This window comes from Zootoca vivipara, chromosome 4, assembly GCF_965207765.1.
Source record: "Zootoca vivipara chromosome 4, rZooViv2.hap1.1, whole genome shotgun sequence".
NCBI classification, from domain to species: domain Eukaryota; kingdom Metazoa; phylum Chordata; class Lepidosauria; order Squamata; family Lacertidae; genus Zootoca; species Zootoca vivipara.
Window position 1 is genome coordinate 50414824 of NC_142587.1, and position 72089 is coordinate 50486912.

At 42.1% G+C, this 72089-nt stretch overlaps 1 protein-coding gene across 7 annotated transcripts; it reads right to left on the minus strand.

Annotated features, from left to right (window-relative positions):
- Window positions 1-1367: 1367 nt before the first annotated feature.
- On the minus strand, window positions 1368-29033 carry KCNJ15 (potassium inwardly rectifying channel subfamily J member 15). 7 transcript variants are annotated; one of them, XM_035115895.3, is made up of 4 exons: window positions 28895-29033; window positions 28487-28558; window positions 18946-19083; window positions 1368-4895 (listed from the first exon to the last, which is right to left on the minus strand). In XM_035115895.3, the coding sequence occupies exons 3-4, from the start codon at window positions 18960-18962 to the stop codon at window positions 3752-3754; spliced, it is 1161 nt and encodes a 386-aa protein (XP_034971786.1). In that variant the 5' UTR covers window positions 18963-19083; window positions 28487-28558; window positions 28895-29033; the 3' UTR covers window positions 1368-3751. The 7 variants fall into 7 exon arrangements, with proteins under 7 accessions (XP_034971786.1, XP_034971787.1, XP_034971788.1 ...); XM_035115896.3 differs by lacking the exon at window positions 28895-29033 and adding an exon at window positions 28685-28817; XM_035115897.3 differs by lacking the exon at window positions 18946-19083.
- Between the last annotated feature and the right edge of the window lie 43056 nt (window positions 29034-72089).

The window sequence follows — 72089 nt, forward strand, 5'->3', positions numbered from 1 at the left end:
CAAAAGATACCCTAGTGTGGCCTCCTGGACAGAATCGAGCTATTCCTTCAGACCTTGAAGCCTCCTTTACAAGAATACCTCGGGTTGGGCTTGCTTTTTTATTTATTTATAAAAAAACAAACAAACCAGAGGTTTTCCAACCTCTTTAGACCATTTCTGTGTTGGAGAGAGTGTTGTGGGCACCAGTCACAAAATGGCTGCAAGCCATAACACAACATGGCTGCCATGGGGGAGAGGGCATGGCATAATACAAAATGTGAGTACTGTCATGGTGAAGTTTTTCTCATAATTGTATTTCCATGCTAGAAAACCTTTGAATTCCTCTGTACAGCTGCTAATGGCACAAGAGCCCTGTGTCCTCCAATGCTAACTCAAAACCAAAGCCTGGTCAGCCATCCTATATCTACTTACCTGGGAGTAAGCACCACTAAACACAAAGGCCTGGATTCAACTAACCCAGTGTGCTAGTGGAAGACAGCACAAGGACTCCTGATAATGCAGTGGGGCTTCCCCCTATCTCTTCCCTCCATGTGTTCCCAGGTCTGCCCCAAATTCACCCCGGAGAACCCCCAGAACAACATGCAGGAGAGGAGAGGGGTGATTGTTTCATCTGACAAACAGAAATGCTTGCACTGATGGAATGATAATATTAGCACAATTGAAGTCTACCAAAGACTTATTTCTGAGTAGACATATATACCTTTGCACCATAAGTTAACAGTGAATTCTTAAGTAGTTATTGGTCTTTAGCTCCTTAGGAAACAAGCCCAAGCCTCTGCAAAATTGTCACATCTTGCATTTGTCGTATTTTGTGCAGGAGGGGATCTTTAACACCCACCCAAATTTCTTGTGTAGTAATATTTGAATAAAATAACTTCTAGGGAACCCACCACAGGAAAGATGTATCCTGGCTGCTAGAAAAAAAGAAGGGCAGACTTTGGAGTTTCCAAGGACTACTATAAAATAAGTTCTTCCCCTAAAGCGGAAGGGGAAATGACAGCTTTTAAGGACCCTAGGAATTCCTGTTACTGTTGCCAAACAACTCACTTATCAATCAGAGCCCTGACTGCACTCATTGGGTAAAAACATTGCTAGGTGGGAGCAACCAGGCTAATTCATTTCACAGAAATCTTTTAGAGGGGACCTGCACATTTTGCTTCATAACTTTCTTTCAACAAAGGATAGAGGCTTACTTTTTTAACATGAAAGCTCAGAGTCTGGCTGTGTCAAATGGAGACTTTCATGAAGGCCATGGCACCCATGGGTGTTGTATGGGCAACCTCCGGGATACAATCTATCAAAATAATTTTATCTGATAGATGAACAGTAACAACAGGCTAACAGTTAAAAATTAATAGTTGACAGCATATGTTTCTGAAATCTTTATTTAAGAATATTAAACAGTGGTCCAAAGCAAAGCAAGCGAACTTTTAAATACATGACTCTAATGCTTATACATGTCATATCATAAAAACAACGTTATCGGTAGCGTTTCCCCAATAATACATTTCTCTTTTTCCTTTTACAACTCCATCCCTATATATCCATGGCAGCTTTCTTTTAAAAAGGGGAGGAGGAGGGATTCAAAATAGAATTTCTGGCCAGACTATGACAGGCTGATCACCTGCATTGCTGTATTTACGATGGCAGATGGGGAAGAAACTATACTGTCCCTTGGAGCCATTGATTTTCTTTCTGGTTTTTTTTTTTTTTTTTTGGCAAAGAGTGGCAGAAGGAGCCTGTGAAGTGGGAAAGAGGGAAATGACTGTTTCCCTTAAGCCATTGTTGTAATATTTGTGTGGTTCCCCTTGAGTTTCTTGCTCTGCTGTGCCAGAAAGAGATAATCCAGCGCAGCGTGTCTCCAACTTGTTCCGTGGGGGCAGGGGCACATTTAGAAATCTCAGATGCTGCTGTAAGCACCACAACATGCCCATTTCATAGAAGAAAAACTGGTGCTCCTCAGGGCCATCATCAAAAGAAAACAAAAAAAAATACCTACAGTATATCCCCCAGCAAATAGAACACAGACAGAAAAACAGGCAAACTTCTCAACATACAACCAGAAAAAGCTCCTATACCCCAGGGCTTGCTTGTTGTTGTTGTTTTAAAAAAAGGGAGGTGGAGGCATCCTTGGTGAGTGCCAAGAGGGTGTTTTAAGGAGCTATAGAACCTATGGGTGCCACATTAGAATCTCCCTCTGTTCTTGCACTTCTGTTCTTCTGATGTGGTTCTCTAATCCTCCCCTGTAACACAGACATTTACACTGGAGGCCAAGGGGAGAGACCTTCTGTCTGTAAGAGATGTGGGTGCTATTGGAGGGGTGGTGGTGCTGTTTTTTGTACAACCCCACACTCCAAGTCTGCATTGCACTGGGCAGTCATTTGAGAGGCTGCCGTCTACTGCCATTCAAATTGTTTCCAACGACACAACCAGAATGACATTTTCCTTTTCTTAAGAAGCATGAAAATCTAGGTAAATAAACACTGACAGTGTAACTCTATGCATGTCTACTCAGAGGTAAACACCCCCCCCCCCCGGAGTTCAACTGCACTTACTTCCAGGGAGGTGTAAGAGGATTGCTGCCTCACTATACCAAAGAATATATAACCTTTCAGAACCTACTCTTTCATCCTATTTTATATGGCTAATCTATATCAAATAAATATCGCGAGTAAATTTGTTCAATATACTGAACTTCAAATGTGTTAACTGAAAAATCAATCTGCTATGAAAATTGCTGTATGGCAGAGTGTTAAGACACAAGGAGAGGCCATGGCTCTCTCAGCAGGTCCAATATCTTGTATCTCCAGTTTCAAATCCTGGACAGCCACTGCAAGTCAGTGCAGGCAATACTTATCTAGACAAACCTATGACTCAGTAGAACACATTTCCTATGTTCCTAGAGTGGGGAAGTCTATAGCTGTGTATTTACAATGGAGCTGCTGCCTCTGAAATAAGAGACCTCGTACAGTTTAGGTTCACCAGTGAAGGCTGGGAGATACCCCCTTTCTGAAGCCCTTGAGAGTCATTGGCAATCAGTGTAGACTGAGCTCAATGGACTTATGGTCTGACTCGGTACAAGGCTACTATCTATGCTTCCTTAAAGATATTCATCTCAGTTACAGCATCCTATACATAAAAGTCATTTGATTTTTTTTTAAAAAAAAAACCACTTTGATTAATGATGCAAAAGTGGTGAATGCGCCCCACATCTTAGGCTGTGTACACACACTAACCCATTTGTAGCACAAAAATGTTGTTTTTTTCCCTTAATCTGGAATTGTTCTTGCTTGTCCTCAACATGCTGCTTTCAGTCTAGATTGAGTCTGGATCCTGCTGTCCACAAGGATGGTTACTTGACGCATTTGAAAACCCTCCCCTAGGTTGGGTTATCCATGCTTTTTTCCTCCCTTTCCTTCCTCCGCCCCAGATGAACGGAGAAGGGAGTGGTGACTGCTGTCTTGATTGGTGGGACCATCTATTTCAGGTGGACAAACAGAGGGGGGCAGATTCAATCTGCTATGACCTTTTCTTTATAATAAAATCAGTTTCTCAATAAGCCCTTTTCAGGGTTAAAAAATAGGAAACAGATCTAGATAGTGTACTTGGTTTTCATGGATTCTAGAATAAAATGTCTTATTTGTGAAGCCACCCCTGTTTGGATGAGTTTTTGATGCCCTTCCATTTTCAAGGGGGGTGATGATAATTCTTGCTGTATAAATATTTGTTGTGGTTGGTGTTGGATGAGAAATCAAACATTGCTTTGCTGCAAAAACCTTGTCCTGCGCTCCCTTTCTCTCTCATCTTCTTTTCTATATTGCTCTTCTAGTTTTTGCTTTTCAGAGTCCATACTGTACAAGGTACAATCTGCACATCTTCTGATCTTCTCAAATTGACTAAAATCTGCAACGTACTTCCCATTCGGAGAGAGAGAGACTACAGGCATAAACTCAAAACCCCAGAAGATCTCCTCTGGGATATATGATGTTCGGCTCTGGCAGACGGCACTTGTTGACTCTACAGTGGCATTCAGGAGGACAACCAGTTCAAACTCTTTTTCTTTAAGGTTTTGGGGTGAAAGATCTCTTAAAGGGCTGCTCTCATCCAATATGTGGTAAAAAGTCAGAGGTAAAATCAAGAATGGGCTTTCTGCTGCGGAGTCAACGTGGAATTTAACAGTTGCTTGGTTAAGCAGAATCCTCTCGCCTTCTTTAGTTTCGTAGGACTCGAGAAGTTTCCCTGTCAGCTGGCACTGGATCAAGAGGCTCTTTCTCATGTTTGCCACTCGGATTACAAGGCACAGTTGCCCATTGTGCTTGGAGATGACAGCACAGTGGCTGAATTTAATGGTCTCGGCCCTTTTTTTGGGTCTAGCAATTTTGGCCAGGAAAGTCCCCGTGATGAAGATCTCGATCAAGGTGGTGAGAACCAGCTGAGCAACTAAAAGGAAGATGGCATGAGGGCACTCTTCTGTGATGTAACGGAAGCCATAGCCAATGGTAGTCTGTGACTCCAAAGAAAAGAGAAATGCTCCGGTGAGTGACCTCACATGCATGACGCAGGGCGCCTGGTTGTGCTGGTGTTTGTTCCCTTCCAAATCTCCATGAAGAAAGGCAATGATATAGTAGATGACTCCAAAAAGAAACCAAGTCATTACAAAAGTGGCAGCAAACAAGGTCAGTTTATATCTCCACTTCATGTCGATGACTGTGGTCCACAGATCCTGAAGATAGAGCAGGTAAATGCCATCAACCTTGTCAATCCTCACGTTGCTGTGGCCGCTTTTGGACATCACACGAGGTTTGCTCCTCTTCGGCTTAGCAGTGATGTTGCCGTTCACTAGCGGCGCTTGTGACATATTGATCTGCGTGGCTTCCATTGTCAGCGTCCTAGACCTAAATAGATGAATAGTTTTTTTTAAAAGAACAGCAACAAAGCAATGATAAAACAGACTCTATATTTAAATCACCAGATTATGATTACATTCCATATTTATGGGCAAAAATCTGCTACACTTTGTAAGTTTCTGGCATCAGCATGCAATGTTGCACCAAGTTAATTTCATAAGCAGAAAGTAATATAATTTCCTCCCTGGCATTCATGTCAATATAAATGACCTGACTCAAGAGTCCAGAAAGTAATTTTTTCAATTCAGTCCTACATTGTATTAAAATATTTCTCATATTTATTATTATGGAAAGAAGACAGGCCTCTCTTTTTTTAAAAAAAAACCCAATAACAACATTAGTTTACTGAATGTGATCCACTCAGGAGACAAATATTCCATTAACACTAGACCAGTTTAACTATGACTTTCCAAATCAGTTCTGTAATTATGTCTCCCTTAGAAATGCTGGAGGGAAAGATTTTTAAAAAGAAAATCATTTCGATTTTCACAAGTCCTCAATGCCTAGCTGTGTTAGAGGGGAAATAAAGGCAAGCAATCTTGTGAATGCCTAGAAAAGAGCGTGAGAAAGAAATATTTGCACCTGAAAGCTCTTCAAGGCTGTTTACATCATAGGCCTCTCCAATTTCAAAGAGTCAGTGGAAAAAACAGGAGGCAATTCACAAATTCAGCTTTCTAGCAATGGGCCCTGCCCTTAGCAAACACAGAAGGGACTGGACCACAAGTTTCTCGAAGTTTGTTTACTGTGAATCCTAGCACAGTGCAGATGGAGATGAAGTGTGCCTCTGTCCAGGACTGAACAAAGCGCACAAAAAGCAGGAGGTGCCTGTCTTTGCCAGCTTGATGGGACAAAAAAAGACACGGCTTCCACGACAAGACAGTGGTTACGCAGCACAAGGCCAGAGCAAGTTAGCAGGAGTTTCCAATAACAAAACTTCCTGTGCTAACACCCCCCTCCAACAAAAAAAACAAAACCCATGCATCCTTTGTACTCTGGCAATTCATGCAGCTAGTATTGTTTTGTTCCATTGTTTGGCTTCAAGAGAGAACTTTAATAAGTGATTCATTTTTATGAACCACAGAAGAGAGAGAGAAATACTTCTCCCTTGTAACTCCTTAAAAGAACATTTCTGGAAATCAACGTACTTGTAGTAGACATGTGTGCCAACCCAGGATAACAATGTAATTATTCACTAATGCAACTTTCCTGTTTTGTCAGTAAAAGAATATTTATGTTTACACCCATAACTGAGTAACTTCTGGCAGGCTGAAGGTAAATTTGTGTTTATTTTCATTTCCTCAACCAGCTCACATACGACAACTCTTGAAAGTGCAAACGGAGACGGGGAAATACACCAAGGATCCCAGTAAAAGAACTTTTGTGTGACAGTAAAAACAGCACCACACACACACACACACACACACACACACACACACACACAAACACACACACACTGCAACATGTCCGGAGGAAAAGACAAAGTCCTGATGATGTGAGCAAGAACAATAAAGGGAGGAGGAAGGGCAGTCCACCAGAAAATGCTATTTAGTTTCAACAGACTAACAACTGAGACATGGGCAGGAGGAAATGTAGCTTAGATAATGGCATACAAATCCCAACCCGGAAAATCATTTGAGAAGAAATGCATGGTACTTGTTCACAACCTGTGGACAAGAAATTTGTTTGTTTGTTTAACCAATGGACAGTACCAGATTTTCTCTCAGCTCCCCAAGGTTTGCCCTTCATCCTGCATCTTATTACTTTCTCTCTGACGTACGAATGGAGCTTGGGTGTGAGTCATCCATACTTGCCACTGGGAGAAGATGGTAAATTCCTTTACACAAGTAGGAAATGAATGGAAAAGCCCCTGTGCTGTTGACCAGAGTGGGGGTGAAGAAGCTCCATCTGCAAAACAGAGCCCGTGAACCCATAAGGAATTGTTGAACGGAGCCGCCTATAGTCACGCAAGGGCAAGAATTAATTTGCCAAGGTAACTACTGTAAACCTCATTTCTTCTTTGAACATACCCTTTTGGGTGTTTGCAGTCCACCGTGCAAAAACATGACTCAGGAATTACAAGAAACCAAGCCGCCCCTGCCACAACAGGAGTGCGTAAATCCACTAATGAAGAGGGATGCAGCTTACCTCTCAAAACTGGATCCCTTCCTAGTGAACAGATCATGGAAATAAGAAACCTTCTGGCCTAGTCAATTTCACACCTCAAGTATTGGAGGTGGAGGTGGTGAGAGACAGCCAGAGGGCTAGACTAACCATGCATCCTTTACAAAAGGCAGTCTTCTGTTTGAGGGAGTTCTCCATTTGAAGGGTGGTCTGGTATGAATCCAGTCTAAACACAAATAATTCTAGGAAGGGAGAGTAGGGACCTTGAAGGCTCCCAGCAACAGCAAGCACCTAGCTAGTGGACTGAACACACAAACCACCTGGTTATTGATCCATTATGGCCAAATGCATTGCATTGCTATTTAAATTATCACAATTATTTGTTAATTTTCATCTCTACATATAAATCAGCAAATGCATTCTATATTTAAATTGGTAGCCTCTCTTGTCATCCTATTGGTGATACATTTCCTCCTTTCTGACAATGCACAAGTGGCCACAATAAGGAGCATTTAGCCCATTAGAAGGGCAACTTGGACCCCAAGTAGCTTGCTGAGATCAGCTTGCAGGAGAAGAGTTGCAGCTTTGAAAAGACAGGGTGAAAACTCCCTTTTAGAGCATGTCTTCTGGTGAGGAGGCATCATGTCTGCATGGGTCTACTCCAAAGTACAAATCAAAACAAGTCATTCAAGCAACAAGCCACTTGGAGCTCCTAGCAAAACACATCTCCTGAAGTGCCAAGGAACATGGTGGCAGTGGGATCAACTTTCTAATTGCTTCCTAGCAGCAAATGACTCAGGAGCTCAGATTGGTGCAGAAATGGGCAGACAGAATTTTCATTGGTTCTGTCAGATGGAGTCCTATTCCTCCAATCCTAAAAGAACTACACTGAGTGACCATTTTGCTCCCAAATCCTATTTGACAGGCTGGTACTTAACTTTGGAGCCCTAAATAGCTTCGAACCCAAATATCTAAAAGAGGATCTTGCATACCAGCCAGCCCATGCCATAAGATCTTCAGTGGAGGTCCTTCTCTAAGTACCCTCCTTAGCTCAGATGCATTATGTAGGCACTAAGAAGAGGGTCATTCAATCATTCCATTATCTGCAATAGTGCCCCAGCTCTAGAATTCCCTCCACAGAAAATTCCTTCCTGGTGCCAACATGACAGCGACTTAAAACACTTTGATTTGCTTAGACATTATAAAGCATTATATTGCTTTAGTCTGGCTTTAGCTGTTAAAAGTTTTTGTTGCCTCCCAGTCTGTAATTGTTTGATGGACTTAAGCTTTACTGCAGAGCTTTCCAAATAGTTCAGGTTGCTGACACACTTTTTAGACATGCATCATTTTGCAACACTGTAATTCAATTTTACTGGCAAACCAGAGATTAAACTAACCCCTTTCCAGCCCCAGGAGCAGCATGGGGAGTGTTCGCGCAACCAGAGGTGGAGCTAGCTGCTCTGGCTGTACATCTGGGGGCGGGGCTAGCTGCTCGTGGGGCGAGCATCCCAGGGAGGTGGGGTGGCGATGTCACCCCCCTCAGGGATGACACCTGGGGCGGACCGCACCTACCACACACCCCACACCTCCTTTCTCTGCCAGTGTGTGCAACACACCTACACACTGCAGCTGACACACTAACGTGTTGTGACACACAGTTTGGAAAACTCTGCTTTATTGTATTTTCATTTTTTAAAGTAATGTTTATTTTTTTTAAAAAACCACCCTGGAATCCAATGGATGAATGGCAGTCTAGAAATCTTTTAAATAAACAAACAGACCTGGAACTAGAATGCAGATTGAAGACAAAATATCTCGCATAATATGTTCCAGGGAAACAAGATGGGGAAAGAGATATGGTGGGCACATCCAAGTCAGCTGTTTCCAACCTGGTGCCCTACATATGTTGTTGAACTACAGCTCCCATCAACATGGTCAATGGTCAGGGGTGGTGTGAGCTGAATTCCAGCAACATCTGGCGGGCACCAGGTTGGGGATTGCTGCCCCCAAATGGTTGGTGGAACACCATAATCCTGAGGCAGTGTCCGAGTGAGGCAGTTAAAAAGGTTATTAGGCAATCCTCAAGCAAACACACAACAACCACCCCAAAAAATGGACAATAGAAACACAGGAGCTGCCTTATACTGAATTATTATTATTTTTAATAAACATTTTTATTAGATTTTCCAATTTAAACATCTAATCCATTTTCAAATTATACAAATATCAATTAAACAATTAATCCAAATCTTCTGCCGAATTATACAAATTTAAATTTGACTTCCCATACTTCAGACTCAGAAAGCTTAGTTCTCTTATATTCAGTGCTTTCTAATCAATCAGGTCCAGATCTTATCCAATAGTCTATTAAAATCCTTCCATCTTCTTTCAAGCCCCTGAGTTTTTTCGAGCAAGCGAGTTTGACCAAACCATATATGTTTCTGTGTGAAATTATGCCTATGATTCCTCTATCAATTAACACTGTCTCTTCGCACACTGGTATCTTGCCAAGACTGCCTCAGATTGCTACTCCATATAGCCTTTCCAGGGGGAGAGCTGCCAGATCAAACCTATAAACACACATCTAATGCCTTATACCGAATTAGACCATTGGTTCATCACTGACTGGCAGCAATTTTCCAGGGTTTCAGACAGGAGGCATTCCCATCCCTACCTAGAGATGTCATGGATGGAGACTGGTACCTTCTGCATGCAGAGTAGATGCTACAGCCTTTATGGATTAGATATTGGCTTGTTAGCCCACATCCAGTCCATCATTGCACTCACATGTCAGGCTACAGGAACATGTAACCATCCAGTGCCCCCACCCTATCCAAATGATCATAATAATTTATTATTTATACCCTGCCCATCTGGCTGGGTTTCCCCAGCCACTCTGGGCAGCTCCCAACAGAATGTTAAAAATGCGATAAAACATCAAATATACTGTATTGCCGATATATTTTTCCTTTTCCTTCTCGGCTTGCACAGACTCTTCCTGCTTCCTTATTTCGCCCCTCCATCTCCATCTATTGACTCTTAAGAACACAAGACAAGGTAGCTTGATCAGGCCAATGGTCCAACACCCTGTTCTCACAGTGGCCAACCAGATGTCTGTGGGAAACCCACAAGCAGAGCATTAGCAGAGCAGTTTTCTGCCCAACTATGACTCCCATCAGTTGGAATGCAGAAGCATACTGCCTCTGATAGTGGAGGGAGAACATAACTTCATGGCTAGTAGCCACTGGAAGCCTGGCCCTCCATGAATTTGTCTAATCTTTTAAAGCCATCTGAGTTGGTGGCCATCACTGACTCCTGTGGGAGTGAGTTCCACAGTTTAAACCATGCACAGTGCGAATAAGCACTTCCTTTTATCTGTCCTGAATCTTCCAAAATTCAGCTTCATGGGATGTGCAGGAATACCTGTGCCGCAAGAGAGGGGGGAAAGCTTTTCTCTATTGCTTTCTCCATGCCATGCAGCGCATTCTTTTGTAAACTTATACCAGGTTATCTCTTACTTGTTACTTTTCTCTAACCTAAAAAGTCCCAATTGCTGCAACTGTTCCTCACAGGGGAGTCGCTCCATCGCCTTGGTTGTCCTTTTCAGACCCTTTCCCAACTCTATCCTTTTTGAGGTGAGGGAACCAGAATGCAGCATTCCAAATGCGGCTGCACCACAGATTTGGAAAACAGCATTATGATGTGAACAGTTACATTTTCTATTCCAATGATCCCTAGCATGGAATACGCCTTTTTCGCAACTCTGGTATGCATCAGAATTTCCTGAAGCCTAAAGTCTAAAAGTCTAAAAGAAAGTGCACACATGCACACATCACAAGAGAAGAAATCCCCCCTCCAGCCATTAAACATGTCTAAGTATAATATTTAAAGTCTTACATTGTCTTGGGGTGATAAGCCAGAAGAAGAAGAAGAAGAAGAAGAAGAAGAAGAAGAAGAAGAAGAAGAAGAAGAAGAAGAAGAAGAAGAAGAAGAAGAAGAAGAAGAAGAAGAAGAAGAAGAAGAAGAGAGCTCCAGGCATGGAGAGCAACCCACAAGTATGCCATTCAATTTGCCCTCGTGGCTTGACCTTTGATTTTCAATGTTATCAGGCCCTCTTGTCCAATTTAGTTGGGACCCAGGACAGGGCTTTTAGGGCCTTCACGTGTTTAATGAGCCCACATTCACCTCTGGCATAGCAGAGTGAGGATTAAGCTGTGAATTTCCAAAACAATGCAAGGCATTTTCCCAAGATTGTGCCTCAGGTGAAGTAGCTCCAGGCTCTCTCTTACATCCCAAGCATCAGCCTGCCCCTGTACAGAAGGACCCACAGCCTCACTCTTGGCCACTTGGCTCCTGTGATTTCAGCATTTTTCTCACTGTGTGTCAAGGCAGTGTCTTCTCTTATTATCGAGGTTATAAAGCTCTGCATTTCTGAATTCCTGACCTGTTAAAGAAGCATTAGAATAGCATCTCACCAGTCCTTGGTGCCTTCCTCTTTCCACTTGTGTTTCTTTATTAGGTAACATTCACGTATCCACTTTAGTCACTTCCTTTCTTATCCTGGAATGGATCCCATCCGATCCTGGCTTCCCCCCACCCCACCCCAACTTCCTGCACTCTGTTTCTTTCATCATCTCTCTTCTCATGTGATCCTGAATTCCTGTTGTTTATATCCTTAAAGCCCACAGAAATCCATGGAGGTTTATTTTTTTCCCTTGGCAGAAGTATCCCCCCTCCCCTTTTCCTCTGCCATGCTTGTCAGAATAGGGGCTGGTTGCCACAAGGGGCCATTGGATACTCAATTTTGTTGCAATGATGGTACCCACACTAGGAAAAGACCCTGAGGCAGGCAGTAAACTTATCCTCAAAGGCTAGTTGCATCCCCACCTCCTCCCTCCAAGCTTGACTGACTTCTGCCTGGAAGCATGAAAGATTGCATTCTTTCCAAACCTCTGCTTTGTTTGTTCCAATATTCTCTGTCGTAAGACTGGATATTCCAGTTAACTCGCAGAAATGTGCCGTCCACTTTCTTAGCCCTGTCAATGTCACTTGATGTACAGTGAGGCCAATGAGCTCTCCAGCCCAATTTTGAACTGAGATGGAAAAGATTTCCTTTTGCCACATCAGTCATCAAATGCTCCCCTGCTTTTTTGCTGTGACACAGAACAAAAATAAAAGAATGGATATCTCTTTTCCATGGCCATCTCATAAATAAATGAACTATTTGTGGGGAACATTTCCATGAAAATTGTGAGGTTGGGGCAGGACAGAGATCGCAATAAAATAGATGCCTACGTATATCCCTGGAAGATATGGGCAGGGCAGTGGTGAAGCTGGATTTTTTTGTACTCTGGACCTAATGGTCTGATGATGGTGTTGGTTAGAGCTATAAACAGCCGTGCAAAGCCCACAATTATCATTTCTCTTCCCACACCAACAATCCATATTTTACAACTGATACGTTCGGAGGAAGGGAAAGAGCTTGCCAACACTGCTTAAAAACAACAACAACAACAACAACAACAACAACAACAACAACAACAACAACAACAACAACAACAACTCTGAGCACGTGCAGTTTTGCATTTGAAATGCACTTGCTACAGGAGTTGTAGTTTGGCAAGGTGCTGAGAATCCCAATGCTTGCCCTGCCTGTTGTGCACAGAAACATGATCATAGAATTACAGTTGGAAGGGACCCCAAGGGTCATCAAGTCCAACCCCCTACAATGCAGGAATCTTAACTAAAGCATCCATGACAGATGGCTATCCAACCTCTGCTTAAAAACTTCCAAGGAAGGAGAGTACACAACCTCTCAAGGGAGTCTGTTCCACTGTCAAACAGCACTTGGGGTGATATATACTAGTTTACGGCTGGTGTGTCCATATTTCCTGAGCTGATTGTGTTTCTTTGAGCAAGATTTTGCAGTCTGTGGCTCAGTTACTTGTGCCACCCATGTCTTACCAACACAAGTGTTTGTGGCAGGTACTAGCTAACCTTAATCAACACATAAACTTCAATGTTTTAAAATACCTTCGGCATTTAAAATAGCTGTGCTTCCTCACAGGCATATAAATATATTCCAATTACATATTTGCAAAAAAAACAAAACAGTATAACCTCTTGGATATCAAAGAATGTTCATATAGTTCTGTTTAGCGCCTTCTGTTGGATAGAAGGTTGGTGTATCAAACAATATCTTTCAATGTCTTCATGGAGACTTTATGTACAAATAGGTTTAGGGCATATGGCTTGGCATCATAAACTATTTATTTTAGGAGACGTCCCTATTGATTTCTGTTAGATGTATGAATGGGCGAAGCTTTTAGAATTACTGCCACAATCCATACAACAGTGAAAGGCTTGCAAATTGCTATTGTTATTTAGTGTACCAAAGAGAAGGCTGTATTACATTTGATGTTGGTTGACCAGGATTGTTTTTTCATGGAAATCAAAACCGTTTTAAAATGTAGTGACTCTTACATCTGCTATTTTGTTTAGCAGCAGGAGTTCTAACAAAGCTATTGGAATAGAGACAGCACCTTACACAAAGAATCCCCCATTCCCTGCTGCGAGCGGATGATTTTTTCTTTTACGTTTTATTTTATGAATGACGTTTCCGGAGTTGCAACATACTCAGGCCTTTGGCTTCTCTATTGCCAACTTCCTTGAATTCAGACACCTTCACAGTGGATCTTCATTACACAGCTAGATATCCAAAACAGATCAGTGATTTTCCACTTCTCCCTCTCTCTCACCCTTGCCCCGGTTCATGCTGTGTGAATATTACCTGCCTTTTTAAGACAGAGCGTTTCAACAGGGCTAAACTTTCCATTCCTGCAGCTCCACGTGCCAGATCTGAACTGCAGGTCACCAAGAGATTTTATCATCTGCATGCCCATGCAAAAACAACACTGAGCATTTCAGCTCTGTATCAATTTACATCTTCAAAGTGCTAAGCAAACATTAATTAATCCTAACCACAGTCCTGCAGAGAAGGCAAGTATCTATATCCCCATTTTACTTACATAGGAGGAAAGGAGCCTAGTCATATGCAGATCCCTGTAATGACTGCCTAGGGAGCCAAGAACAAAACTCAGGCATCACTCCCAGCCTTTAGCTTTCTTGCAGTGGTCTAGTTTCAAGTTTCCCCTTTCCCCTTGATTTTTGATGGGCCTCCTGCCTGGCATCACTTTCTCCATACTCTAATCTCTCTTTTCTTTTCAATGCCTGCACAGACTCCCACTTATTAATTAAGAGTGACACAGAGACAAGTGCCTTGTCCTGCTACCCCCCCCCCGGGTCTGGCGATCTGTTAAGCTCAGCATACCCATTCTCCTGTCAATTAAAACAGCTTGCCCAGAATGGTTGGTCTTTTCTACTGCTATCTCTCAGCGATCCACGGCATCAGCCTTCTCCGTGTGCATGAAGGCCCATTTGTTTATCGTTCTTTAAAAGCATATAGGGTAGCTATCAGTGCTACAAAGAATAAGGCCCCCATCTGCACTATATATTTAAGGCAGCATCTACTATATCTACTACTATAAGCAACTGTGGGAAATTGTAGAATCCCGGGAACTGTAGTTTGGTAAGGGTTCTCAGAGTTCCCTGGGGAGAGGAATTTACCATTAAACCACTCTGGGAGTTGTAGCTCTGTGAGGAGAACAGTGGTCTCCTAACACTCCTCAACAAACTATAATTCCCAGGATTCTTTGGGGAAAACATCTCATTAACAATATTCCAGCTGTTAATATGAAACCAACGCAGTACATGGGCTATGTATGGAAAGTTATTACAAGTTGTGTGCCAAGATGAATAATGCCAGGCTTAACCCTGCATAAAGGGGACATGGGTGGCGCTGTGGGTTAAACCACTGAGCCTAGGGCTTGCCGATCAGAAGGCCGGCAGTTCGAATCCCTGCGACGTAGTGAGCTCCCGTTGCTCGGTCCCTGCTCCTGCCAACCCAGCAGTTCAAGAGCACGTCAAAGTGCAAGTAGATAAATAGGTACCGCTCCGGAGGGAAGGTAAACAGCGTTTCTGTGCGCTGCTCTGGTTTGCCAGAAGTGGCTTAGTCATGCTGGCCACATGACCCGGAAGCTGTACGCCGGCTCCCTCGGCCAGTAAAGCGAGATGAGCACCGCAACCCCAGAGTCGTCCATGACTGGACCTAATGGTCAGGGGTCCCTTTACCTTTACCTAACCCTGCATAACTTGGACCTAAAGATTTATGCTGCACATCACCCCAAACTGTATTGTTATAAATATTACTATTAATCACTGCTTGATAATACTACAGTATAGGCATGTATAAGTAGCGCATACTTGTTTGGCTTAATATCTAAACAGTGTGCCAATCACACACACACACACACACACACACACACACACACACACACAGAGAGAGAGAGAGACATTCCTGTCTTTTTATAGCAGTTAGTTATTAATGAATACATTTCATGCTCCAGGACATTTTTGCATCAGCAGCTTCCAATGGCAGGTATGGGCTAGAATGGATCCAGGAGTTCACTGGATTCCTGGTTTGCCATCCAAAAATGGAACAAACATTGCATCATTGGGGGAGTTGTTATTTTAATGTGGATTCCCAGACTATTCAATCAATTTCAACTGAATTCAGTGGGACTTCCCAAAATTGTTTCATTGTTTTATTTCATATGCTGGCCAGCCTAGTGGATTCTTGAATCCAAACATGTATTTCAATAATTTTAGCACATTTTTGTTTTGTAGCTTTGTCGTAGATAGTATGGCATGGTATTTTCTGCAGTCTGCTAACAAAATTTGCAGTGATTAATCTTCCAGAGAGACTCTTCATTAATGAACTATAATTCATTATTTTGCCAGATCTGTTAGGCTTAGGGATGAGAAAGACATTCAGTATTGTTTTGTATTTAAATGTGAACTCACCCCATTTGCACTTTCTGCAACAATACAGTATGTGAGCCAAAACACAGCTTTACTTCCAAATACAGCCTTCTCATTTTATAGTGCAGTTCATCAACCAAAAAATTACAAACTAGAGAGGAATGTGCATAAACATTCATATTAGCGAAAATATAATTATAATGCTTTATAGGAGGGGAAATTGCTTCCAAAAATGTATTAGACAAAAATGTATAAAACACATACTAAGATGCTGATGAATTTTTATGAGAACAAAAAATAAAATAAAAAAATGAATTCACACAGTGACCTGGAAATGTGGTGAATGGAAGGTAAGACTAGAAAACTAAGAAACTGATCATTGGCAGATGGGGACCATCCTTAGAATGGCCACCCTGAGTTGTAGCAGATACAATTTTGGTGGGCTGCTACTTTTCATGTGTATGTGTCAAATTTCATTAAGTCTTTGTTTCGCTTTGTATCAGCACTGCTTCAGCGTTTTAAAAGGATGCAGATACAGTATATAACAGGATCTCAGAAATTATCACATGCAAATATAGGAGGAAAAACTTTTACCTCTTTAGCACACAATTTTACATCCTGCAGTTAGCGTTCATTGAATTGATTTTTGACTTCAAAACATATGAGCCATATAAAGCAATGCTTTTTGATAATGAGTTCCGATAACAAGTTTATGATTACTTCTGAATTGCACCATGGCATTAACACCCATAAAGGAAAAGTCATTGGAAAATGAGGGCCTTTTTGTACACATTAAATTAAGAGTACTGCAAATACAGTAGTGAAATGGATCTGTGGAAAACTACCTAAGCAGATTCACTGGAATGCTTTGTTTCATTAAATCTGGGGCACTTTCCCACCCCCTTCCTTAAGCCCACAGGTTTTTAATCATAGAATTGGAGAGTTGGAAGGGACCCCAAAGGTCTTCTAGTCCAACCCCCAGCAATGCAGGCATTACATTCGCATTAGACACTTCTTACACCAGTTTCAGTGGTCTGTTCATTCATTCCTGAGACTCGTCTTCACATCAAGATTTCATACACATCAGAAAGGCATCTATTTTCTTCTGCACTGCCTGTCAACTGCAATCTCAGTTGCCACTTCAGGCTAGACTATATGTAGTATCCGTGGGGATACACCAATATCACTGGATCCACAGTGCCCCAAAGTTTCAGTAACTGTTACAACAGCCTTTAAGATCAGAAAATATCAGTATCCCCATTTTACAGATGGAGAGGATAGCTACGCCAGAAGTTTGGCTGGTCTACCCAGGGAGTTTGCTATTAAGGTGACAATTGAACTGGGGGGTTAATGAGGACAATCCTCTTACAGCACAATCCAGTGCATGTTTACTCAGAAGTAAATGCCACTGTGTACAACAGAGCTTACTTCTAGGTACATAAGAATGCAGCCATATAATGCTCTAATGCTATAATGTTTTAGTGCACATCTGCCCTTGTGTCTAATCCTGCACATATATGCCAGCACTAGTTGGTAGGATCAAGCTGTTTCAGTTGCAATCCATCCAATTCCACACCCTCCCACTTCTATTCCTCACTAATTCCCCCAAATCACATTCTACTGTGGCTAATATCCAACTCAGGATGGTTGTTCCTATCCCTCTGCTTAACCTTCTGTGTTTATAGCTTTGTTGATAATCTCAAAGCTACCACTTTCTCTACTTTACACAGTCAGCCAATCCCCAGTAGTCTTAGTCATAGGACTCTCCCCTTGGTCCCCAAACTCAAGACTAGCTGCCCTTACATAACAAACCCATGAAGTAGATTATTTTATGCTGGAGGAATTAAGGCACAATGAGTTGTCCAGGCCCACCAGGAATTTCACCCTTCAGACCACAGTGTTTTGAATTTTTATGTGCCATGTGAAGGGCACAACAAGATCTGTATTTCAGCCAGAAGTCATCAGTGGCTAAGCTCCCCCTGGCAAGATACACAAAACGAAATGGATGAAATGGATCCCAGTCCAGAGATGGTTAACCATGACTAAGTCCCACGGACATCAGTTGGGTTTCAGTTGGTTACAACAGATAATTTGTCCACTGATTTCAGTGAGACTTGAGCATTATTAACTTTATCTAGATCTAGAGCCATTGCCTCTGAGCTCAGCAGCTCCTCACGGTGGGGTGAGTGGCAAGGCATCCATAATATATGGAGTGGTATATTAGCCTTGGCACACTTTCGGAAATTAATCTGAAGAAATTATGGAGGTATGGAAGCAGCAATTTCTGTCCCATTCTGTGTTCCTCACAATCAGCACTTGTTTCATCTCTCCACAATTGGGCTTCTGCTAAAACCTTCATTTTTTGTATTTCGAACTGCTATGGACAAAACTAACATAATTAATTATGCAATTAATTTCAATGCATTTCAGTGGAAGGGAAACATCAAAAACAGTTATAGCAAATCCTGCTACATGATTGCTTACATGATTTCTATTCCTGACCTTGGGTGAACATGTGAATTGGGGCCATTTCTGCCCCCTTGCCCATTTATTGAATTCTCTGACATCCCTACTCTTCACACACTTATCTTGAAACACACCCAAGGCATAAATACTCTGCATTTTTAAAAAACCAGCAGGGTTGTACCTTGGCATGGCTTTTAATTGAAAGAGAGACATTCAATCCCTTTGTATTTTTAAGAGAAGCCTTCCCAGTTCACGAGGCTAAACACACCCCTGTGCTAAACACACATCTTATGACACATGGTAAAAAATATGAAAATGTTTGCATTCATTTAACACATACGCTAAATACAAAGAAACCCAAGGAATGAATTACTGTTTATGTACACAAAGGAAAGGGAATGATTAACAATCAGCTGAAATAAACTTTGGGGTAGATTGTTAAAGCTTCAGCATGCGGCCTACACAAAATCTATGGCTGGTGCCCCTCACTCATGACCATGGCTCATTGCCAGCTCTCAATTTGGCAGAGCCTTTGGTCCTTTGGGCAAGGTCCCTTTCGATGCAGGCCTACCTCCTCCTTGCTGCCATTGTCACCTGCTGTTGCTCTCCTTGCCAATGTTGCCTTCTTGTTTGCCAAGGAGAAAACCAGCGAGCTAGTGAGCAATGGCAGTGGCTGCTTCCTCCTCCTTACTGCACTTGTTCATCCTCTCTGCAACAACAAAGGAGAAAGTGGCAACAGTGAGGAGCAGGAGCAGGAGCTAATGGGGTCTTTGCAATGTGACATCTCTGCAAACTGCTGGATACCAGCAGGTGCCTAAATACATCAGTCTCTGACACCAGCCTTGCCCCAGTCAAGAGAACTGCAGGTGCTCAAATGCACACACAACACATGCAAACACTGACTGGCCAATTCATTTCAAAGGAAGAACCTGAACAATATGTGCGTATTTTTATGCATGCACATATTTATTGATGCTGCTTCTGAAAGCAGTGAATCAGAGTCCATACCAAATCTTGTAACACACACACACGTGTTGAATTGTATTTTTTTAGAGAGATTTTTTTTTGGGGGGGGAAACCAAACATATTTAAATGTGACTTTTTGTGGGGGTTTTTAAAAGAAAAACAAAAGAAAAACAGCACAGTACAGTTTAATGCAGAAACAGGAAGGAATGGACTTATGATTGAACACTTACAAGAGTGTCACTGACCAGAAACAGACTGATTCATCTATTCCCATTTCCAATCAAAAAAAAATTCTGTTTACACATTCAACTGGAGTCTATAGCTTTCCTCCCTCCTTCTAAGAACTAATACAGCTTTGGGGATCCATTAATATAACTGAGCTTCACAAATGCCCATGTTGCTTTCCTAGGACAAAACTCTTTAAAAAAATCGGCCTGTCTTCTAGCAAATATTTCATGATCCGTTTCTAGATTATTTTTACATATATAGCTTTTCTCACCAATCTATGTATGTGGTCAATTTATAGTTTAAAATACTTTTTCACACGCACACCCATATATGTTTTCCACTGAAGTCTGTGCTTTTTCCGAGACCCACCCAAATTCCAGTACTTGGCTGGCGAATGTGCCAAGTTTTCTTGCTCTCTATGCAATGAACGGAAAAAAAATGCCCCCCTTTTTTCCATTTCTGCACATTCTTGGATAAAGGAAGGAAAATGCTCCAGTGGAATTTGGTTCTACCTGGTTCAAATGTGAAACATGAAAGCGTCTCAGAGCAAGTAGCCTGCAAGTGAAACTCTGTTCTACAAGAATCACTGAAATTGAGTATGATTTCCAGAAATAAGCAGAGGAAAGTGACCATGTTTCAAAAGAATTATAAAACAAGAAGAATGCAAGATGCCATGATTCTTTGTTCCAGTTCAATACTATGTCAATGAGTCCCTTGAATTCATTGATGTTTTATGAGGGAGGTGAAAACATCAAAGCTCAACAGGGAAAACTATTGAGTTTTCCATAATGAAATGATAGCTTTCAGCTGCAGCTTCACATCCTTTCTTTAATGAAAAGCAAGTTAATAGATTTCAGCATTTCATGAAAGGCAGAGTGCTTGGCTGTCTTTTCCTTATGCTTATGCTTGAAGCATAGGAGACAAGGGATGAATTTGTGGAAGCTGAGTTGAAGGAGCCCACATACTGGCACTGTTTTCAGGTGATAACTCCCCCTTTACCTCCAGAATGGCTTTGACTTTCCAGACCAGCATGGCTGAAGAACGACCAGCCCACCGACAATGATGCTTTTCCTTCTCTGCATGGACATTGCCTGCTGCTGGATGCTAGCTTTCGTTGTGAGCTTACCTAAATCTCTTTCTCAAGATGCAGCCAGCATGTCAGGGAAATAAAACAAAGAAAGATCCCCAAAGGCTTTCAACACTGCTCTAACCCATAGGTAAAGGGTAAAGGGACCCCTGACCATTAGGTCTAGTTGTGACCGACTCTGGGGTTGTGGCACTCATCTCGCTTTACTGGCCGAGGGAGCCGGCGTACAGCTTCTAGGTCATGTGGTCAGCATGACTAAGCCACTTCTGGTGAACCAGAGCAGCACACGGAAATGCCGTTTACCTTCCCACTGGAGTGGTACCTATTTATCTACTTGCACTTTGAGGTGCTTTCGAACTGCTAGGTTGGCAGGAGCAGGGACCGAGCAACGGGAGCTCACCCCGTCGCGGGGATTCGAACTGCCAACCTTCTGATCAGCAAGCCCTAGGCTCAGTGGTTTAACCCACAGCACCACCCGCATCCATACTTTCCCCTATTTTCAAAGTCCAGGGGCCTTCTGTAGCTAAAATGACATCCACTTGAGGGAGTTATCAGCCCACAAGAGGGAACCCCAAAGTTTGCTGGAGTACAACTTTATTTGGAGGATTGAACATGGTCAATAGCCACCATAGCTGCCAAGTTTTCCCTTTTCTCGCGAGGAAGCCTATTCAGCATAAGGGAAAATCCCTTTAAAAAAGGGATAACTTGGCAGCTATGATAGCCACACAATGCTCACCAGTTCTTGGTTGGAGGGAGAGATGGAATGCAAATAAGGCTGCAGTCCTATCTGGCTGTAGGTCCCATTAAATTCAATAGGTAGGTCTTACTTCCACTCAAAGCAGGAAACATGCTTCAGAGCAAATAGAAAAAGCTGGCTGGAGGTGCCAGGGGATAAATGGAGCATATTTATAGATGACCTTGAAGTTCTCGCTTAGATTAGGACAGGTTTAGCATTTTTTCCAGGACATAGAGAACACAGAATCAAGTGCAGGAATACCAGAAAAGGCAGTCAGGTTGTAGGGAGCCAATAGATTGGGGACAAATCATGGCTTAGGGTAGAGAGGGACACACGCACGGCCGCAAGCCCATCAAAGAAACAAGGCAAAGCAGGCTGAGGAAAACAGAGAGTGAGAGGCAAAAGAACTTAAACTCAGCAAAACATGCGCCCAGCTAACCAGCAGCCTCTTCCTGTTTCTTTTGCAGGGGTTGGTGAATGGGGGAGAGGGAAATAGCAGCAAATGCTGTCAGAGCCATCAAATAAAATTAGTTCCACCAGGTCTCATTCTACATCCTAAGAAGAGTTGAGTCATCTTTTTGCTTTATTTTGTGTTACACTACTGCTACTCTGCCTAAGGTGATGCTTCCTAAGGAGCTGCAAATTGTTGCTATAGGAGGCAGGAATACCTCTTCAACCTCCCAGTCTATGTGCAAATGGAGTCAGTGTGTTTATCCCCCCTTCTGAGCAGCATAACAGAGTGTGCCCCCTCCCCTGCATCTCTGGTGTTGGGTAGGACTGCTGACCAATTTGGGGCCAGGGACAGCAGGATCCTGCACATCTCGGAAATGTAAGGCTTTCCCGTAGGGAAGTTTTGCTAGTCTTCTGTGATAATATGTGCCATCTTCTTTGCTTTTCTTGCTCCACTTTTGTCCTCCAGAGCCCCAAACAATGCAGTAATGCCAACTAGGTGTTCCTGCTGTTGTTTTAGTTCAAACTGTGCCCATCTAGTTCAGCTTAGCTCCTATTAATGTAATGGGAAGGAGGGGTGGGATCTCTATAACAGCACACACACACACACACACACACCCATGGTTGTGTGTCAGTGAAGGGCTTGGTTCCAATTATTGCAGAGTTAAATGCATGCTTAACTGTCCTGAAGCATGTGAGCAACATCTAAAAATTAGAGAAAACAATGGAGTCCAGCACAGCCAAAATCCCTTCCATGGAATACACATCAAAGAACCTTCAGAATGCTTTTAGAAACATAATTTGGGGATTAGGTGGTAGCTGACTATCCTTTGTTATGGAAAGTTTTGCAATGCTACATTTCAAAAGAAGACAGATGAAAACCTCTGCATTATCAATTGCACATAACTTCTGCAAAATGAGGTGGTGTGGTGCTTGTTTATTTACATTTCATGCTATCTTATCTTTATTACTGTTCTTTTACAGTCCTGTCTCTGCTCAAAGGTTCAACGATCTTGAGAACGTCAAACGCTGAGTCCTGAAACGATTGTGCTAAATAATGTAGGACTGTTCACTGTCGCTGAGCAGATTTCTATAATCAGATCCAGGCAATGGTAATGTGACAATCTGAACACATAACTGTGTGTTTCATTGACTTTTCCAGGACTAAAGGAAGGTGGGAACCTACTATGGTGTTTTCCAAGTCACCTGTTGCAACAGAACAACAAATATTAGCCTTTGCCAAATACTTCAGTTATGTACTAAGGCTGATGATGGATATCAGCTGGGTTGAGACTGGTGGGAACAGAACATAAACACTGATATGGCAGTGCAGTTGTGGAAATTCAGCATACAAGGAGTGGCCATTAAGATTCTACAAATGATTGCTAAACCTAGATTCAAATACATATGATGAATTTGATAACTACAGTACCACAGTGTTGTTGTTGTTCTCACACACTGTATGTGGTTCTTGATTGGACAGCATAGGAGCATCCTGAGCTAGTTTATTTGTTGGTTTCCCACTTTGTTCATCAAAGGCTGCAACCTGATACCCACTTACCTGGGAGCAAGCCCATTAAACTCAGTGGAGCTTATCTCTGAGCAGCCACGTATGTTTGTACTGCAAATTTGGTAAATGTGCAGTGATGCATTGAGACCTAACTGACCACTAACCAGTGCTATCCAGGGAATTTTATTTTGACGTGTGTTTCAATCATCTGCATGACACAGGAAAAACAAAATGCAACTAATATGTATGAAGATAGGGCTGGCCGGCATTTTATCTTTCCTGTATTAGAAGCAATAGCTGCTGAAATAATCTGTGAGATTATATAGTGCCGTCTTGGGAATCTAGTTATCCTGTCTAGCCACCAAACCACATCCAGGCAATGGACTGGTAGTACCACAAGCAGAGAACAGGTGCCCTGATTTATGGTGCCAGCAGCACAATATCACTACAATATTGTGATATTTCAGCAAATATTTTGAGCAAATGAAGCTAAACAAAGCCTTCCCTCAAAGAAAAAAGTCCAACAACAAGCCCACAGCCACTCTCCAAGTCATTAGCTAGTTTGACCTGGTGGAAAATTCCTCCCCTGGCCTAAAATACGGCTGTAAGCCTTGAGCAAAAAGCCATTCATCAACATTTTTCAAGGGAAGACTTACCTAAGGCATTGCTCCATGCTACTGATCTGCCTCTAGCTATAGAGGACCTTGATGCCCTGAAACTCAAGGAACAGTCTAGATGAAGCTAAGAAGTTTTCTTGTTGTGATAGAAAGCATAAGTAACTCTGATGGACACCAAGGCGATTTAAATTTGGCTGGATTCTGCCCATGCATCATACTCGTAGGCATGCCCTATTAGACAAACACATGGGGCAGCAGAAGGTCACATCCACACCATATTTTAAAGTACATTTAAGGCACATAGCTCCCCCCAAAGAGTTCTGGGAAGTGTAGCTATGTCATAAAGCTACAATTCCCAGCACCCTTGAACCCCAAGGATTCTTTGGGGAAGCCATGTGCTGTAAATGTATGGTGTGGACAGTCAGAAATCCCAAGTAAGCAGAAAAATATCATAGAAAGAAACCCCAAATGGGAAGACTAAAGGATGTGGCTGGGTGATGGAGTTTTGGCAGTGTGAAGGCAGACAGCAGGTGCAAGCCCTCACTTAGGCTAACAGGGTGAAAGGAAGCAAGCAGCCTGCTTGTCCTTATTGGGTGGAGTGAAACAGGGGCCAGGAGTTGCATGCTATAACCATGCACCCCTGTCCTAATTCTGCCTCCTCCAGGATCCTTTAAGGCAGGCACCCCCAAACTGCAGCCCTCCAGATGTTTTGGCCTACAAGTCCCATGATCCCTAGCTATCAGGACCAGTGGTCAGGGATGATGGGAATTGTAGTCCAAAACATCTGGAGGGCCGAAGTTTGGGGATGCCTGCTTTAAGGTATGAGGGGGTCTGTCACCTTCAATCACTCATTTTGTGTGGATAATGGGATAGTAGTGCTTCCACCCATTCAAACAAACCTTCCAAAGGACTCTTGGAACTGCAAAAGGTGCAGAGGCCTTCAGAGCTTACAGCATCCTGAAGTGGGAAGAAGTTATGGTTGAAGATGTACAAATCATCTCTCCCTCCCCACGCTTTACCACTCTAGTTTGGGACTAGGTAAGGAGCTTAGCTCTTCAAATCTGAGTTGTTCAACAGCAAAGTTTCAATACGGTCAGGGCAGAGCTTAATTCTTTCCCAACCCTGAACCAGGGTGGTGTAGCTATGATCTAACAGGAGAAGGAAATAGATGGAAGATGAGTGACACACATCTCCAACTCCAGTTCTCCTCTCCCTGCAGTCCTTTAAACTCTTAGGGGTTGTCTGCCCCCTTCTTCACTTTCAAGGGTCCTTTGTGAGTGGTTAATGGAGACTGAAGTGGAAAGCACTTTCTCCAGCACAAATTAACCTTCCTCCCACAAGCTGTGAACAGAGGAAGCTGTCTTATGCCAAGTCAGACTCTCAGTCCATCTAGCTCAGTGTTGTCTACACTGAGTGGCAACAGTTTGAGGCAGGGGTCCTTCCCAGTCCTACTTTGATTTGCCAAAGGTTGCACCTGGGACCTTTTGACAACGAAGCATATTCTTTTCCACTGAACGACTTCTGTTTCAGTGTATCTGAAGAAGTGTGCATGCACACGAAAGCTCATACCAATGACAAACTTAGCTGGTCTCTAAGGTGCTACTGGAAGGATTTTTTTAAAATTTTGTTTGAACTACGGCAGACCAACACAGCTACCTACCTGTAACTAGCCCTTCACATGAAAGGGACAGTTCCATATAATAGCTTCTAGGATCCTGGAGCAGGGGGTCCCTAGGTTTAGGGGATGTGCACCCAACCCCAATGTTCCACCCGTTCTCACACAGAACTCGGGGAAACAGCAAATTGCCACACACACACCAACTTGCTGTACTGGAGGGTTTCAGGCAGGGGTGGCCATTGTGTTACCCTCCAGATTGTTGCTGGACTCCAATGCCCACCTTGACCACCGGCTCTGCTGATTGGAGTTAGTGTCCAACAACACCTACGTTCAGGGCACCAACATTGGCTACCCCTGGTTTGAGGAATGTTTGCCCCAGCCCCATTCTCAATGAGCAGGAATTTCTCCCTTATTTATTCTCCCTTCCCCGCCATTCCTCGGGGTCTCCCATGCTGTAGAAACAAAATAGTAAAGTGCTGCTTGCGTCTGTAGTAACTCATTCATGAGTGTTCCTTCTTTCCAGTAGGTTAGGAACAGAACAGCAGGGCAGCAGCCTTCAAGCACTTGACATTTAATGAGCTCTGTGAGACGGCAAACTTTGATTTTAACTCTTTAATACAGAAACTTGTATTTGGTATATTTCTGTGTTTAATTTCTGCATATAGAGACAAAAATTCTTTGGGGCAAGAGAGAAAGGGGAAATAATATACAAATGCCAATATTTTACTTAGGTGGATTTTTTTAAAGCCAAAAATTATTTGAAACACACAGTCTCATGGCAGTATGTAGAATAGTTAATTTCTGTTGTTTTTGGCTCAACACCTCAGCACCGTCTGGTACTTCAAGGTTTAAGCTCTCTCTTTCTTACCAGAGGCTGCCGGCTGTCTGTGTTAGCTAAAGATATCTGGGGCAATAAAGTGGAAGAAACAGCACTATCTATAAAATCAGGACAAACAAAAAAGAAGTTTGGAGTCCCCGAGTTTATGATTGCCACATTGACTTATTTCTTTGCTTGACTGAACAAGTTTAAAAGATCTGCTTTAACCTGTTTTAACCAGGATTGGATACAAAACCTGAACCTTGGACACATTTAGGTCTGTCCAAGCCAAATCTAAAAATGTGTACAGTCTTTGGATGTGTGTCTTGTGTACTTGTTAGAAGTAGCATAATTCTGAGTTGGCCAGAGACAATTTGTGGTACACCTACCATAATGGTTCTTGAACAATTTTGGGTTTTCCCCCTGGATTTTTTGTCACCAAAGGTTTACAAATTGCAATGCAAATTACTGTTATTTATTTGATTTCTTACTCTTCCCCCCCCCCCTTCACCCTGAGGTGCTGTGAGGGAAGCACATTTTGGACACCACCGCTAGTTAAAGGAACAGGGTTGCTTGGCATTATTTTTACAATTTTGTTAGATTGTGTTGTAAGCTGCCTCAGAGAACCTTTGACTGAAAAGTGGCATGCACAGAATGAAGTGGTCGATTTAGGTGGCAGAATTTTGGACCGTACCATTTCAGAATTCAATGGGGGTGTACATCTATTTGTCATGAATTTGATTGCTTTACATAAATGATTTCCTGCATGTATTAAATTCCCTACAATGTTAAAACTTCATAATGTGCTGGTTTAGGCAATTTTTAAAGTGCAGGGAGTAGTCCAAAATATTGCCTCTCACCTGCAACAATCTAAAGTAGTTTAGTCTAAAATTCTTAAACTTGGTATTCTGCCGTATTCTGTGTTATGTCTAGGATGGATCTTATTATATTTTCCCCCAGATACATCAGGATGTGCTAAATGTTTGGGATCAACACTTCATGCACACAAATTTTTCAATTGCATAGATATATCATATCTCAGACAAAACAATATATATGTAGTTAAAGAATTCAGGCCAACGATTACAGTTTCTCTCTCTAGGCCTTGTGTGGCCAAATAGATGCCTGGCCATAGCATTTTTATTTACAGTTTTTAAAAATAAACTTACAAATTAACATTGATTAGTGAGCTTTTCTCACTTTTGAAAGTATATCAGAAATCACAAAATGCTATTGAAAAAACCTAGCAAAATCAAAAGCTCTATATCTCACTATTTTTAATGGGAGAAATGTAATCATGTGCTTAATTCTGCCTTATAAATGAATGGGAATTGAAAGTAAGCTGTGCACTAAGATGTTTATCTAGTTGCGAACTAAGGCATTTATTTATTATGGTATTGTTTAATGTTCATTCCTCTGTTTAAGATTGATGGATTAAAACATGAATGGTAGAGATATTGAAAGTAAAGGCAGCAAAGGGACACAATTTATATCAATAAATCAAACAGAAAAAGGTTAACCCGTTTAAGTTAAAAATAGCATACATCTTCCCATTTCACATTAAACATCTAGATCTGTTGTTTTCTGGAATTAGCACAATGTGGAAAATATTAATTTTGCTATAAATCTGTTTTAAGGCGTACATTCTAAAAGTGGATATATGACCAAGTTGCCGCAAATTAGTGGTGGGCTTTGCAATTCTACCTCACTTTTCATACGCTTTGAAATAAGGCGGTCGTATTCTTCATGCAAGTGTTGTATATTTTATGCCTCCTTATAATTAGTACAAAAACTCTTGTGCAATACCTTCTTGTGCACATAGTTAATAGAGACATTAAAGAGTTCTGATCAAGTTAAGAAATACAGCAATTAAGTATGATTTTAAAAAAAATCAGAAGGAAAAGTGAACAGAAAAACAACACCAGGGTCTTTGAGCAGAATAAGCATTTGGAAACCTTTTTAAAAAACAAAAAAAAACCAATGCCCCAAGAAAAGGACTGGCAAAGTAAAGTTCAGGGACTTATCACCGTCACCATCCTGTAGCACCTCAGATTGTCAGGATAACCCATCAAGAACGACATACCTTTATTTTTCTTTCCCCAGACAGAATTTCATCAGCACTCAGCAAGCTTGGCTTCCAAGAGAGTTTGAGTAACTTTAAAAGGGATTTTAAAAAAAGAAATAATCAGGACAAGTCTTAACCATCAGCTTTGCATTTCTGTGCAATGTTGTTCAGCTATTGCTAAGGAACTATGCATTCCTCCTTATAATTTCCTCTTACCTGTAAAAGAGCAAAGTTCAGATTCCTTTCTTGAAGTTACTCTCATGTCAAGCTGGATGGCCCTTCCTTGAAGAAGTGTGTCCCTCAGGTAATGTATCTGTGTGTGCTTTTGAAAGCCCTCCTTCCCCTCCACACTCCCACCCAGCGTCCCCTCGTACTTGCTGTCAGTCAAAAGCAAGTTAGAAAGAGCCTTTTCTGAGTTGGAATTACCTGAGTGAGGAAGCCAGAGGGAGGGAAGGAATCTGAGAGGAGACTTTGTGATTTCAGCAGCATGTCTTAAGGAAACCTACAGCGAAGACCAGGAAACCGTATAATTCTAATGAATTCAACACCCTGTCAGGAGCTGAGCAAATACCTGATTGAAAAGAAACTGATGTACTTTCAGAGGATGTCAGTTAATCTTTGAAGAAACTTGATCAAAGTCCCTTCATGACCTTATTGCCCAAATAAACAAGTGTAAAAAGCTTTGAATAAATCTTGATATTATCCTTTTTAAAAAGAGAGAGAGAGAGAGAGATGGCTGAATATTCCTTCCTTTTAGGGAAATGGCAGGTTGATTGTGAGGGAAATACACAGCAGGTCTAACTTAATGTGCAGGTCTGGTAATAACCATGGACAGAGTCGATAGCCCAGAATATCGATGGTTCCCAGCTGATTGCTGGCACCGCTGTTTCTTTTTGATCTCTTGTGTGTGGCATTTCCTTTGTTATTTACAAGACATGAGAATTAAACATTGGGAAACACTGAGTGCTGAGAAAGAGAGCTATATTTTGCCACTCTTAATGGTTCCAGGATGTCTTGGGCATTATGGTTTTTGATGTGATTTCCAGAAGTAAATCAGTAAAATGTAGAGCGAAATAGGAGACATTCGCCTTTCAGAAGACTCAATCTGCTAGCCCTGGAATATGGTTCTCTGATATACATACCTTCACATAAAAAAAAATCACTTGTTTACAAAAACAATTACAATTGATTTGTGGCCCTAAAAAGGGTCCCCAAAGCAGCTTTAATAAAAACACAATCATAACCAATTCAAATACAATAAATCCGGGAGTTAGAATACTAACATAGCCACCAAGAGGAGAACAACAACAGGAGCAATAATATTCAGATTAAAAGCTAGTCTCAACAGTATGCCAAAATAGATGGGGTATGTAAAAGCCCCAGATGAAGCACAAACCTAAAGTGAATGGTCCTACTTTGGAGCTATTCAGAATACAAGGCAATTTGGATCTGAGGTGAAATAGACTGGTCCCAAAGATCTAGATTTGCCTCAGAGATTTGGAAGGGCATTTTAGTTTTTAACTTTTTCTGATATGTTTGATACATTTCTGAACCTCCTTCAAGCACTCCCAACCTAAAGAAGCAACTCCCCCAATATCAACCATCTCGGGTCCCAAGATCAGCTGGGCTGCCGCCTGATTGGTAATGGCCTGCGGCAGGTCCTTCTTGGTGGTGGCAGGTCCTTCTTGGTGGTGGCTCCCATTTGTGGAATACTCTCCCTGGTGAGGTGCTTCTGGCTCCCTCACTGACAGTCAGAAGAAATTCTACTGGACTTGCCCTGCCCCATCCAGAAGTCGCTGCAGCTCTTAATAAGTGAATGTAGGGAAATGGTTAACACAGAGTTTGTTGCAACATATCCACTAGACACCCACTATTGCTCCTCCCAATTCCCCAATTTTTTTTAAAAAAGTAAATGATGAAGCAAAAATTAGAAATGTATTATAGAGACTCGCTGTTGCTTGTTCACTCTCCCTCTCTCTAGAAAGGTCACACACACAAAAAAAATACTAAACCTAGACAGTAAGAAATGCTCCCTGTTGCTGCCCTGGCCTTCAGAGAAACAACTCTGAGCAGGCTTAGAACCAATGTATGATTCTAGGCTAATGGTACCACACATGGCTGCTTTTGAAGTAGTTCTGACTCCTCTCGTCTCTGCTATAGTAGCTGTGCAAGGCAGGCCTCATAACAACAAATTGAGTAAAAGCTCTCCTACCAGGACTGACTATCCAGCAGCCCAATCAGTCACATGGCTTTTTTGGGAAGAACCTCTTAGCTATAGCTATGCTTTGGGATTAGAACTAGCTGAGGGGTGCAGAGAGGTGATTGGGCAGAGAAGAAGAAATTCTTCTGTAAATTCAAGGAAGTATAAAATGTTGGGGAGACAGGAAAGTGTGTGTGGCTTTGAGGGGGGGGGCGCGAAATAGCCCAGTGACTTCTCTACTGTTTCTTCTCGGCCAACAGAATATGATCTGAAGCCATGTTGCCTTTTTAGGTTATTGGCTTATGAACCTTGGCTCGTTTTAACTATGATTTGTCATTATGTGCAAACCCAGTGCCCGTCCTTAATCATGGCTTGTTTGGCCTCCCTACCACAGACTCCAACCTACAAAGGCATGAGCGAAGAGCAAATGAAAAATAAAACCAACCAGTGACATACTATGGGAGAGGTCACTTTCTGTTCGCATGGAGAAGCCATTTTCAGTGGAGCCCAGTGATGGAAGTGCACTGGTGTATTGAGGTAGCACTGGGTGTTGAATTTTTTTATGCCCCTAACAATTTTGTGCCCAGGGCAACTGCCCCTGTGCCCCCCACAACCATGCTACGCCACTAAAATGAACTTTTGAGAAACAAAGCATGGTTTGTTCGATCATCTGCGGTAGTTATTTGAATGGCTAAATTTACTGTTCTGTTCTATAGTATCAGTGGACTGTGTGCAGACTTAAGCAGGCACCCAGATACAGAATTATCATGTTATCAATGCATAGATAGCCAGAGACCTTAGCTTTAAATTACCAGAGTGAACAATAAACTTTTATCTAGGGATGGTTCCTGGAGGCCAATAAAATGGCCTCTGACCCTGCTTCTGTTTCCATTAAAACATTAGCTAGTGGAGAAGGACAGGCTGTGGCTGGGCATCATTCCTTCTAGTAGCAAATGCAGGTGGTTTCGTGTCCATCAGTCTAGAAGCCAAATGAGGCAACTCCCAAATAAGGAGCAAGTTTCAACATACCTGGAGGGCCCCCTAGATAAATTGGTAAATGAAAAGAAACGGGAACTTAAAAAAAAACACCCAAAGGCCTAACAAGTACCTATGAGGGCCTAGACTTCCAAGAATGTTGATAGCAGTTGAGCCTGGAGGGTGTAAAGGAAGTTGGGCAGGCTGTACGAGAGCTCTTCCAGAAGATTGGGGTTTTTTTCCATATCCCCCCCCCAGTTATCAATGCAGAACATTCTTCTTTCGTCTCCTAGTACAAATAGCAGTCAATCCAATCCATTGGATGGATTGCATTCCAAATACAAATCTTGAGGAGTTTTCCAACACAAGGTGACCTTTACCATTGCAATGCCATAGGGCAGGCATCCCCAAACTGCATCCCTCCAGATGTTTTGGCCTACAACTCCCATGATCCCTAGCTAACAGGACCAGTGGTCAGGGAAGATGGGAATTGTAGTCCAAAACATCTGGGGGGGCCGAAGTTTGGGGATGCCTGCCATATGAGGTCAGAGGGAGTTACAGAGCAAGTATGATGCAGTTGTAAGCATGTCAGACCAGGGCCATTCATGAAACTCACTAGGTGACCTTGAGTCAGGTCAAGCCCATCACTCACTCTATTCCAGTGTTTGTTGGACCACAACTCCCATCATCCTTGACCATTGGTTAAACTGGCTGGGGATTATGGAAGTTGTAGCCCAACAACACTGGGGACTCAAAATTGAAGAGTGCTGCTTAGTCTACCTCACAGGGCTGTTCTGTGAACAAAAATGTGGAAACCATGCATGCTAGTCTAAGCTCACTAGAGAAAAGGTGGAGTAAAATGTGTGTGAAACACATTTACAGAGGTTGATGTAGCTGCTGAACATACAGAGGTTGATGTAGCTGCTGAAAGACCACAATTGTGGTCTGAAAGAAATCTCTTCCTATCCACCTTCAAGTGTTTTCCAACCTTCTCCCTGGAGGTCACAGGAACAACTGACTTTGATGGAGGTGGGGAGTAGAGATAATGGATAAGGACTATGATGAACAGGGCCGTCTTAAGCATAGCTGGTGCCCTGGCACCGTGGCGCGAACTATCCCTCCGGCACCCTCCTCCCATTTCCGAGCGCGGCTGCCGTGCGGGCGAAGCAGCATAGCGCCCCCCTGGCAGCCTGGCGCCTTGCGCCACCCAGCCTTGCCTTAGGGCCGGCCCTGATGATGAAGAGCTGAAGAGGAGCATTGAGTCCTAATGCCTTGCAACTTTCATTGTGCTGAACATAAGTAGTGTGTCTACAGACGCTGTAGGAGATGAAGCACACCACTGTGGAAGTCTAGCATAATCAAAGGACACCACAGCAGAATGGAATTCATATACGATGAGTAAAATGACTCTCCTTAGGATGGGTGGGAAATGTGTGTGTCTCTATATGCCATGTGTCACAACAGAGACCCATTTCAGCCTTCCTGTTGACCATCCAATGTCAGGAGTGAAAGGCAGATTTTCTCCTCACTACTTACTCTGACATTACTGCTTCCAGATAACACCTTTGATTATCAACTACCATGGCAACAAATCAACTAAACTTGGACAACTCTTTCATTATGCTAAAGGGTCATTCTTCCAGCAAAAGAGAATATTCAAAGCTACCTACTTAAAACAAAAAAAAAACTTGCTAACAAAAGACTATCTTCTTAACAAATGAAACTTGATATTGGATATTCTGACATAAGGTCTCAATGTAACTGTAATGAACAGCTGTGGTTGGGAGAGGACAAGAAACATTGAGATGGTACAAAGGGGTAAGGAATTTGGGCTACATGTTGAACAGTAAAATATGGATCCATACATCCATATTTATTATAGTTCTTAATCTTTAAGCTAGGCTCTGGCTCTTTCTGCGCTAAACTTTTAAAGCAGCATCATACCACAATTTAGTCATGATTTCCTCCAAAGAAGTCTGGGGACTATAGCTTTTTTAAGGTGTTGAAAGTTGCTAGGAGACCCCTATTCCTCTGCAGCTACAACTGCAGAGCGGCTTCATTCCTTTTTCCCAGGGAACTCTAGGAATTGTAGCAGAGTAAGTGCAGATGGGCCTTAGACCAGACATCAAATAGAGGACTTCTTCAAATAGACAATTATTCTCTAAACAGACCTTCAAACAGAGTTTTGTCTTCTGTAAACTGAAACACAGGTGATGTAGATTATGTTATCTTGGGCTACCATCTCAGAGAATTCAAAAATATTGACATACTATCAACAGACATTGACCTGCAGAACACCTACAAAGCCAATGGTAGGATGGGGCTGAAGATCCTTCAAAGAAGTGCAACTCTGCAAAGTTACAAGGACAAAAATGGACTGAAGGGGAACTTAATAAGCACAAGTAACCTCAACAACTCATCACAATAGCCGCTCAAATCCATACACAATTAAAAATATTGTGGGTTTTGTTTTCTGAGTATGTTCAGTTTCACCCCTTGATCCATTTTATAATGTGATGTTTTAATGCTAAAACATACAAAATATATAACTTTTCTATAAATTGTCAATAAAGAAAGAAAGAAAAATGGGTAATGGAACAAATGATCAAAATAGCAATGACAGCAAAAATGTTTCAAAACTAAGTTCTAATGTCATGAGAGCACTGAGAGTGCAAAATGTGTATTTGGGGCTTTATAAAGCTCTAGGCAAGTGACTTGGCAGGAAACACTAGCACTGTTCAGTTGTGGGAGGGCACAGCTTTTGCTGAGTTAATCAATTATAAAGCAGCAGACATTAAAATGTACAGAGCATGGATCCCACAACTGTTGTGGAACAATAGTGAAGCCCACATTCTACCTTGCCAAAAAACTGTACATACCTCTAAGATGCAAGAAGAAATCTCTCACATATCCCACAGATAACAGTGAAACTTTCCAGAAGAACGCGGCTATTGATCTATGGCAAAAATACTGGTAACACCAAAAGTCCCATTTTCTGGAGAGAAGATTGCAGTGAAGATGTCTGATTCTGTTTGCAACAATGATTAGACAAGAAACAGCAAAGCATGCTAATATTTTGGTGGGCAACTTGAGAATAATTGTTAGACCCGTCCGTGGACTGTTGCTTGCTGTTGTGAACATGGTTCTTGGTGGAAAATGCAGTGAAAATCATGGCATTATCTCCCAGCAAGCTCTAACAATATTGTAGGCTTGGTCCCTCCCACCCACCCCCACCCCGGTCCAGTTATAGGCCAGCTGGAAGCAGAATGAGATGTGGGACTAATAAAGAAACTCTTCATCATCTTAGGTTCCAGCGTTACTGAACACCCCCGAGTACATACTTTATCAGGGTGTTCAACGGCAATAAAAGAAAGAATGTTAAAGACCCACAGATTGTCTTAAGGAAATTTGCAGGAGGAAATGTCAGGGTTCCAATGGGCTCAAAGCAACATATATGGCGTCAATGTTTCATGGTCAAGATTCAACACGAGCAACTGAAGCAGCACTATGATATGCATTCTTATTGGCAAATTAGTTTTTGCTCAGTGGATATGGAAGAATGTGTTTATGAAGGTGTAAGGTGAGTGAGAGAGAGAAAAGAGCATCATGCTCATTGTTCAAGTCATGGATGTCATGGCTGAACCTCAAAATCCTGCTGTTCATCTTTTCACTCAGAAGAGGTACAATTCCATTTCAAAACAGGTCATCCCATGCTGTTGTTTCTCTTTGACCATCATCACAGCATGTTCTGACCACCAGCAGTGAGTCTGAAGCAGGAATGGGGAGCCCTGTGACTGACCAGATATTAATGGACTCCAACTCCCATCAGCCCCAGCCAGCATGGCCTATGGTCAGGGATGATGAGAGCTGTAGTCCAGCAATACCAGGAGGGCCACAGGTTCCTGATCTCTGATGTAAAAAAGGACCTGCAAGAAACAGAAACTGAATTTCTAGGTATCCATAGTGATCTTCAACTGCGGTCAGTTTATTGCTCATAGAAAAATGCCTGTTCTCAAGGATTCGCGAATCAACTAATGTCCAAGTCAATGGTGGTGTCGGGACAATGTGGCTGCCACATGGATTGTGTTTGGAATTGCTGAAACAGATAAATGTAGGTCTGCACATGCTATTGCCAAAGCCATATGAAAGGGCCACGAATGGGGTGATCTGAAGACAATTCTTGCTGCTGCTACATTATCTTCAACTTGGTAATGGATGGAGACTGAATAGCAACAAAGCTTTAGAGAGCACTCCCTGCGCTGACTACATAGTCAAGATGTCACTCCTGATTACTGGTCCAGATTATTTTATTTGTCCAATAAAAGTTTAATTGCATAATATTTCAAGAGGCTTGTGTATATGTTTGTTAAATCACGCAGTGTGGCAAAATTCCTGTTTACCTAATAGACTGCAGTGATTTAATAAAAACTCCCGCAAACTATCCGGTAAATAATGTATTTTTTATTTTATTTTTTATCAATACAGGTGCCAAAAATAATGAACTTCATTTATCCGTTTTGGCCTGCTGCAGATTGTTAGGAAACAATTATGTGGGGCTTTAAAAAAAAAAACATTAAAATGTGGATCATATTCAATGGTATCAAGACTCATCTCCATTACAGAGGGCAGGAGAGAACCAGTGGTGAGGTTACATCCAAAAGGCTGTTTTTAATTAACCAGCACTTCACCTTTGAATACCCTTGCTGTGTCAAGATATTACTGCAAATATTGTTTCTGAGATCAGTTACTTATCTTGAACTGCAGCAAAGACTGACAACAAGGTGCTGGATTTTAATGCTGGAGAAAGTTCCTGTTGTCTTCATACTGTGCTTCTCCTTCCAAAGTCCTCACAAATACGTTTCACGCTGAATTTCTGCAGTTTTGGACCAAGTTGAATTTTGCAATTTGTATTTTCCCTTGAAAATGGCAGTTGCAGCAGCAAGTCATTAAAAATGAAAAACACCATTTTGAAACCCCTTTGCTCAGCATTTTGCCTATTGAATCCATATCTTAATGGTAGACACTTCAAGAGGAAAGATTGATAGACATGTCTGAGCAGATGTTTGATGATGTGTTAAGCCCTTTGGGAGGGGGGTGTCTAGTAAAACAAATAAGAGAAAATGGAGCATTATACTGATGTGGATACAATTAGTTTCTGCACAAGTGTAAGAATTCTGATACGTTGGATAAAATACTGCTTGTGAGCATGTTTATAAACGCCAGTTTCAAGCCTTATTTCAGTCTCTTTTAAATGGAATCACAGGCTTTACTGTACTTTACAATACTTTATCATACATTACAATGGCTACTAATCATGATGACTACAATGTACCTCCACTGCTGGAAGCAGATTGCTTCTGAATACTAGTTGCTGGAAACTGCAGGAGAGGAGACTGCTCTTGTGTTCAGGGCCTATTTGGGGATTTCTGATTGGCCACCATGAGAACATGATGCTGGACTAGATGGGCCATTGGTCTGATCCAGTATGCTTTTCATATGTTCCTAAGTACTTAAAATAGTCTATAAAGATTTATTTCCCCTTGGAAGTGAATGTGCTAGACCAGAGATGGTGGTACTTTTACATGCAAGGTTTTGGAAGGAACAATTGGGAAACCTCCAAGTGACACAATCTGTTCTTCATATTTACAGGACAACTCAACTCAAAATAAGTGTCCTTCAAAAATATGTTTAAATGAATGGGAAGTTTGCTTAATAGCAGCTTTTCATTACTGATTAGGAGTGGGGGTTTTTGTGTTTAATCCTGCTCCCAGATAAGTCCAATTAAGCTTCATTTAATTCCTAGGAAGTGTCGATATTTGGGCTTAAAAAGTGCAGTGCTTAACCAATAGTAAGTTAATTATTAGCTAATTTGTGCTAATTATGAAAGATAAAGCCTCTCGGTGGACAAGTACTTTATCTTGCTTTCAAGACTGGTTGCATAAACTCCAACCTTCAGATGGCTTTTAAAACTTTATAGCTACTCTTTTGGCTGATAGCCACTTCCAACATTTTGCATTTCCTAGCCAGAAACCTTCAAGCATTTTTTTTTTGGGGGGGGGGAAGCACGCCGAGTGCATGCAAACTGCCACATGTGACCATCACTGCCACACTGTTAGGAGGTGGCCCAGGGGGGCACGAGACATGGGTTGTTTGCACTGGGCCTTAGGTCCCCTGTCCTTTCTCTCCCCTTTTAGATCATTTTAACTTTATTTTGCTAGCTGGGGATGATGGGAATTGTAGTCCAAAACATCTGTAAGGCACAAGGTGGAAAAAGGGTGTCACAGCCTTCCCCAGGATCTAGAACCTTGTGCAACTTGGGCCCCAGCTCCCAAGGAAGCCTGACCTGAAGAATTTTTTGTTATACAGTTGGTGTCTTCACTTTCCCCCTCTTTCTTTCTTTCTTTGCAAAATCTGCTTCTTCTTTTTAAAGGGAGCCTTGGTACATTGAGACTATGCACATAAGCATAGCATCCAAGTGATGTGTGCAATGATTCAAAATTAGGAACATAGGAAATTGTCTTATACAGAGTCTATCTAGCTCACTACTGTCTATACAGACTGGCAGCAGCTCTCCAGGGCTTCAGGCAAGCGTCTCTCCCATCTCTCCCTGGAGGTGCCAGGGATTGAACCTGGGACTTTCTGCATGTAAAGCAAATGCTCCTAGTACTGAGCTACACCCTTTCCCCACTGTGTCACTAATCTATTGCAATTCACATCACAAACCCGCCCCAGGTTCTTGGGCTAAGAGGAAGATTCCCTTTCTCTCCTTGCACCCTGCCAATTTTAGTTGTTCTGGTATAACAATGGTTTACTTTTCACAGTAGAATTAGTTACTCTGCCACAAGATGAATGGGTAGAGTTCTTTGGCTGCAGTCTTATGCTCACATAGATACTGAACACAGCGGAATGTAGTGCTGAATAAATGTACATAGAATCAGACTGCATGTTTCACCTGTGTTTGAAAAAAACATTGGCACCCTTCACATGCTTTAAGGGGCTGTACGCAATTACTGTGGAGCACGACTTCAGTGCTGTCCTTGCCCCAGCATCACCCTTGTCACCAGATCAAACTCTGTGACATGCACCTATGTGTACTCACTTGCCCATTCATAGGCACCTCTTTGAAGGCATCCATGCTCAGTGCATGGACATGGAGGGGGCAGGACCAGGTGTACACGAGATGCTGAGGGTGAACCCCAGTAATCATATAGTGTGTGAACAGGGAAATCATTTCAACTTTGTTTTTGCACTGGGTCCTCACCTTCCTATTTCTCCTGGAATTTTGATGCTAATTTGTTTGGTGTCTGGAGGTCAACTGTCTTTCCTAAGTAGGAGAGCAAATAATATTTATTTCTTGGTGCCATGCCAAGAGGTATTTTTATGAGCATGTTGTTGTTTAGTCATTTAGTCGTGTCCGACTCTTTGTGACCAGAGCACACCAGGCAGTCCTGTCTTCCACTGCCTCCCACAGTTTGGTCAAACTCAGGTTGGTAGCTTCGAGAACACTGTCCAGCCATCTCATCCTCTGCCGTCCCCTTCTCCTTTTGCCCTCCATCTTTCCCAACATCAGGGTCTTTTCCAGGGAGTCTTCTCTTCTCATGAGGTGGCCAAAGTATTGGAGCCTCGGCTTCAGGATCTGTCCTTCCAGTGAGCACTCGAGGCTGATTTCCTTAAGAATGGATAGGTTTGATCTTCTTGCAGTCCATGGGACTCTCAAGAGTCTCCTCCAGCACCATAATTCAAAAGCATCAATTCTTCGGCGATCAGCCTTCTTATGGTCCAGCTCTCACTTCCATACATCACTACTGGGAAAACCATAGCTTTAACTATACGGACCTTTGTCAGCAAGGCGATGTCTCTTCTTTTTAAGGTGCTGTCTAGGTTTGTCATCGCTTTTCTCCCAAGAAGCAGGCGTCTTTTAATTTCGTGACTGCTGTCACCATCTGAGCATAGCTGCAAGTAATAAACAAGAAATCACTTATTATGCTTAATCCTAATTAGTGCTTTTGCACTGTGCTCACCACCAAATTGCAGCTGTTTTGCTGGAGATTTATAGGCCATATAAATGGACACAAAAATGATGACACCACTAAACACAGAATACTGCGTCTCAAGCCAGGAGCTTGTTTTCTCTTGGTAATGACCTATAACAGATTGATACATTCCTGGCACTATATAAACACTCTATCTTGTGCCTTTGTGAATCTTCAAGATTTATTCTAATCTAGTATATTTTCATGTCTACCTTAAATTGCTTCTTAATCCCTGAATGAATTAAAACTCAAGTATTCACTTATACTCAGTATCCTTTGCACCAATGCATCCTGCTATTTCGACTCTGTAATGTGTTGGATTCACTTTCCTTGCCATTGTTGTTTAAAAGTTCCTTTATTTTCCATCCATTCCAGCCTACAAATAAGGACTACAACAGAGACAATGCAGTGTAATGCTTAGAGCAAGGTCAGTATCTGGAGGAAAAGTAACCACATTTGCTACTCCTAGAATAGTGTAAGGTTAGGAGCATGGGAAGCCAGATTCAAATGCCCCACTCTGCCATGGTGCCCTCTCTCTCCTAACCTGCCTCACAGGGTTGTTGTGAAAATGAGATGTGGAGAAGAATCTTGGATGCTGCCCTGAGATCCTTGGTGAATTTGTTTTTAATACTGTTTCTAATGCTGTAACCTACCCTGATACCCTAGGCTGAAGGGCAGGTAATAAATAACTATAAATTTTAAAAGAGAAAGTGGGTATGGATATAATTAATAGCAGCAACTCATCCCATTTCTCAGGTGAAGAACACATGTTCTTCAGGCATGAGGTTCCAGGTCCATCTTCATTTAAAGGCTCTGTACTAGGAGGTCTGAAACATGTTTCTACAGTGCTGCTTCTTAAGAGTTGAAAGGAGTAATACTATTTAGCATTTATACAGAACTTTAGAGCCCATATGAAATTACTTTATAGTGAGTCAGAACATTTGTCCACATAGGCTGCTCTTCTCTTGCAGACCTTTTCCAAGTCTTAACTGGAGATGCCAGCTGAGATCTTGAGATCTCATATATTTAAGACATGCACTCTAGCACTGGCCTGGGAACCTTCTCCATTGCTCTTACTTACCGTACAACAAGGTGTGGCAGTATTGTTGTTAGCTATGTGATGGGTGTGGAGTGGGTGAGGCTGAGAAGTGAGGCACTGGAGGCCGCCAGCATCTCAAAGGAGGCTTCTTCTTATAAAGAGCAGCAAAGTGGATATAACGGCAAGGTTAATCCAGTATTCATTTGTGCAAATAAACAGGATTCATCTAGTTTTTTTTTCCTTTTCTTTTCTGCAGACAGAAACATGTTTAGGACTTAATGTAGTTTCCACTTTCAAAAAAAACTTTATATTCCATACAACATGTAAGGAAGCTGCAGCGGTCCAGCTCATTTCTAAAGTAACCCTTAGTGCTGGACAAAGTGCCCAGTTCTGCTTTCTTGTAGAAATGACACTGGACCAACTATGCCTGCAATATTCATTCCACAGACCAACCAGTCCCACCCCCCCTTCTTTGTTCTGAGATCACAGGTTTATGTAATTTATGAAATCCAAGACTGAGCAATGCACTTGTCCAAGGGAGAGGATGTAAAATCCCACCATCCCACTGTGGATAGTGCCTGCTGTTCCATTGATTTTCATAAGGGTTGTTTATTCATAAGCTCTGTGTTTAAAGAAGACTGTGGTGCATGAATGAATGAATGAATGTCACTGGATGTTCCTGTCTTGAATATTCACAGGGAAGTTTATGGAAAGCAATACTTTTGATCACATCACACCACCTTTTGATGATCCCATGATGGGCACGTGTTGAGGAATTCAGAGAAATGTGAAGCCCGCTACAATTTCAGCATGGAAAGCTCACTCAATTGAAGTGTTCATCAGTATTTTTTTTATTAAAGGGTTTCTTGGTTTACAAAGATATGTACAATGTCTCTCATAACCAAAACACCCACCCACTCCACTCACACACAAAACAAAGACCACCACAGCCAACCATAAATGAACAAGCATATCCTAGGCCAACCCAAAGTGTTGAATGGATCAAGGTCGCTAACCTTCCCTATAGCTAAAAAGTAAAGTAGGAAAAGTTGTGCCTTTGTGTGGATAGGACTTCATCTGTTTTTCCTTTCTGTACCTTTGCCATCTCTTTTCAGGATCAGCTCTACAGTTTACCATTTAACACTTCATAATTTCTTCGCATACTATTTTTATACAATATGATTCTATGGTAATGATTCCCTCTTTTCCATCACCCATTTTTGGTCCTCTGCTTTACCTCTTTTATAGAGATGGCTTTATTTCTGCCATTCTGTCATTTAGAAGTTGTGTAAATGAATGGATAATGATAGGTTTTTAGTTGAGTGACAATTTATGCCGGAAACAAATAGCAATACTGAGTTGAAAAAGCAGAAGGTTGTCCTGGCTCCCATCCAGACCATGACAACAGAGGCTTTTACTTGAGAGTAAGGAAAATATCTTAATTGAGGCAGTGAAGAGATACAGGCTCAATAACAGATAAGAGTCAGAACTGCTGCTATGATCAGGCTGGATTCCATGAAAGGTGAGGCTAGCCAGTCTAGAAGAGGCAGCTCAAGTCCAAGAAGTCCAAGGTCAGGGCAAGGAGCTCAGAGCTGCACAGAAGCATCTGAGTTGTCCCAATGGGTGGGCACACCCACCCACCAAGTTTATCCATCTCCTGCCTCTGCTCATCACCAGAGCGCCACCTGCTTTTGACAGCCCCAGCTACCTCCAAGTGGACCCAATCCAACCAGGGGCAATTCAGGGCTGCCTCAACTCAATCCAGCTGAATCCTAAGTCAATATGAATCAGCCCAATTCAGTTTGGGGTCTGGGATCCGCTTAGCAATCCTATAAACCTATAATGAAGCCATAACACTCCCAAATGAGAGTACAAGAACCATGGTCAAATATTAAGGGACAAAACAGTGGAGAAAATTTCTCCCACAACAGACATCTCCATAGCTGCCAAGTTCTCCCTTTTTTTTAAGGGAAATTCCCTTATGCTGAATAGGCTTCCTCACGAGAAAAGGGAAAACTTGGCAGCTATGCATCTCTCAGCCCAACAACAAGAGAGACGTAGAAGCAGGATGAACTCTAGATTCCCTTACACTGAGTTCCGTTTGGAGATTACTAGACCGTAAGTGGACAGAACATTCCCATCAGCTTCCACAGGATGCAAAGCTTACATTTGGCTTCAATAAAGGGCTTCTGTTTAAGAGTACATTGGCCACTTGAGGATACATTTTATAATGTTGCAATAATTACCCCAAGTCAATTATTGTCATTTTTAACCATAGCAATTTGTCAATCCAGCTAGAAAAAATATTCTGATGTTTCAGTTACACTCTTATCAGTACTCCAGAGAAAGTTAAATGTTAATTTCCTTTTACTGCTGTTTTCTCTCCCATAAAGCCAACAAAGTCTCATGATTACATTATTTGAGTAGAAAGCAAAGTAGGTGCTGATAGGAGTAAGGAATGGCATTTCTTCAAACCATAAATCCCCTATCAATTGTTCACTACAGGCTTGGATGGGTAGTTAATTTTCTTAAACTCTATAGTAAGTGAACTTTGTTCCCCTGCAAGGCTGAACTTTTTCTATAGCTTAGCTGCCCAGCAGAACTACTGGGAAGTAGCCCATTATTGCAGATGGAAAAGTGAGGCAGAGGGATAATATTATAGAATCATGCATGGGTATGTGCTTCTACTCTGGATATCACAATATCATTACTTCTGATATGGAATTAATTATATTTTTGGCCTCAGGTGTTAAGGGAGGAAACAGGTGATGATGAAACCACCACCATTCACACATTGCAGGGAACACATTTTTTCTGTGTCCCAAAAATTGAAGTATAAAACAGATGGGGGGGTTAGTGTGATTGTGAGGCAGACAAATACAAATCTGTGCTGTCTAAATGTATTGTAAATAAGAGAGAACCATACCTGCAGATCCCATACGAGGAGCTCCCTCAGCTTCCATATGCCCTACAGCACTGGCTCTGAGCAATTACATAATGCAAAATGAATGTGTCTCTTTTCATCTCTTGGATCATGGGATGGCTGGTACTGAAGTGGAAAATCTCTCTACAGAGCTGGAGGGGCAATTTGAAGAGCTCTTTGATCTGTGACTATACTTACAAGGGTCAGGAAAGGGTTGCAGAAAGGAACTGACTGGCCCTGATTTGACACATTCCACAGTCGTGGGCCATCAGAAGAGCATGAATTCTGTTAGGCATGAAGAATTGAGCACCAGGAGAGCTTCAGTTCCCTCTCTGTTGGGACTTGTAGTAGCAGGAAAGGACCGAATTAAATTGGTTAAGATCCTTACCCATAGATCTTGACTGCCATGGACTGGTTGAATGCAGAGGAATCATGGGAGGAACCAGCTGGGGAACCACCAAGGGAAGACTGCTCAGAACTCGGGGAGTGGTGGTGGGATGACAATGAGCGGTCATAGGGAGAAGACTGGAAAGAGGTGTCGGAAGCTGAAAAGGTAACAGGGCTTAGTGAGCTGGGAGGATCTGTGGCAGGGAGAAGTCAAGAATCAGAGGCAGAAGCTGGCGAGTGTGAGGAGGAGAGAGGCCAAGAAGCAGAGATGAGTCAGGCTGGTGAAGAGTCACGGGTGTCTCTCCTCCCCCATCTCCCAGAACCAGGAGAGGCATGAAAAGGGTAGGGAAGAGATTGGCTGCACACAGGTACAGTCTCTGATTGCTTGGGGGAAACCCTGGAGAGGAGGAGACATAGACAGCTTCAGGGTAGGTGGAGCCCTTTGGACTTGGCAACTGATTTCATGGAGTAAGGCCACTGGGAATGATCTGCTGTGCTCATTAGGATGACACTCAGCCAAGTCTGTGGAGATTGTGTTTTGCCAATAAAGAGATAACTTTGAACTGTGTGATTACTGACCAGAACACTCTGTGACATTGGCCTTGGTCAAAAAACCAAAATCGCCACATGACATTCATCAAGCCTGATTCCATTATAGTGCAATACTGGGGCAAGTGGGTCACTCCAGAAAGGCATGATGAGATGCAGTGAAATTATACAATTTATTTACACATAATTAACAGAGTGTTTTCATAACATTTAATAATAATCAATAAGCATTTAGCATCTGGAATCATCAAAGCAAGGAACCTACATTCTGTTCTGTTTAGTTTTAAGAACAATGAGACTCTCCAGATTAGCGTTTCTCAACCTTGTGTCCCCAGATGCTGTTGGACTACAACTCCCATCATCCCTAGCCAGCAGGGCCAGTGGTCAGGCATGATGGGAATTGTAGGGCAACAACATCTTGTGGACCAAGGTTGAAAAAGGCTGCTCAAGAATCTAACTACATTCAGTAACCAGATGTACACGCTATCCACATTGGGTGTGTTGCATGACTTTGGTTCTGTATGCTAATTTCAAGCAATATTAGCAAACGATATTTTAGTGCGGTGATTTGCCTCAGTGCCAGAGTTTTTCAAATAAAGGTTTCCTCTGCTAACATGGGTAGATTTACCCATTTTGCTGGTGAAGGAAGAGTTAAATTTCCTATTTGTCCTTGGGAACACCCAGTATGTTTCATTTTAATCTCAGCTCCAACTTGCCTATTAATTATTAGCACTAATTTCAGAGTAGCACCTAGAGAATTTAACAAAGATTAGTGCCCCGTTGCCCTTGAGACAGTGTAAAAGCCATAGACAAGGGGAGGGCACAATCTTGCCTCAGTGCGCTTCTCCCGACTCACTTATCAACAAAATGGAGAATATATGAATTTGCTTGAAGTTTTTTTTTAAAAAAACTGCCCAACTGAACAACACAAGGATTACATGACTGCTTTTATCTATTTGCTCAAAAGAAAGAAAGGACGTCTTGCTGTTTTTCTTGCCTCACATGAACTCAAAAAGATGAACCAAAACCAGGGTCAGGCAACAGTTGCTACACAAGAAGCTGCCTTATAATGGAGTTGGACCACGGGTCTGAAGCAGTGTTGAAGCAGAGCCAGGATGGTTTATGCAAGGGCAGGTCCTCAAGAAGCATATAAAATAGTGGCAATCTGTTTAGTATAGTGTACAGTGGTACCTCAGGTTACACATGCTTCAGGTTACAGACTCCGCTAACCCAGAAGTAGTACCTCCGGTTAAGAACTTTACCTCAGGATTAGAACAGAAATTGTGAGGCGGCAGCGGGAGGCCCCATTAGCTAAAGTGGTACCTCAGATTAAGAACAGTTTCAGGTTAAGAATGGAGCTCCAGAATGAACTACTGGTAAGTTCTTAACCCGAGGTACCACTGTACTTGGATTGTCAAAAAGCTTTCGACAAGGGAGCTCATGTATTCCTAGTGGGCATGTGACAAGTTTACTAGGTTCTGGCAAAGCATTTTTTATGTTTGATGTTACTGGTCAATCACTGAACCCAAATCCTTCTCTGGCCTTCCTGTCACTAGACGCTGATCTAGACCCTCCCCTTATACATAAAGGCTTAGGTAAAGGTAAGGGGCCCCTGACCATCAGGTCCAGTCGTGTCCGACTCTGGGGTGGCGGCACTCATCTCGCTCTAAAGGCCGAGGGAGCCGGCGTTTGTGCACAGACAGCTTCCAGGTCATGTGGCCAGCATGACAAAGCTGCTTCTGGCGAACCAGAGCAGCGCACGGAAATGCCGTTTACCTTCCCGCCGGAGTGGTCCCTATTTATCTACTTGCACTTTTGATGTGCTTTCGAACTGCTAGGTGGGCAGGAGCTGGGACCGAGCAACGGGAGCTCACCCCGTTGCAGGGATTCGAACGGCCAACCTTCTGATCAGCAAGCCCTAGACTCTGTGGTTTAACCCACAGTGCCACCTGGGTCCCTACATAAAGGCTTAACTGTCCTACAATTTACGATGGCTCATTTAGAGATTGCCTCTCAATGGAATGAATCCCAAAGGTCCATCTCTGACAGAATGGCAAGGGAAAGTTGGGGACCTGGCTCTTTCTGAGCATCTATTGAAAGGCAGAAGGTTTGTTGGATGTCATACTAAACCTGATCGGTTTGACAAGGTATGGTCCCCTATACACCTATGTAAATAGAAGTGACATTAATGTTAAACCTCCAGCCACTCACACTTACTTGTGGACAGGCTATGTTATGTATAGGTTAAGCCTTAGCAATGCATTCAATGATAAATTGTTTGACAGCAGCCCTCACTCCACCCCAACCCCCTCCGAAAATCCACTACAATTATATCTTGTCTGGATTCATAACTCCAAACAAGATTTCAGCTGTATTTGGAGCATGATGTCGTCAATATGCAGGATCATACCTATTTCTCCATTCCATCTCAACCAAGAGAGGCTGTTCAGGTAACTGAACCAGAGTCTGGGGGCAATGAGGGGCTCCATGAGAGCCCACAAGCAGAAGCTAAATCCTGACAAGAAGGAGGTTCAAAATTTAGGAAATGCAAAGGTTTTTAAAACATTCTTTATCTAGGCTTTTCACTGATAGTTTTATGATGTACTGGTTTTAACTACAGTCTGTAATATATTATAATTATATTTTTAACTGTTCTGTGTAATTTTATTACTTTATTACTCTGTGTTCCCCTGAGGGAGGAAGGCTGGGTTTTCAATTTGAAATCTAAAAAATGCATTATAGTCATCCAGTCAGGATGCAATCTACAAGAGACCACCTTCTCCAAGTATGTTTTCTGTCACTAAGACCCCATCACCACACAGACATACCACAACAACCATGATGCCCTTCATTATCAAGGAGTTTTGTAAAAAAAGCCCCCATTGTAGTTAATAGTGCAAATTAACATGCCCCGGGAAAAGTTCGAAAATGTGTGTCATCCCGTCCTGCCCAATGCAATAATTTGCCACCAGGAGAATTGTGACCCCATAGTAAACCTGCCACTTCAAAAATCATTGTGTCTAGGTCAGCAAAAATCCAACCCGCTGAAATAAGCTCAGCAAATCTCCCTTTTTTCATTTAATCAAAGACAGGCTCTTGTGCTGTTACAAGCCCATTGGCATTTTTAGCATATCAGTATACAGAAAAGCTGTAGGTTAAGAATCTGCAAGGCTGCAGTTTGCTAAAATTATACAAAGTGCCAAGACAGATTTTAAAATTGCCAGCAAACCCACTTTTAATGGCTGCTCTTCATCTTGTCAGCGTAAGATGGAATATATATGTATAATCAGTGAAAGAAACATACAGGCTTCCTACACTTCTCTGTAGAATCATTCAGTCAAATATAGCACTCTGTCAATAGAGGGGAACAAAGAAGGAAAATGCAACGTTAAAAACAAACAAACAAACAAACAAACAAACACAGAAGCCATCAATCAGATTTCTATCAACCTTTTATCAAATCTATTAAACATTCTGAAATGGTTACAGAAATGGAAGAATATTGATTCAATCCAATTTTCTTCTGAAAAGGGACTCTGGCGCTCCTTTTCAGACCGTTCCTCTGTAGGTTTCTGGGCACTTCCAGGTGGCCATTGAATGGATTCTGCAACTTTCCCTTTTTATTATATCCACTAGATGGCGTCTCAGTTCTTCAAAACATGCCTTTTTATCTTCTGTTTTCCTGCTGTGTTTGTAATCTGAAAACAATATCCCATCATTTATTTGGTAAAAAGAAAGAAAGAAAGAAAGAAAGAAAGAAAGATAAATTGTTCTGCTTCTATGCAAGGATACCGCAGAATGCTTGTTGCATGGCTTCATAACACTGCCACACACATGAGCACTTGTGAACATTCTATCTAAAGGCCAAACTTGCTTGAATAATCTGCTTGTGTCAACTAGACAAGAAGTTGTGCAATTTGCATTCAACTCATACTAAAACCACCAATTCTAAGATGTGGTTATGCCATTCTTGTAATTTAAAATTATATATCTATCCTTTCATGGATTTCCTGATCACAGAATTCAGGCTGCTTGTACTGATCTCATCACAAACATTTGCATTTGCATTTATTTACAGTATATTTTAAAAACCCATCCTACCTCCTAATTCTACTTCACCATACAATAAAGTGTGACTACTGTAGGATATCACTCAGAGTCACAGAAGTCCATTTCAAAACGTCTGTTTCCAAACTGCTGGGTGCATAACTTAGTTGATTCTAATGTTTTACAATGTGTGATGTAAGCCACCCAGAGTGGCTGGGGTATAAATAATAAAATTATTCTTATTCTTATTCTTCTGCAGATGAAGAGGAAATTAAGGAATAAACAGCACCACATAAAACAACTTTTGATGGGCAGGAATTAATTCAACCATCTGTAGTTTCTAAAAACAAAGAACTGGCAATTATGTAGACACCTGATTTATTCTGCAAAAAAATTCTGGAGAGAGCTGTGCAGTGTAATATTACACATTTCCTCAGAACTCCTGCTGAGTTCCATGAAATTATTCCTGCGGAAGGATACAAAGGATAGTAGCTTTCATGGGAATTAAGCATGGAGCGGACATTGGGAATTTTTAATGTCTATGTTCAGGGCACTGTGCCACGGTGCCATATAAAAAGCAGACTGTCAAAGTAATGTAGCAAAATTCCTGCTATGGAACATTATCAGGAGACAGTGCTAACAAATTCCAGTTTTCCAGTGAACCTGGTTGGTGTACAGGAAGCCCTGCATTGATCCCAATCTTTTCCACTTGCTTGGAAATAAAATTTCCTTGAAGGGAGTCTGTTCCCCATTTAGCTGGAATTTCCCTTCAAATTCTACTTCAAACCAGCTTACTTCATCATAGTCTATTCCATCAAATTCTACTTCAAAGCAGCTCATTTCACCATCCTTTATTACAAGGAGCTGTGAAAAAGCAACACAAATATTGCCCGTCAAATTTCAAGGTTTGGGGAACCATGTATACATTCATTCTGTGCTGACAACATCTCTGGGATAAGTTAATTCTGCACCAATGTATGGGAAACTGGCAAAATGTATGGCTGCAATGCAGCCTGAACATTTTCTTGTTTTTTTTAAAGCAATTTCCTTACCCACAAAGCTGTGTGATGGTAGCAAATAATATAATTAAAGATCTGAAAAATTATTCATTGCCTGCTTGTTTTCTTCTAGATTAAAAGATCCCATCTAAAAGGTGCTCTTTTGTGATCAGGATCTGTGTCTCGAAGACTCTGTTAATTAATCTGAGTTTTCAAGAAAAGTCCTCACAAAAATTAGTAAGATAATGAAGGAAAATGTCACCATCTGGTTTCAAACTGGCAAGGAAAGGGAAGCTTGCTTTATATAGAGGAATTTATTCCTTAATGTGATTTATCATACAGTATTGAGTCAAAGATAAACCACTATTTGATTAATGAAAATGAATGTATTATTTAGCAGAGGCAGAATAAAATCCAGAGAAATCGGAGCACAGAAGTTGAGCAGGTTCATAGAAATAAATGTGGTAGACTGTAAAAAAAAAACCCAACCTCATTTGGTATGCTAATCGCTCCATAAACGCTACTGCAGAAAGTATTAGTTTTATTCTGATTAATTGCATTCTGGTTTTTTAGGCTACTGCCATTGTAATGAACTCCTTGGCTGATTTTACTAGAGTTTTTTAAAAATACCATCACTATTGCAGGGTCCTCTCAGCTTAAAGAATAAATGTGATCTGATATTGAACTTGACCGCATTTAAGGCCCATGGAAATCAATAGGGCATAGGCTTTTGTGTCCCCATCCTATCAGATTCAGCTAGCTAAGCCTCTTTTTAACTCTCTCTCTCTTGATTATGATTTTAGACCACAGTAGGGATTAACAGCTCTGACACATGTGCAGAACTTCTCAACAGCAGGAGGGACTCCTCCTGGTTCTCTTCCATGAGCCCCACATATACAGTAAAACTACCAGGTGATTTGCAGGAGATCGACAAGGGTTTCTGTCTCCCAATTGTTTTACAGTAACAACAAAATGGCTTTTCCCACTTAAATTAGGCGGCTGAAATGGGAAAACATGGAATGTTCAAAGGCACCTTGTTCCTTAATTCTAATTGTGGCGCTGTGGGTTAAACCACAGAGCCTAGGGCTTGCCGATCAGAAGGTCAGCAGTTCGAATCCCCATGACGGGGAGAGCTCTCGTTGCTCGGTTCCAGCTCCTGCCAACCTAGCAGTTCGAAAGCACATCAAAGTGCAAGTAGATAAATAGGTACTGCTCCAAGCGAGAAGGTAAGTGGTGTTTCCGTGCGCTGCTCTGGTTCGCCAAAAGCGGCTTAGTCATGCTGGCCACATGACCTGGAAGCTGTACACCGGCTCCCTCGGCCAATAAAGTGAGATGAGCGCGCAACCCCAGAGTCAGTCACGACTGGACCTAATGGTCAGGGGTCCCTTTACACACCATACATTTAAAGCACATGACTTCCCCCAAAGAATCATGGGAACTGTAGTTTATCCCCCCACATAACTACAACTCCCAGCACTCTTAACTACATTTCTCAAGACTCTTAAGGGAGAGGAATGCACTTTAAATGTGCTTTCAGTGCGTGGTGTGTGTGTGTAGCTTGTGTGTCTTTTGCACCTGGCTTTGATTGGCAGATTTTTAGGTCCTAGTAAAAAAAACAAAGCAGGTCCAAAGCTTCACCGCACCTCCGTAGGAAAAACTGTCTCTGCAAAATATTTCCCTGCCTAGAATAGGACTTGTTTACACAGACCCATTGTTCATGCCTTGTATTTGTTTAAACTTTTAAAGTCTCTTCTGTTCTTACATCTGCACTTGTTTTTATAGCTTTCATACGGCAGGTAAGCAAATGAGAAAACAAAGAGATACAGGTATGCTGAGCAGCAGATGGCATGAAAAATGCAGCCCTGGTGCGTTAACACAGTGTGTGCAAGCATTCATCTCCACATTTGGCAGTTAAGTAATTATTTTAATTCATGTCAGAACTACTATTGCATTAACAGGGACGTTGTTTGCATACATTTACTTAACACCATATTATTTGTTATGATACTAAGATACAGAACACGCTTTCAAAGATCTAGTTATGACTGCGAGATTCAGATCGAGATATCATGGAACTTCCAGGCTACAAAGCAAAGCAAGAGTGTCGCACAAAAGGTTGCCATCCCTTGTAAAACCTGTCCAGGTTTTCCTTTAGGACAAGAACAGAAAGGTCAAGAAAAGGGCTGGTTCTGCTAGGAAGGTTGTTCACCCGCAGATAAGGCAAGTTGTTCTTGTCCACATTCACCCGAGCTCTTGAGATGGAAATCTTGAGAGCCTTTGCTATCTTTAGCTGAATGTTATGCCTCTGGCTATAGACTGGCCTGGCATATAAGATTCCACAGTGCAAAAGAGAGAGAGAGCAAGAAACCTGGAAGCAAAAGTAAATTATGAAACCAGTTTGTTTCTTGACTTTAAGAAACCGACATAAGAAAATGAAAGAAACGAAAAGAAAGGGGACTGTGTGTTCTGGATCTTGAGAACCATGATTGCGAAAGGGGACTTTTCCATCCCCTCCTCACACTGCAGCTCTCTGTGCCCCCTGAAAATCTCCCCTGGAGCATGAGGAGACCTTCCTGAGAAGCATGGGCAGTGTGGCACATAGGCTAATCAAAGAGACCCCATGGAGCTCTCCTTGGGCAAGTCTCCCCCACTTCCCCATTCTGGGGCAATTTCCCCTTCCCACTTTTCAAAAGGGAGGCACAGGGACTGCAGCTGAGAGAAGATGATGGCCACCTTCTGTGAGCTTCCTGTGGTTCTCAGCATTCACGTTTTAATAGTAAATGCATATATAGCCACCTGCTTAGGGTGATTTTGTTTCATTTTTTTTAATCCAAGGGAATCTAGTTATATTTCCAAATGCCATAAGTCTCCTGTGACCTCCTTCCAAAAGAAACCAAACCCAGATAGACTCTCTGACTCAAATCTCTAACCACTCAGAGAAGCAAGCTAAGTGTAACGGGGCGTACAATGTCTCCACAATATAAAATAGAAGGGATTGTGGGAAATCCCCCAGGCCATTTGGAACGAGAAGCACAAGGAAGGAAAGAATTTGACTAGAAAATGAACACTTATATTAAGAATAAAAGAGGCATGCAGGGGAGCATAAGGTTTGCATTTTTTGAAGTAAATGATACTTTAAAATGCTTCAGATAAGATGTTCACATAAAGCAAATCTGCAGATCTTCTTGTCCACTTATTCCATTTGTGCTTATTATACCTCCTCTGAATTAATTTGATACAGCCGTGTGGTGTTGCATAGAAGCTTCTTCTGTTATTTCCTTAAGGCATCTTCGAAGCTGCTGTACCCTCAAGCAATCTCTCTTGCTCTACCAGTGCTCCATGTTTGGTATGCAACATTTCTGTAGATAACAGCTATTAGAGGGGATGTAAGAAAGGGAGCAAATGAAATATAATTGTATTTGGGGCATCGAACATGTGCTATATATATTTTTTGCTTTCCTCTATGTCGGGGGGGGGGGAGTAGAACAGTGATAAGAAGCCAAAGTAATGGTCTTTTGGAAAGGCTTCACAGACACATTTTATTTTCACACTAAGATTCTCCTTAGCCATCTTATTTTAGTGTGGGATGTCATGTTTATCTGGGGTCAGACTGATTATTTTTCATGTCACGTGTACCTGATTCAAGTCCAAACTAGATGTGATGCTGAAGTAGTGTGACTGTTAATGCATCTATAATGTCTTCATTGCTGTTGATGTTAGTGCTGCTAAAAGCAATATGGATCAGGGGCCATAGTACTAGAGGAGGGGATTAATCCCCTGTGCCCATTTCCCTATGTCTTCCCCACAAAGCTGCTATAATTCATGGTGGCTTTCCAGTGTGTTAAACGCAGCAAGCTGGAGCAGAGGGAGAGAGGGCCATAGCTGATTTTGTTGGCATCCAAGACTGTGGCCAGGCGAGAAGCAAAAACCTCTTGGAGTGTAATGCTCATAGCTGCCAAGTTTTCCCTTTTCTCGCGAGGAAGCCTATTCAGCATAAGGGGAAATCCCTTTTAAAAAGGGATAACTTGGCAGCTATGGTAATGCTGTTTGCCCCTCCATTGCAGGCTCAGGTTGTATATATGTGTAAATAAACCATATATCATAAAGACACCACAGTCTCCACAGAGCCTCCTTTCCAAAGGCAACACAGACTCTGCATGAGTGCCTAGAACTCCTGGAATCTTGCACCACTCAGAGATTGGGGTGGAATTTAACAATATATAGTATGCTAACCTCTCCATTATAAGAATATTGCTCGCAATGCAGAAAATGTGTCTTGCATGCCACTGTCTTAAAGAATCAAACAATGGGGAGCTTTTGTTTGTTTTATAATTTTACTCAGTACAACTGTGCAAATCAGGTGCAAATGCTGTTGCTATTACTGTAATCATCTCATCAATTACCTGTATCACTTCAGAGTAGTCTTCCATTGCAATCACAGGTACTAATTTGTGGGAGGCACTGATTGCTTTTGACAGGCAACAGAGGTGTTAATTTAACAGAGGAGGGTTATTCTAGTACATAAGGGGTGTGTGTGAATACACTCACACACTCACATAAGTGCATATCCACAGCCCAAACTTGTCATTTGGCAATAAGTGACAATATTTATAGTGCTGTTAGTGCAGCTGTTTCCCTCCAGTGCTAATAGAAATTGGCCTATCAAACAGGTTGTGCACATAAACTGTCATTTAAACTCTGCTAGAATAATACTGATATTGAATAATACTGATATTTCAAGCAGGCTTTCTACCATATTCCCAACAAAGGCTTTCCCAACAAAGGCTTTCTGTATCTTGCAAAGCACTGTATGAGAAAGAACATAACATAGTGATATGAGTTGTAGGTGCTAGATTTCTCTTAAAATTCCCAGATCAAGCTAGTGTTAGAATTTAATAAAGGCTTAGTGTTAAAACTGTGCTAGACCTGTGTGTTATTAAGCTGTGCATTACATGCTTCTAATTCTCTGGAATCATCATGTGTGAAAAACTAACTAAACCAGGCTAGTGATTCCTGTAATGCGTGAAGAGCAAATTAAGCCAGGACTAGCCTCTTGGCACTGTGGTCTAAACCACTGAGCCTAGGGCTTGCCAATCAGAAGATCGTTGGTTTGAATCCCCACGACGGGGTGAGCTCCTGTTGCTCAGTCCCAGCTCCTGCCAACCTAGCAGTTCGAAAGCACGTCAAAGTGCAAGTAGATAAATAGGTACTGCTCCAGTGGGAAGGTAAACGGCGTTTCCGTGCACTGCTCTGGTTCGCCAGAAGTGGCTTAGTCATGCTGGGCACATGACCTGGAAGCTCTACGCCGGCTCCCTCGTCCAGTAAAGCAAGATGAGCACCGCAACCCCAGAGTCGTCTGTGACTGGATCTAATGGTCAGGGGTCCCTTTACCTTTACCTAGCCTCTTGCACAAGGTGATAGCCTGGGGTAACAGACCATTAAGACATAAAAGGGTCAAAGAAACTGGGAGTGAGATGCCAATGGAGCAGAGTCCCTCCCTCTACAGATAAAGAGAGTTTACAGTAGAGAGGGTGTAACCAAAAGAAGCAAAGCTGGCTGGAAGCTTAGTGTATGAGGTTAGGAGTAAGATAGCAGAGATAGTAAAGCAGTGGGCTGGAGTGAGAGGCAGAGAGCTCTATGTGGGATCTCAGTTTGGCTCTCAGGCTGTGCCTATGGAAGAAGCAAGACCCTCTTGGCGTGTAATGCTGGGAACCCCTCCATCGTAGGCTCAGGTTCATGGATCCAGGACTCCCCAAAATTTAAGGCACTCAGGCATCATGCAGGCTAACCCCACAAGCTCACAACACTAAGGGAATCCTGCTGCGTCTGGCTAAAGGCCCATCTAGCCCAGCACTCTGTTCTCATAGTGGTCAAACAAAAGCCTGTGGAAAACACACAACAGCACTCTTTCCTCCTGTGTGTTTTCAGAATTCAGAAGCATACTGTCTCTGACAGTGGATGGAGAACATAGCCATTAGAGTTAGTAGCCACCGAAAGCATTAATCTGTTGAATTTTTGGCAGTCCCACAGCTTCCAAAGGCACAATCTTTTATTTAACAAATGGCGTTAGCCCTACAAATCCTTTAGCCTTGTTAAAATGTCTAGTATCAAAAAGGCAGAACAAAGTGGTACAGGATGTGATCCACATTCTGAGGCATTGCTGAGGGTTCATATTAAGCAAGAGACTTCCTTTTTTATTTGTAGGGAGCTTCTGTCTCCAAATAGCCAGACCAGGCTGGCCGCAGCTGGGTAATGCGCCTCAGTTTTGCAACTGAGACGCATAAACTCACTGCACAGCTACATTATCAGACTGGTCTTGAAACAGAGCTTGCTTGCTTCAGTCTTGGCAAGCTTCACACACTACACTGGGAGAGGAGGGGCCCATGAAAGATTTAGCATGCCCTTGCCAGCATCCAGTAATGTGTGAGGTGGGCTGGTGCATTTTCCTTGACTCTGCACATTGCAGAAAGCACACTGCAGGGAGCTGCCATTGGTCCCAGTTCCCCGCAGCTCGTGTTTTGCGGCGTACAAGTTGGATTGCCAGCAGCACTGTGCATAATCGTCCCCACACAGGCTAATCTCAAAGTCCCTGATTCTTGAACTTAAGGAAATGCACGGGGCCAAAGAACTTAGCACCTCAGTGGCTCTTTCCCCTGTTTTCTTCAGGCTCCTTGGGAGAGACAATTAAAGCTGAGAGAACAGTGGAGTGCACAAGCAAATCCCGCAATTTGTAGGACAAGGCAGTGTGTTGCTGGAGACGAGGCAAGAGGGGGTGGATTTTGCCAATGTGCTGCAGCGCACTGCAGCAAGCTGCAAGGAGGGAAGTCTCCCCCCCCCAAGATCTGGAGATATGCATTCCCAAATGGCTTCACATATACTGACAGTAGAGCTCTTGAAAGATCAGATCAGACAACCAAGAACAAAAATGATCCTATATCATTCTGGGGGGTGGGAGGAGGTAAAGACCAATACACAAAGATTTTTCTTTTTGCTTGTAGGCTTAACTCATAGGAGCTCACCCAGACAACTAACAGAAGGGCCATAGCTCAGTGGTAGAGCATCTGATTTGCACACAGCAGGTCCCAGGTTCAATCCCCAGCATCTCCATTATAGGGCTGCCTGAAACCTTGAAGAGCTGCTGTCTGGCACTGTAGATAACACTCAGCTAGATGGACCAATTATCTGACTCAATAAAAGGAAGCTTCCTATGTTCCCAAGAACTCTCAGGTTTGTGTTATTTGTTGGAAATCAATGTGCCCACGCTGCCTGTAGCCTCTCATTCATTACACCTGTCCACAGTATAGGTTCCTCTGGACTACAACTGCCATCATCCCTGACCATTGGCAATGCTGGCTGGGGCTGATGGGAGTTGAATGCCAACAAGACTTGGAGGGCACAAGGTTGGGGAGGCCTGGTCTAGATGAAGAGAAAAGCGGTTTGCTTTTGAGCAGGAGCCAGTCTCACTCCTGCAGTACATTCATTAAGCTGGTGTCAGCTTTTCCCAATAAAGCCTTGTTTCCAATAGTTCGGAACTCATTGTAGCTAATTTGCTTCAGGCTGAAGTCCGGAATACAAAAAAATAAGAAAGCAAGAAAAAGGAATCTTGGCTGTCAAGAAATTACATTGCAGAAATGGTATTTCCAAGGGGAAGGAGCAAAAAAGAATACATGCAAGGCTTTGGGTTGCAGCCCAAAAGGGAGAGGAGGATAGAAGAAGAGGAGAAAGGCCAAGGTAATTCCTGAAAGCATTTTGCCTACAGCTGTGCCTTGGACCACAGTAGCATCAGATCTACAGTAGGATGGACAGTCCCAGGAAGGAATTTGGTAAAGGAAACAGGGCCCATTGCTAGGCATGAAAAGCTAATGTAAGGGTGGGTGGGTTTAAAAGAAAAACAGCTTCAGGACAGGTGGTTAACTCTTCCCCCACCACCTGGGTTTTCTGTTCAAAATTGTTTCCCTCCCCCAGCTGCTTTTTGCTACTGATGTCACTCAAGTTCATAATTACCTGGTCCGGAATACAGATTTGTATTACAAAGCAAGCTGTTTTTCTCCCAAAAACATGTTTTTCCAGCCTGGAATTTTGAACAAGGTTCTGCTCATATGCATTCAGCAGCCATACGCCCAAAACCAGATGCTGTATAGGCACCGGCGCAAAAGTTAAATCCCTTCCTCTTGCTGATATTCTCACAGATCACTGTGAAGTACTTGCTCAGACCACCCAAGCAAACAAGCCTGGTTTTTTTAAAGAACCCTCTCCGTGTGGGCCTATCTGCTCAGTCATTGGTTGTAAACCCCTTACATGGCAGTTGTTCCTTATCCCAATCAAAAACCCTTCTGGGGGGACTGGAGAGGACAATTTAATGTTCAGCTGGCTGGTTGCCACAATTTTGCTAGGAATTACAATTCCCAGAGAACATTATGACAAGGGGCATTTCCTTGGCACCATCAGTGTGCATATGCTTATATTAAAAACGGGGGGAGAACTCAGAAAAGAGATATTTCCCACAAATTATCTGTAGTGCAGTGGTGTTTTCTGAAGTGCAGAAGAACAGCATGATAGTCCCCAAACCATGCCCCACCCCCACCCCGTTTAAAAAATGCAGGGAGCTGTATAAGGATCACCTGACAGTCATAGACTAGTAAGCTAGCTAACATGTTACAACTTGAATGCCTCATTATGATTTCATTCACCTGCCATTAGGAATGGGGGGGGGGGAATTGAATTCAATTCATATTTAAAGAGGAATGAATCAAATTTACATGTTTCGAAACAATGCAAGGACTTAAACGTAGACATACTTCCAAATTCACACTTATCCAAAATTTATGACGCAGTTCTCCAGCCAGTGTTGTTGTTTTTTTTTTAAAAAAAAATGCATGTTAGGAGAATATGTACTGAAAAATGAACAGTAATAGGGAACATAGCACATTAAAATGCATTATATTAGGTGAAATTGTTTACAGAAGAATGTACGTTAGTCAAAACTGCCTACAAAAATATGTTGATTGGGAGAAATTTGCACTAAAACACAGAAGAATTTCCATGAGGTTTTTTTGTGTGTGTGCAAATTGCTGCAGAAACATGGTAAACTGAATATAAGATTGGAAGACAGGTCCTTCTATCCCTTACTTAACATAGCAAGGAGAACCCATCATTTCCCCAGGCACTCAGGAAAATTATATCACTTCTGCTCTGGGGAAAAGAAAAGAAAAAGCCCCCCTTGCCCTCCCCTACACCACTGTGAATAGTTATCAAGAAAGTGCATGATTTCTGATCCGATTCCAATTTGAGCTATTGCTACGATCCCCTTGCAGGATTCCGGAAATGTATCCAGTTTGATTTCTTCTTGGTTTACACAACAGTGCAAAACAGAATTGGAGTCCTGGAACTGGTATTTGCCAGGCATCCCCAAACTTTGGCCCTCCAGATGTTTTGGACTACAATTCCCATCATCCCTGACCACTGGTGCTCTTAGCTAGGGATCATGGGAGTTGTAGGCCAAAACATCTGGAAGGCCGCAGTTTGGGGATGCCTGGTATATGCACTGATGACAAACTAATCTCTTTGAAAGAGCTCAATAACATGGAACCGGTGTATTGCCCTAAAAATTCTGATTGATACACTCAGAATGTTTGCACCAGTCAGATGGACCAAGTCAGTGCAGATCTGACTTGGCCATAGAAGCGAACTTCTATGGCCAAGTAACAACAATTTGCCTGAGAGCATCTTTCCTAATGAAGACAAATTAAGTGTTCAGGAACAGCACAGCTGGTGGGAGGGGAATGTAAAGGAAATTCACCTTTACAAAATGAGCAATGCATGCTTCTTGGATACTCCTTAACTGGAAAGCGACCTGGCGTTTATTTCACAATTTTTGTGACTCAATCCTATTAAATAAGACACAATATGACATACAGAATGAAATAACATACTGTACAGCCATACTGAGAGGAAAACACAATACCATAGGAAGACTTACCGGTAGTAGCACTGTGGAGAAGTGGCAGAGTACTGGCAGGAGGATTTAAATGCAACAGCTTATTTCATCCATTTAATGCACCTTCTGCAGAGAACCAGGAGCTTCAAATAAGTAATGGTAGGCTTTACTTCCCAGCAGTGCTGGATTTACATATAAGCTAAACAAGCTATAGCTTAGGGCCCCTCTCTCTTGGGGGCCCCAAAAAAATTTAAAGGAAAAAAACCTGGCTGTACATTTCCAAAAATATAAGATAAAAAACAAATAAAATAAAACCTACATACAGCAACAGGGTTTTGTGTTGTGTAGGTCCATAAATTACCATATAGCATATACTGTATTCAACACAAAAAACAGTGACAATTTGTTGTTGACAAAGGACAGCTGGACATATAAAGGGCCCCATTACCTTCAGTAGCTTAGGGCCTCATCAAACCGAAATCCAGCCCTGCTTCCCAGCCAGTATTTATTCTTCTACCTAAGCCTGAGCAGCATCTTTGCATGATAGCAAGTGATGAAATGTGGGCTGGTATATTGACATGCAGTTCTGTCCTGCTGCATGAGGGAACAGAAGCATGCATGTGCAGAAAGGATGAGGGAATAGGGATGTTGTCCCATAATGCTCATTGCTGCATCACACCACGCTCACCGGTGCGAATGAAATTTAGCATGACATGCCAGTATATCAATGAAAAAGCCACAGTTCTATAACACAACAGGTACCGCAGTGTGAAGGGAACATTAGAAAGCAGGACAGAAGCACTAGTCTTATTAGCAGAAAAACTAATGCAATATTCCCCATGTTTGAATGCACCCACAATTCCACCCTCAAATACTTCTTAAAGCCAGAGTCAAAGGTTAGGCTGGGCCTTTGATATGAGCAGAGGATCAAGAGAGATCTCCTAACCACTTCTAAGGATTTTTATTATTATTTTAAAAAGAGCTTTAAGATAAAATAATTATTTCCATGCAGCGCCTTGAAGATGCCTGTTGTAGCAGCTTTATTTCTCCAGATAGTCCATAAAAACCTTTCATGGCACTGGCGCTATGTTTTTGTTGTTATGAGTGCCACCATTTCCTGTTTCCTATTCAAAAGCACTTGGGTGACAGCTAAAATTCCTCTGTGTGGGAATGCGGATGTGACACTGTACATGAAATATATAATAACCCTGTCTACTGGGAGATACAATTAGCAGGCTCACAATGGGAGTACAAGAATGTTTTGAAAAGCCATACTTATGTAAAGTCTGAGGGTAGGGATGAGGTTCACATTTGCCGCACGTAGGTTGGTTTCCACGCCTTTCGTAGTGTGTGCGTTCATTATTCCGAGAAACAAAGAAGTTATCGCAAGCCACCAGAAGGACCGTGTGTGAGGCAGACCTTGAGCAAGTGAGCTCCATCAAGCATGGAGATGAAGGGACTGGGATCCTGCCCACACTACCCGGAGTCTGCCAGAAGGAAAGTGACAGAGAGTGGGGAAATGATAGCGGTCAGAATACGCAGAGCAAGTATATTGCTGCCATATGCCTTGAAGCAGAGCGAGCCTACAAGGCATAAAGTCTATTTAAGTGGTATAAAGCAGCTTGAGGATAATAAAACAAAAGCAGTACCAGTATGTTCGCCCAATGCAGCTCAGCAGAGATGACTTAAACTGATGCTGTAGCAGCGGGTAAACTAAAAAGTGTATTACGAATCCCTAGGTATACTACTCTGTGAGCATTTATAGAGAGCAAAGTGATGCTCAACAGGGAAGCGATATTGAAGACAGCTCAATTAGGTTGTGTATTAATCTCATGTTCAGGCCTAGGGTCCTACTGAGAGGCCAAGAGGCTCTTCCCCCAGCTGTCATCATCAGGCTGGGTTAGTTAAAAATGCATGTTAGTTAAAACTCCATGTTTCAGCAAATATTCTTGTATGTTATCTTCACTCACATATTCATTATGCATTTTTGAAACGTTGTTTGGCTGGGGAACCACACTGCAAAATTCATATAGGTGTGAATTTCAGAGGATGGCTGTTTCAGTCCTCCTACTGTTCAGAATGTGTGAATTTGATAGATTTGGCTTTAAATGTGAACCAAATAAAATTTCCCCCCCATCCCTACTCCCAGGTAAGTGGTGTTAGGACTGCAGCCTAAAGCTATCCAGTTCCATTTCTCCACTGGGTTAGAGGGTGAAAATAGAATTTTTGAATAGGGTAAGTAACCCAATCAAATGCTGATTAACCTGAAACATAATTTATTTTCTGCTTTCTTCAGAGGTGTTGCTGGCATGTCCAGCTGCTATCTGTTTGCTGCAAGGGGTTTGTATGCTTTTTATCACTGCATGACGGGCAATATCTTCAACTAATTTAGCTTCCCTACCACTGTCCTTGCTAGAAAAGGTTGCATCTGTTGAATATCAGCCATGAAGTTATTAAAGCTTAATGCCAGAGAAGTGACAACGCTACCATAATTGAGCATGTTAAGAGTTCGAGGTCCTCCATGCCTTCCCATCCGTTCCCTGCCCTTCCTTTCCTGTAATCACCTGCTGAGGAAACAAAGACTGTGCCAAGGCAGCCATGACTGCAGAATGAGCCACAATAACAGGAAGCATTTTCTGCCTAATCTTTTTATAGCAGCTGCCTCCAATGATAATTTTTCTAAATACTATTTCATTTTGCCATTGAGAACTTCAGCCCTTTGTGGCATGTGCACAGGGTCGGATTTCGGTCCGATGAGGCCCTAAGCTACTGAAGGTAATGGGGCCCTTTATATGCCCAGCTGTCCTTTGTCAACAACAAATTGTCACTGGTTTTTGTGTGTAGAAAATATGCTACAGTATATGGTAATTTATGGGCCTAATAGGTATCTAAAGCCATTTGCACATAACAAAATATGTATTTTATCAAAGTAACTGTTGAACTGAAATACAATTCAGAAGAAGTATATTAATAGTGAAATACAATTAAGAAGTATATTAATAGTGGAAAACTTACTAAGCTCTAACTTAAAATGATTTTTTAATTCATAACAAACTTAATGATGCAAACACATTGACATTTGACTATAACAAATGTTCCTTTAGAAACACAGTTTTCCAAGACGCATAAAAAAATGGGGGGGGGGGAAGAGAGCATGTCAAAGTGCAAGTAGATAAATAGGTACTGCTCCAGCGGGAAGTAAACGGCGTTTCCGTGTGCTGCTCTGGTTCACCAAAATTGGCTTTGTCATGCTGGCCACATGACCCGGGAGCTGTACACCAGCTCCCTTGGCCAATAAAGCGAGATGAGTGCCGCAACCCCAGAGTCGGTCACAACTGGACCTAATGGTCAGGGGTCCCTTTACCTTTACCTAAGAGAGTGGGGCCCTAAGCTATAGCTTGCTTAGTTTATACGTAAATCCGGCACTGCACATGCATATTAACGTATTGTGCAAATGTCCCAGTGGATCCAGTATGTCACTCCTGCCAGTGCTGTGCCAGTTTGCACAGTGCTGACCTCCCTGCCACCTCAGGCTCCTGCTCTTCTTCCCTGTAAGCAGCCCTGCTACCCCACTCCATCTCCCACAACTGGTCACAGTATGCAACTGGGGAAATGCTGAGATCCATAATACGCCAATCTAGAGAAGTTGCCTATTTTGTTGTTGTTTAGAATGAAGCTAAGCAACTGAACCAGAAGGTTATTCTGAACACCATCCCTGAAGGAGCTGGTGTCTGTAGGAAAAGCAGTGATGAAGCAAATCATTTGAAATGTTACAAATCAAGTATTCCCTTATGCCAAATTACTTGGCTTATGGAAGAGATTTAAGGTTAAGTCCTTGAGAGATTGCCCTGAGCAGGACTACTAAGGCATTCAAGAAGAAGTTTAAAGAAAATGGGAGGCATGGTTTTGTTTCTTTGCAGGCTCCACTGGCTCTTTGAGGTGAGTCTGGTGGCCTCATAAATTAGCCACCTCCACACCCTGCATTAAAACAAACCCTTATTGTCACTTAACAATCCTGGTCAAAAAGTCCCCCCAAGAATCCTGGGAGTTGTAGTTTGTTAAAGGTGCTGACATCACAGAGATAGGGTTCCTAACACCCTTAACAAACAATTCTCCAGCATTGCTAAAGTGGTATCAGAGTATTTTAAATGTATGATGTGGATGTGACCACTGCGAGTCCTCCACTGCATATTCTGTTTCTAAGAACTAGTATTTTTATCCACTTTTAGGGCTGACTTGAACATTTCAGCCAGCTCTTTTTCAATCATTTGTGGGGTGGGAGCCAAACATCCCTTCCTCCCCTACAGAAATAAATTCATCCAATGCTTGGAGGGTAGTATCTGCTTACTACACTTAACCTTACAAGATAGCTGTGGGTTTTCTGTGTTTTCTTCTCTTGGTTTTTTAAAAAACTTTTTTTAAAAAGCCCTGCACCGCTCACAATGGTCCAACAGGTCTTTCAGAAGCTTTCCACAGGCCACACTACCTGGTGTTATGAAAAATGTACCCCAAAATGCGTTGCCTTTTAAGAAGGACAGACGCGGGTCGGAAGCTCCAAAATTTGCACTAAGTTCAGCTCCGCCGGGAAAATGACAGAGACCACACGATGCTGTCAGGAAAAACAAACTGATCCCTTTATTGCAGAATGCAAAGCTACAGCTGTAGGGTCCCTGCCTCTGGAAAGAAGGAAGGAACCCCGGGAAATGGTGAAGTCCCCCTATGTACCCTCCTGTTCATGCATGGAAATCTCTGGACTAGGAGGGAGGGGGAGACAAGGGCGACGGGGTGCGGAGATGACTCTTCCTTTCAGATGGAGAGATGTCAATCTCTCTTCTCCTGTCGTTGATGGTGCTCCCTGTTGTTTGGCAGGAAGGGCAATCAGTCAAGATGGGTGCAGAGGTGGGGCAGTTCCTGGCGATTTCCATGGGGTGGAAGTCCGCCCGGCAGTGTTTTCCTCCAGGCCATGGAAGGGTGGGCTACGTTGAGGATGGCAATTTATTTGAATAAAGTTGTCAAGCTAATCTTTCTATTGTCCGTGTCTTCCTTCGTTGGGTATGGGACGGTGATGGGGAGGTTTCAGGGGGGCTTGGGGTCAGAGAAGGGTTGCACAGAAAATAAGTATGGAAAACATTTCTAATACATCCTGACGTATACAGTTCTAAAATATAAAACAGTGGTTTTCTAATACAAAGAGATACTAACAAACCTATTTTCTAATACAGAGGAACACTAGTCTAATTAATCAAGAGTAATACTGAGGTTGTGGTTAGGTTCTTAGGCATATAGGGAGGGACGCCTTTCAAGGGATATAAGGGGTTTCTCACATTTAAGGCACATAAGGCCAGCAGACATATAATCACAAGAAGCAAGCATATAATCACGAGAAGGTAAAAGTTCATAGCAAGTTTGTATAAGGTTTGTATAAAATGGTAAGGCTGTATAAAAATGGGCTGCGTTACTTGGTGGAGTTTATGATAATTGTCTGTGATAATTGTCTAGGCGAGGGTTGCATATGCTTGTCCTTAGGCGAAGGGGAAATGCAGATGTCTAGGCAAGGGTTGCATATGCTTGTCCTTAGGCGAAGGGGAAATGCAGAGTTTATGTTGGATTTTAGGAGGTGTTTGAATATGTTAATCCCTGCGGAGGGGGTGCGGGTCTGTGGAGGGAAGGAGAGCCAAGCTGTGGCGGCGAAATGGTGGTGCGAAGGACTCTGGGTAGCCGTAGCTGTCAAGCTGTGGTTACCCCTCTCTGTTAATTAATAATGGTGTCCTGCAACCCCCCCAATATGATTTTATAACAGTGTCCCCTCTCTGAGGCAATATTGTTGTGTAACAACCAATCATTGCCTCATATAATCGACAGTGACGCATTCTCCATTTCACTGTATGCAGCAGTATTCTAGCACTTATGGGAAAAACAAGTGGTCTATGCTTTACATTTACCAGAAGATCCACCAATATTGACTGGAAAGCGTAGTTTGTTTGTTTGTTTTTACCTTTTTGTGTGTTGTCAGGTGTCAAAGCTAGCTCTCCTCTGGTCTCACACCTCCATCATGGCACAGCAGCAACAATCCCTGGTGAATCCCCTTAGGGCTTTCATATCGACCATGTCACCTGGCACTCACCATAGCTGCCACAGGTTTGGACATGTCATGAGAGAGATGCCTTTGCCTTGGGCTTTCTATGGGATTTTTTTATTATAGGCTCTGGTCTTGCACTGTAGTAGGGAGTTGCTCAGTTACTCTTAAAGGGAGAAAGCTACTTGCACCTTGGATTCACTTGCCCAATTAGAACTGACCCAATTATAATTTATACAGCCCCATAAAAACCATTCTGAAAAGGGCACATGTCCAAATTGGTCAATTTAATTCTATAAGGAATCATTCCAGGTAAATCAAGGCATATACACCTTCTTGTATCTGCTGGTTTCATGAATCCTGAAACTGCTTCTTGGTAAAAAGAAGGCTGGCACACTACAAAGTGCCAGGTGAGATAAGGAAATGTGGTCATAAATTGATCTAAATCTCAACAATGGACTATGCAATCGCCTGATCTTTTAGAAAACATGAGTCCTCCATTGGGCGAGTCCTCCATTGGGCGTATAAGGAATAATACTACCATTGGGTGCATAAGGAATGTTACACTATACAATAACTAACTATACATAAAACATGAAAGCAATTACACACAAAAATGCCCCCCCCCTTTTGTGGAAATAACATATACTTGTCAGACATAGGTCAAGGTTTCTGCAGAATATCACGTAACATAAAACATAATTATATATCAGTTGCACAATCTTGAGGGCACAGTCTAAAATAAAAAAAGAAATATCCTTGTAACTCATTCCCCCCCCCTTGTCCGTCCCATTTGACACATTTCAGCATTCCTACATAATAACACATAATGCATAAAACCTTCACATTGTTAAGTCTACACCATTTGTATATCTTGAGGCAATTGGGTGAACTTGAGATAATTCTTGCTGCTTTTGCATGTATTTCCAACCTTGGGCACAAGGGCTTTTCTTGTCTGCCTTTGAGTCACTGGGAGGAAGTTAACAGCACTTCTAAACCTTGCTGAAACATTATAGCTAAGAGATAAAATGCCCTTCATAATTCAATTACTTAGTTTCTCAAGTCTTTTATGGGAATAAATTGTTGCGGCCACTGTGATGCATTGGCAGGTTGGTAAGGTGGTGAGGGGATGGTATTAGCATTTGATTTCCTGTAAAACATCCTTTTGAAAATAGGCCTGTAGGGGGTTGGGGCCTGAAGATATAATTAGTTAAATAATAATAATAATAAAGGGGAAAATATTCTATAAAGTTCTTCTTGGGAAGCTGCAAATAATATGTGATCATAGTTAAGCATTTTATTCATTTAAATATTATTATTATCATTCATATTTAATTACTGCTGTTATTGTCTACTCAGTCTGTTTAATTTACTTCACCTAGTTTGGCTGTGGAGGACAACAATTTTGTTAATTAGGACACAATTGATAAGTTATTAACATTTTCCATGTGTGGTTCTGAATTCTCTTGGAGGTTCGCGTATCCTGTTTGAAAGGGATTATTATTACTATTATTATTTACAGGAAAGAATGACTTAGATGCTACATTCGTATGTACAGGAAGAAAAAGTAGAAATAGAAAAAATGCATAAATAAAAACAAAATGATATTTAGATTACCACTCAAACAACAATTTTTTTTTTTTTTAAGAAGGACTTGACACAAAAATCTCAGATTTAAAAAAAATTATTATCAAATAATATGAAGACATTATAAAGACCATACAGGTTAATATTGGCATTCCACGTGATGGACTGATGGACATGCCCCAAAATATAACAAAACAAAACACTGACATATGAGGAACCAAAATAAATAAATAAATGCTAAAACACACAATTTCTAATAATGAGCATCTCAAATGAAAATAAAGAGTAGCAATCTAAAGTTGTACAAGTATGGTTAGATTAATTTCATAGACATAATGGAAAAACTGATTTAATAAATGGAAGCAGATTATTTGTAAGCTAAAGAGAAGCGTCAAAGCCAAAGAGAAATAATAAAAGAGGAAAAAGGAAATTACTGTTTGTATCACTTCACTCCCCCCCCCTTTTTTTTTTGCTGTGGGAGAAAGGAAAAAATAAACACTTGTTACTGGAGTTTAGTCTTCTTAAAGGTTCACATATCCTTTAGAAATGTTCTTCCTGGGAAAGCTGTGAGAATAATTTTTGCATGTTAGGTTGGAACTTTGCAAGGGGGGAGGTTATGCAGGAGTTAATGCTTGGGGTGAAATGCAAATGCGAGATAAGTATCTGAAGGTGCTTCCTGAATACCCATTGGAAAGGGGGAGCAGACCCTTGGTTTGCATAGTCTGGAGTTTTTTTTCTAAGCCCTTGACTAAAATCACAATCAGTATCCTGTTGAAAGGGGAAACAAACAGCAACAAAAAGTACTCAAGCGATGAAAGTACTCAAGCGATGAACTCAAAGTGGGAGTGCTGAGATATTTACCTCTGGAAAGAATTTTGCATATTAGATTTGGAATGATGGTCCAACACTTGACCCTTTTGTTTTCTCAAGTGACCCCCTGGAGTCAAAGACACATAAGGAAATTTAAACAAATTTTCCCCTGCATGGCACAGGCACTTCAGCATTTGGTTGCTGTTTTTGTTTTGTTTTGTTTTTAACCTCCTTTTTCTCTCTATTTTTCTCTTCAAGCTGGCATAGCCTCTGTGCATGTACAAAGTTCATGATTCAGAAATCCATTGTACCACTTGAAAGTGTTGCTGGTGTTGGCTAAATTACCATTTGAATAGAGGAAGGGAAGGGTGAATAGGTTAGATTTTACACAGAAACCCAACAATTTACACTTCCACCAAACCAGCAACAAAAAGTGGTCAAATTAAATTATTTTTGGTCAGTTTAAATCCATTTCTATAGCTTTTGTGTCCTGAGATATTTCTGACACCTCTTACTTCCTGTTCCTTGCTGCTTAGGAAGCAGGCTTATAAATCTTAAACTTTAAATATATAAAACTTCAACATCCAGACAACCCAATGTTTTCACAGACAACCCAACCCAATACTTTCACAAGAAAGCTGCAATAAAAGTTTGGTCAAATTAAACTCCTTAATGAAGTCATGGCACTAATTAGCCATGTTTACTGTACTATATAAACATCTCATACCCCAGGCAAAATAAATCTTGATTTGCCCCCTTTATCTACAGGGTTCGGGGTGAATTCGTAATTGCAAATGTTTTCGTTTGTTTTTAATTAATTTATTACAGCCATGGCAGACTAAATTCTCTGCCCCCTTATCTATGGGTGATATGGCCAGAGCAGACTTAATGATATTCAACATTCTCACTCATCTCAGCCTCACCATCTTCCAGACTAATTCTTCTGGCCTTTATGTACAGGGATGGTCAAGGCTCATTCTGCTTGATTATGAATTTGTATGTGCTTGAACTGTTGGGTGGAGTTTTGCAGTTAAAAAATAGCTGACAATATGGTGGGGGGGGGGGAAAAACACCAGACATTCATTTCCAATGTATGATATACCATCTCTACCTCTTTCTAAGTGGCACCTCAAACTCTTCATGCCAAACTTTAAAAATCTGTCTTTCCATCCTTCTCCACCAAAGAGTAAAGCTTGACTGAATTCAGGCCATTTCACTAAGCCACCAGAGTTTAAACTCACTTTTCAGTGCTTGAGTAATCTAGTCCACCCCTTCTGAAATATGGGGATCTCAACACTATCACCGCCCTTAGGATACACATACATTTGAGTACAGATGCCTGACTGGGAAGGAAACACGGGCTATGCCCTATCACGGAAGCACACGTGTGTACTAAGGGAAAAATAAGGAAGGGGAAGATTAAAAGTACCAACGTTATATAGAAGCCTTTAGCAAATCTTAAGATTGGATAAAGATTGGGAAATGTTCAAGACTTTCATATGTGCTTAAACTTTAAACCTTAATAGAGAAAGTGATAAAAACTTATATAATCACTCCATAACAACAATGACACTCTTGTTCCAACTCTGAAAACCAATAATCTTTCCTTGCCAGAAAGCAGAGCTGGGCTGAATTTCAACCCATCACCACATCAGACACATTGCCTTTCACATAGCTCTAAAATGGAAGTTAGAAGGGACCCTGAGGTCATTTAGTCTAACCCTCTAAGATACAGGATTCACAAGATTTGAATGAAAATACCAACTTTATACAGAACCCTTTAGCAGATGAGTTTTTTTCCTTAAGAGACTGATATCAGGAGCCCGACAATAACCCTTCTGTCCAACACAATCAAAGTTAAAACTAGACTCAGATAGACAATTCCTGGCTATGGAAGCTCTACTTTTGACAAACAAATCACCTTTATAGGAATAGCTGTTCAATTTTCCTTTAGTCAATATTCCTCTAGTCACTTGGAGAAAGACTCCCCTTTGTAGCCTCTCTCAATAACAACATTTGCACACCTCATTCTCATATTTATCATGTTTAAGATTGATTGGTTCAACATTGTTTCTTTATACTAGAAATTTAAAACAAGTTGGCAGTTTTAACTATGCACACTTAAGAAGGCAGTCTATGGATGTTGTGGCCAATCTAAACACAACCCCACAACATTTCTAAACATTGAGTACATCTCTTATCCACTTATAGCTGGAGTTTATGAAGTGAATATTTTCAAGTTTCGAAATTTTTTTCAAAGCATTGAGCAAGCATTTTCAAAGTTACAACTCTTTATTTTCTTCCATCCTGCCCCTCTTTTCTGTTGAAAAATGGGTAGGTACACACACACACACCTCTTTATACTTTTGGAGAGAGAAAAAAAACCCTTCTACAGCCTCTTTAAAACAAACCTTTACACACTACTTCCACTCTTTTTAATATTTGCCATGTTTTTGGGTTGATCAAGCCCTTACATAAAAATTATTTAAGCAAGCTTGCATTTTGTTTTGGTTTTTCCTTTTGTTTTGTTTTTAGACCCTGAAACATTTCTTAAATACAATTGGAGGCGTTTATCAGAGTTCAGACGGGAAGTAAGCTCTCCTTGGGCTTATTTCTCCCCTGAAGCCTGCAGAGTTGTCTCTTTGGACAGGGGTGCACCCATTTTTGCCCTGGTCAGTCTCCGAAGGGGCACTTGCGCAAGTTCTAGCCCTGGGCAGTCTCCGACGGGGCTGTGGGGTCTCTCGGGGTTCTGGGGACTCCTTGGGAACGTGGGGCACGTCTAAGGAAAGTGGACAGACTCCGATAGGAAAGTGGACCGACTCCGATAGGAAAGTGGGCTTGGGAAGGTTTGCTAAAGGGCTCTCTAAGGGAAAAATGGGGTTTGGAAAGTCTCCTTAGGAAAACGTTCTAGGAAAGTGGGCACACTCCGAGGAGGACTCTTATTCCCACCCACAATTTAATAGTGCCACAGCAATCTCCCTGCCTCTTGCTCTCTAGACTCAGGTCCTACTGAACGCTTGCCTACGCAATGCCAGATCGGACCTGAGGAATGAAAAGTAGGAAAAGGGAACGGGCGCACTTGCAATCTCTGGTCATGGGTCATACCTAACAAAAGGTCGCCATGGCAGAGGGGCGTCTTCACCCGGGATAGCTAAGCGAGAGAAGGGAGAGTTGCCAAGGCTCGCTATCTGGGCAAAACTCCGACGGACAACAAGCCTTGGGGAGGAAAAGGGCAGCCGCAAAACCTTCCAGCCTGGGCAGACTCCGACGGGCTTTGGGTTTTTTTGGCTATGAAAAATAGGAAAGAGTTTGATTGCTGTGACAATTCCCACCCCGAAAAGCCAATTTCCCTATTGATACTCACGTCGCAGCGCGCTGCCTTCTTTTCCTGAAGCTTGGTCACCTCGCAACAATCAGGAGAAGAAAAATCTTGTAAAATCAACCCCCACGGCCGTCTGGATCCTGTTTGTTTTCCCTGTGTGGTCCCGCTAAGGATCCCAGTTAGGCCAGAACTCCAGGGACAGTCGGGGAAGGGGATCCCCCCTGCAAATGGCTGGGTGCGCTTGGGCTCCCCAACCACGGCGCCCCAAGAGTACGGCTAAACGGAGTCTCCTGCCTGGCTCGCCATATTGTTATGAAAAATGTACCCCAAAATGCGTTGCCTTTTAAGAAGGACAGACGCGGGTCGGAAGCTCCAAAATTTGCACTAAGTTCAGCTCCGCCGGGAAAATGACAGAGACCACACGATGCTGTCAGGAAAAACAAACTGATCCCTTTATTGCAGAATGCAAAGCTACAGCTGTAGGGTCCCTGCCTCTGGAAAGAAGGAAGGAACCCCGGGAAATGGTGAAGTCCCCCTATGTACCCTCCTGTTCATGCATGGAAATCTCTGGACTAGGAGGGAGGGGGAGACAAGGGCGACGGGGTGCGGAGATGACTCTTCCTTTCAGATGGAGAGATGTCAATCTCTCTTCTCCTGTCGTTGATGGTGCTCCCTGTTGTTTGGCAGGAAGGGCAATCAGTCAAGATGGGTGCAGAGGTGGGGCAGTTCCTGGCGATT